The 72089-nt window shown below is 42.0% G+C and overlaps 4 protein-coding genes across 5 annotated transcripts in view; 3 read left to right on the forward strand and 1 right to left on the reverse strand.

The window, feature by feature from the left end:
• The first annotated feature begins 761 nt into the window (after positions 1-761).
• LOC138951792 (basic salivary proline-rich protein 1-like) lies at positions 762-10798 on the forward strand. The gene is made up of 6 exons (XM_070323344.1): positions 762-900; positions 1895-1971; positions 3387-3470; positions 3969-4076; positions 4569-4667; positions 4875-10798. Exons 1-6 carry the CDS (start codon positions 762-764, stop codon positions 6024-6026), a joined length of 1659 nt encoding a protein of 552 aa, XP_070179445.1. The 3' UTR covers positions 6027-10798.
• Positions 10799-10986: 188 nt separating this feature from the next.
• On the reverse strand, positions 10987-25090 carry LOC138951795 (transmembrane protein 179-like). Its single transcript, XM_070323346.1, has 4 exons — positions 24795-25090; positions 24170-24307; positions 23658-23742; positions 10987-13795 (listed from the first exon to the last, which is right to left on the reverse strand). Exons 1-4 carry the CDS (start codon positions 25088-25090, stop codon positions 13622-13624), a joined length of 693 nt encoding a protein of 230 aa, XP_070179447.1. The 3' UTR covers positions 10987-13621.
• Positions 25091-25135: 45 nt separating this feature from the next.
• LOC138951793 (RNA transcription, translation and transport factor protein-like) lies at positions 25136-28360 on the forward strand. Its single transcript, XM_070323345.1, has one exon. It carries the CDS (start codon positions 25136-25138, stop codon positions 26072-26074), a length of 939 nt encoding a protein of 312 aa, XP_070179446.1. The 3' UTR covers positions 26075-28360.
• Positions 28361-58638: 30278 nt separating this feature from the next.
• Positions 58639-72089, forward strand: part of LOC138951713 (N-acetyllactosaminide beta-1,6-N-acetylglucosaminyl-transferase-like) — a 45226-nt gene continuing 31775 nt past the window's right edge. The window contains exon 1 of one of the 2 annotated variants that reach the window (XM_070323276.1): positions 58639-59907. In XM_070323276.1, coding sequence (XP_070179377.1) covers positions 59823-59907 — 85 coding nt within the window. In that variant the 5' untranslated portion in view covers positions 58639-59822. The remainder of the gene's footprint in view (positions 59908-72089) is intronic. The other variant, XM_070323275.1, reaches the window with a different exon arrangement.

Here is a 72089-nt window from a genome sequence, read left to right on the forward strand (position 1 = left end):
GAAGCCATAACTTGCTCAGTCCTGTTTGAGTGGAGTTCGCCTCCAAAGGTGATTAACACGGTTACATTCGTCGACAAGGATGTTACTCGATATGGTCAGAAATGGCATTATGGCCACTGAATCATTTTCGTGCTGTTCCCATTCCACGAATCTGGGAGGGACCTAAGCTTGGCGGGTCCATTGTTCGGACCCGGCGAAGCCGGCGTACGGCTCTAAGTACTTCTTCCCGGCGAAGCCGGCTACCCGGCGAAGCGGGTATTCATTCTAGTATGTTATATTTGGATTAAAAACAAGCTCTGAAAATTAAAAATATAAAAAGTATGATCAAAATTAAATTTCCAAAATCGATTTAAAAACAATTTCATCTTATTTTTTGTCGGTTCCTGATTCCAAAAACATATAGATATGATATGTTTGGATTAAAAACACGCTCAGAAAGTTAAAACAAAGAGAGGTACAGAAAAGCGTGCTGTGCAGCACAGCGAAACCACTACCGCGCTGAACATGCTCGTCAGTTTCACTCCGTTATGCACAAGCGGCGGACTGCGGTCATTGTGAAAAGATGCAGTGCGTTCAGTTTCATTCTGTGAGTTCCACAGCTTGACTAAATGTAGTAATTTCGCCTTACGCGACTTGTTGTGTATTATTCTTGAACAAATATAATCTGTCAAAAGAGCAATCTATGCTTTAAGAACAAGTATTAGAGCTGTATGCCAGACAGAGATTCAATTTCATCAGTGTGTTTTGTCCTCGTTTGCCAGATGAATGGTGACAGAGATGATGGGGATGGCAGCAGTAATGGTACTATGCCAGGCCACGAGGAGATGGGTCAGTCTCATGCGGATAGTGATGGACAGACCACTCCAACCCCTACCCCCACTCCCTTGCAACAGGGAAATGGTAAGAGTTGCAGAAGAATTTTTTTTAAATGAAAATAATAAACTTAAAAAATTGTAAAAAATTTGATTTAAAAATTCAAGTGATAAATGGCTGAAGTGAGATAAAAAAAAATGTTTTAAAGAAAAGCCACCGGTAGAATTACAAAGGGTGCAAAGTGAAATATTACTGCTATGTTTTGTACTAACTATAAATATGTCAAGCAAAAGTGTTTCTAGATAGGTTTTGAAACAAGTCTAGTTATTATTAGTTTACTTTGCTGTTGCCTGCTTCTTCTTCAGCGTTCCAGAATTTTCTGGTTACATGTGAGCTCTTTGCCCATTTGGGTTCCCCAAACTATACTCTGAGAGCATAGTCAGCTTCACTCCGCTTTTGTTGAGTAGGCATGCTGGGTATTTTCGTGTTTTCATAACCCACCGAACTCCGACATGGATTACAGGATCTTTTCCGTGCACACTTGGTCTTGTGCTTGCGTGTACACACGAAGGGGGTTAAGTCACTAGCAGGTCTGCACAGTTGACCTGGGAGATCGGAAAAATCTCCACTCTTAAGCCACCAGTCGGCAGCGACCGGGATTCGAACTCACGACCTCCCGATTAGGAGGCCGACGTCTTACCACCACGCCACTGCGCCCGTCGCTGTTGCCTGCAAATCAAATGTATAATTGTCTCCCCTAGGCTGACATGGTCAAACAGAAGAGTGGGAAAACTAATCTGCTGTGTGTGTGTGTGTGCGTGTCGGGAAGGTTCGTTGCGATGCTACAGTAACAAGTTTGATCAAGCTTATGTTTCTTTCACACATTTTATTGTGCTTTGCTAAAATAGAGAGAAAAGGAATCTGGCCCATTCGCAAAAGATTTAAACAGTTGCTTTTTCTTTTTAAGTATGATTCCTTCTTTGCAGCACACTTCAATAAATATATTTGAGGCAAGAAATGAAGATCCCTATGATGTAGGCTTAGACTACTAAGTTCTGAATTAAATACTGTTTGGTTTCAGAAGCATCTGCTGCATATGTGCGGCAGCTTGAACTCAAGATTCAGCGACTAGAGGAAGAGAAAAAACAACTTGCACAGGTGAGAACAAATTATTTTCTAAATTTATCAAATAACCAAAGTTTGAAATTCTAAATTTATGTTATAGCTGATAGGGAAAAGTAATTTTTGTAAATGTTATTAACAGTATTAGCTTTGTAGGTGATTTGTTGACATAATGAGAACACTTTTTTGTCAAATGTGTGGTAAATTGCATGTTTCTGACAAATTATTGGTGAAGATAGTTGTTTTAGTTGAGCATCTGCAAATTGTAATATGATTTTTTTTTATGGACACATTATTTTTGGGGTAAAAGGAATGGCATAACAGTTGTTGAATGCTTGCTAAGAAAGGAATATTGTCGCACGTAAGCTAAGGGAGATCTTGTCTATACTGGAAAACTTGACGCATGACAGACTTAAATGTACAGTCGAACTCGCTTAAGACGAATCACTGGGGATCGGAAAAAAAGTTCGTCTTAACCAAAATTCGTATTAAGAAAATTGATTGATTTTTTATTTTTTTTTAAGTCTTGTACATTTTATGGTGTTTCAATTTGTTTCTTTCGCAACTTTCATGCTGCTTCACGTTTAGACAATAAAGTGACATATTCAGTTACATGTTCATGTGTGTCTCATGTTGAGTGATGATTGTTGAGTTTGAGTGAGAGTGAGCACACAGATGTTTCATCCAGTTGTTACGTTTTTGGTCACACACACGCACACACTGACACTGTCCACATTAGCGGTGTTCCTATCATTTGTCCGGAATCACTTACCTTGGCGACGGGTAGCAAACCTTGGCCAATTTAGTTTTTTTTTGTTTTGTTGCAACATGATGTTCAAATCCAAATCGAAAGCACTGACTGACTGATAAACTATCGCGAACCGGCGAACGCAAACGTTGAGAGTGTGGTTTCCCTTGTCCAAGGGAAACCACTCTGGCATCTATATTTTTTGGCAATGGCTCCCGTTCAAAACATTGATGTTTCGTTTTTGGTATTCGCGAAGGAAATAAACGTCAGTCAGTCATTCATGTTCAGTGTCTGAGCTATCAATCACTTTGATTCTAAATTTGAAATTGTTTTGTGAGTACAGTGTAATCAGTTTAACTTTATTCAGTGATCGGTTGAGCAATGGTTCAAGCAGTCGACGCAAGGGAAGACTTTGACACATGTATTCAAACTTCTCAAATTCCCATGATATGTCGATCTCGGGACGAGTTTAAAGATTTCGTCATAAGCGTGAGTAAATTACAGACATTATGCATGCTTGGGAATCCAAAAAGTGCTTGTTATAAGCATAAATTCGTCATAAAGAATTCGTTTTAAGCATTTTTTTTAAGCATGAAGAATGAGGTATTCAGTTGGGAACTTAAAACTAATACGTTATAAGTCAAAATTCGCAACTAGCGTGTTCGTTTTAAGTGGGTTCGACTGTATCTTTCTGCCGTAACAGAGGGTGGAGCGAAACGGAGCGGATGGCTACCACCCAGCAGATCAGGATGGAACCGGGCGTCGTTTGGACACCAATCTTGATCAGGTGTGTGTACTTTCCTGTCTGCTGATTTTGTAAATCATTGTTTTCTTGAACATAATTATTTTTTTGAGCTAGAGGAAAGATAATTTGTTTCTGATTCATATTACCGTTAACAAAGGTGAGTCGTATAAGTATTTGCTTTTTTTGTTCTTTGTGGTTTTTAAAATCTATTTTTCATTTGCTTACCAATATCTCGGTTATGCATGTAACTTGAAAGTAAGCATTTTGGTCTCTGACATGCGGCTCTTTTTTGTCATACTCCAGTGTAATGCCTTTAGTCTGTCCAAAAATGGCAGTCTTGTCATTTGAAAAAGTCAGTGTATATATATATATATGCTTGTTCATAGTTTGCACTTCTTCCTCTCTGTGTAAGTCTGTTGTACATGTATATATATCTTTCGTTCTTTGTGTCTTTTTATGAGCAAAAGTATATGTACATTTTTTGGAAGTGAAAATGTTGTACTGCATGAAAATAAGTGTACTTGCATCCTTTGTTTAAAGCCTGGGCATGCTAGCGATAGTCGGCAAGGAAGTGGTCCTTCTGGTCATGGCAGGACAACACCTTCGTTTTCCATGAACAAACCAGAGGCCGTGGTGCATGCGATGAAGGTTTGTTTTCCTGTGTAAATTGATGAGAATGTAATTGTGTGTACAGTGAGCATGTTCTTGCTTGTTGCACTATATCTATGAATGGCAAAAATGTTAGCTTGAAAGGAGTATGCTCCTCTCTGCAACATTTTTGTGTGCATCTCTTTTTATTTTGATACTCCAGTAGCAAGAAGTGTACTTGTGCCTAGCATGTACTTGTGTGTAAGTAAGATTTTTAAACCATATTTTCTCTCTTCCCTTCTTCTGCCTGCAAAGCAGCTGGAGCCCAAATATTGGTCTTCTGATCGCCTTGCTATGACAATCAAGGATATTTGCACGACTTTGTAACATCAATTGCATAAGTGACGCATGGTTGCAGCATGTTACTATCAGGAGAAACTGTTTTTGTTGTGTTGCTTTAGTTTAATTGAGTAAATGCTGGGCATTTTTTTCAAGTGAAGCACTTTGATTATATATGGAGTATTGTAGAGCTTTGCATGTTAAACTTTGCAGGTGTTGCAAGTCCATGAGCAGTTGGAACGTCCACGGGACCCTGTTGGAACAGAGGACCTGGGAGATCCTGAAAAAGCAATTGTCAGGGAGATGTGTAATGTGAGTAGTATGTGTGTACATGCATTAGATATTCCTGTGTGTGTTTGAGCGAGTCCCTTGCATTCATGTGTGCGTGTATGGTAGCAGACTGTTGATGTGCTTGTGAATGTGATGAATTGACTGATATAATTGACTGTATGTTGTTGTCCAAAATGCCAACATCTAACCCCATCACAGTTCTTGACCATTGCGTGTTTTCATTGCCAGGTGGTGTGGCGCAAACTGGGCGACGTGGGTGAATACCCACCCCACACCGCAACAGGCGATACATATGCTGCCGCTGTGCCTGCCCCGGCAACAGTACAACCCTTCAGACCCCAGTCAGCAGCAGGGAATCCTGTCGTCCTCGCCGGACCAACAAGACTCCAGCCGCCTTCTCACAGCCTTCCTACTTCACCCACGGAGCCGGGTCACCACTCTGCACGCGGAAATTTCCGTCCAGCCACTGCACATGCTGGCTCCCCTGGTGATGAATCAGGGCCCAGCAGCTTGGGGTCGTTGAGTGGGGGGTACGCTAACGAGCGTCGAAGTCAGCTGCCTGTGGGGCAACGTCCGGGTGCTGCCCCGCCCTCTGTTCACGTTCCAGGAGGGAGGGAGGGGTATGGCCACGGGGGAGGGGGTGGAGGGTACGGTCATGGAGGAGGGGGAAGGGACCACGGGCCTGTGCAAGTAGGGGGAGGTAGAGACAATTTCCCAGTCCCAGGGGGGAGAGACTTTTCAGGAGGAGGAGGGGGTGGAGGCAGAGAGAATTTTCCGGGACAGAAAGGGAGCAGGGCTCATCAAGGGCCCGTGTTCGCTCAGCCAGCTATTCCAGCTTCCAGTCAGGCAACGGAACGTCCCAGACATACACAGCCACCACCGTACTCCTCTGCCAAAGGCAACGTAGTGCCAAGCTCTCGCTCAGCTCCCAATCCAAATCCTCCGCTGTATCACCCTTCACAGCAGCTGCCACAACCCCATCATCAAGCCCCACCACCCTCATCCAGACCCTCACAGCAACCTCCCCCACCTCGTTACCAGCAAAGAACCCACCCCTTCCACGGCAACCAAGGTCAGCCTGCGCCCTCTCAAGGTCAGCCGTTCCCTCGGTCAGCGTCGTCCTCGGCAACATACTACGTCAGTCACCCAACATCTCAGGCCAAGAGTCCTTCAGCGCCTGTTCTGCCATCTCACCCTCACCCTGCGCCTACGTCGTCAGTGCCTGGGGTGTCTTACCTGTACTCTCAGCGGGGACCGGGAGGGGGTATGGCACAGCCTCCACTGTTTCGATCGTATCCTGGGGGTGGGGATGACCAGGGGCCAAGGTCGGGGCCAGATCAAGGTCGCGGCGAGTGGAAACAGACTTACTTGGACGAGTGATCGGTGGTGCATTTTTGCTGTGTGTTGTATGATACATTGCTTGCATATTGGTACTTTGTGTGTGTTAGTGCTTTAAGTTTAGATCGTCTGTCTGCTGAAAGACTTACTTTGATGAGAAATCAGTGTATGAATCTACGATACATTGTTGGCTTATTTGTACTTTGAGTCTGTTACTATAAGTGCTTTAATTTAGATTCGCTGTTGAAAGACTTGGCTTAATTCATCAGGTAAAACCTGGCGTGGTCAAGCCCTGGGTTGATCTAATACCTTCATCAGCGCAAATCTTCATTCTCTTGCTTGTAAGATCTGCAATGTTCTGTATATTTCTCACTGCTTTTTGAAGTACGTTTCATAATTTTGATTTAGTTTTTGCATGATTGTGTTGTGTCAGCTGTAACATTAGGTTCTTGGGCATTGTTCTTTGCAAGACGTTTGTTCTCAGATTTGTTTGCTACATTCGGTTTTCATTGAAATCCTTGAAATGGGAAGATTTGCCATGCAGTTTGTTACTTTGTTTGAGTCTGTTGAACAAACTGTATGTATTTGAAAGTTGTTGAACAAAGTTTTTATCACCGAGTTGTGAAGAAACATTTACCTAGTCTTGCAGAAGTATGGATAATTGTAACTTGCCTATTCCACAAAACATCCCTGCATTTTCAGAACATGTCTTGTTATTGGCCTCTGTTCAGAATTATCTGTTTGTATCAAGTATGCTTCGTTGCTATTTATAAAGGCAGTTGTCTCCCATTGTTCTGCTTGCAAAGGTTTGTGTGCTAGACTTTTTTGCAACCAATACTTTGTTCTCATATATACATATTTTACAATTTTCGACTTTTTGCATGTACTGATGTTTGCTTTTACTTTCGTGGAGGCAATTTTCTCCAGAGCAAAGAGTAAAACATATTTCTGCAAGTGTGGGTGGTTTTTTTTCTTCTTGTGGGGGGGTGTTGAGCAAGTTAAAATATGTAAATGCTGTCAATTTGCCTTTGTTAGACAGATGGAGATAAACCAAACCAAAGGGAAGACTTTTGTCTTTTCAGAGAAATATGTTTTTCTCTTCTTTCCGTTTTTGAAGGGAACTCGAATCATTCACTGTTGTTCAGGAGTTAGATCTCAGTCAGAACTTCAATGAGTGTAAACGCTAAATGAATTCTCTGTCTGTATACTCTGTCCCTTAAAGGCACAGTAAGCCTCCCGTAAACCATCACAGAGCTCCCCGAGCGTCTAAATACAGTACAAGCATACTTCCATTTGAACGCTCACCGAACGGGAACATCCTGGCTGCTTTCTGTCGAGCGTGAGACATTTTCAAAGAATTTATTTTCGTAGACTTGTTCGTTAACAACAACGGCGCCTCGTTTTTGCGCTTGACCTAACTTTTAAAATCTAAATAATAAATTGACAGCTTGTTACACAAACATTCTTTAATCATAAAAGAATTCGTTTTTCATCAAGACAAGATCAGAACAATTCGAAGTTGTGAAAGTTTAAAAAAAAGAAAAGCCCGGAAGCAGGGTCATGCAAGGGTCGTAGCAGACGAAGGTTTATCAGTGCAAATCGCCGTTCCTCTCAACAGTCAAAAGCCATCGCTAGAGTTCTTGTGAACCACAGCCGTTGTTTCGTGCATAAAAAAACGTGCTATTGTAGATAAGCTCACATCGAGTCGCATTCATGACTAACTGACGACTGCATTGTGAAAAAGGAAAACTGGATCACACGGGTTCACGATGGCTCAGGGGTAAGATAAACCACGCAAAAATAAATTCTTTGAAAATTGTTCGCTCTTTACGGAGGGCACCTAGGATGTTCTCAATTGGTGAGTGTTTAAATCAAAGGGTGTTTGTACTGTGTGTAAAAGCCTGACCGTATCTGTGATGGTTTACGGGAGGCTTACTCTGCCTTTAATGCAGCTGGAAGTGCTTCATCTAGAAGAGCTTGTAGGTGTTTCTTGTTTCTTTTGTGTTATTGTATTTTACTTCTGTGATTTCCTTGATGATTGTTGTTTTCATGTCTGCTACAGGGGGCCCGGTAGCTCAGTTGGTAGAGCACTGGACTTGTGATCGAAAGGTCGCAGGTTCGAATTCGGGCCGGGGCGGGCACGGGTCAACTGTATGTGCAGACCCAGAGACGGAAGCCATGTCCCACCCCCGTGTCATCACAATGGCACGTAAAAGACCTTGGTCATTCTGCCATAAGTGCAGGTGGCTGAATACGCCTAAACACGCAGACACTTGGGTAGCGCGACTCCGTTGCTGCTAGCTTTCCACTGGGAGGAAGCGACCCGAATTTCCCAGCGATGGGACAATAAAGTAATGAAAATGAAAAAATGAAAAATGAAACAGGTAGGCATGGATGAAGTAAACATACTGTTATTGTTATACTTGCCAACACCATGCAAATGTTCAAATCACAGGGTTCGTACAGGTCATGGAAAACCTGGAAAGTCATGGAATTTGATTTTTAATTTTCCAGGCCTGGAAAGTCATGGAATTTCAATTCAAGTCATGGAAAGTCATGGAATTTAACAAAAATAAGAGAAAAAAAATTAACCTTTAGCACGCCAACGGCTATTTTCGTCGCCCAGCCATTTGAAACTTTCTTTCGAGTTGTTTCTTGACAACAAAAAGTATGCGGAATTGGAACGAATTACCAAGGAAGATCTTCGCAATGAACTGTGTATCGCGGTGAAAAAAATGACAGTTCGTCAAGTCACAGTGACGGTTACGAAACGGAATTTACGAAAGTGCAGATGGATACAAACAGTGGCTGGTCCAGTCATAGGCGGAAGGTATCGTTCACTGGACCACTACTTTCATAGAAAGTTTTAAAGTCTTTCTATGAAAGTAGTGGTCCAGTGAACGATACCTTCCGCCTGTGGTCCAGTTTAGTGAAATGACATGCAGGACCAGCAAACATTACCGATAATCTGACTGCGTAGCAAATGCTTGACTTGCTTGTCAAAGAGACACTGCGTAGAAACTGACTCAAACTCAGTGCAAAGCAAGCCAGTGTTAAAACTGGCAGTGACAAGACATAAAAAGTTTGCATGTTCGGAAATGGCGACCTGTGGATCTAGTCATGGAAAATGTTATTGAGGCTCATGGAAAGTCATGGAAAAGTCATGGAATTTTGTTTCTAAAAACCGGTGGGGACCCTGAAATCAGATTGTAATTCAATCAAGATAGCTTAAGAATGTAACAGATTGTGTGATTGGTCAGAATAACGGTTATCAATCCTCGATGAACACCGGAAATTCTACTCATTGGTCACCTGCTGGCGAAGCGCATTGATTCACGCTCAAATTGTCTCGGTTAGCCTCGAGGGTCATTTACAAGTAAGAGATGTATATATTAGGCCCACAAAAAAACAGAGACCGAAAGTTATGCGAAGTGATGACGTGGATTGCTTGACGTAAGTTGATGCATGAATTCTTTCGGGCTACATCAGTCAATTCTAAGCATCGCTTTTGGGTTGGAAAGAAAATTGTTTTGAGTTTGCTGTCTAGAGACCAGTCCAAAAAGAAAAGGGAAATGTATGTGAAAAAAAAAAACCCCAGGAGCAAGAGTGGTAAGATAGGAATACAAAAACAAAATTCTTGGGACTTGACCCTTGAATGTAAGTGAACTGAAAGTAGTATGTGGGCAGAACAGCACCAATTCAGTCTGTTTGCAACCACATCAAAGCAGGAAAGAGATCCCCGTCGCGATATAACCTTCGTGGTTGAAAACGACGTTGAACACCAAATAAAGAAAGAAAGGAAAGAGATCGTCGTCAGATTGAATTACAATAACATTGACAGATTTCCTTTTGAAACTTCTCGGTTGTCATCATGGTTTTACGTCAGGCTTCAATGATGCTTTGATCGATCCACGATGACAACCTCGAAGTTTCAAATGGAGGTCTGTCAATGTACAATTCTGTTTTAATTCCTGAATGCAGGTTTGCCTTGTATCTTTCAGTGAATAGACTGGAGATAGGTTTGGTTTACTGAATTTCAGTTGACATTGATATTTCAGAGTTAGATAAAAGGGGGAGGGTGTGTGTGTGTGTATGTTTGTGTTTGCTTTCAAAATCTGTTTCAGTTACACCAAAATGGTTAGTCTTTTAGTGTTGAAGTCCAGGAGCTCAGAAGATCAAACAAATTGTGAAAAATACTGCCTACTACTTCTAAGTGATGGGCATTTTTTGTGCCTCTATTGTTCATCTGTTTTTATGTTTACTTATTTATATATTCTTGATTTTTAAGTTGGTTTGTTTCTCATCTAGAAGTAAAATTAGTACTTTACATGCATTTGATTAAATACAACCTAAATGAAGTAAAATAATGTCGGAGGTCTTGTAAATCTCTGTTCGTTGTCAAAACTATCAATATAATTTACATTTACATTTAGTCAAGTTTAGTTCATTTTTGAGTTGTATTTATTTAGTTGGTACAAGGAAACCACTGAATGAATATACAGGAAACTGGGCAGCTATAGATTATCTTTTTCCTGGAGGAACACAGTATATATATATACATCATTATATTTATGGACAATATTTATGAAAGTAACGTCAACTCTCTAACTGCTGACTGTATGAGCTCAAGAGCACAGCCTTATGGGATAAGTGTTATGGTCCCCCTTATACTATGCATTCATGAATTGTGTTGATTCTTCAGGTTACACATTGAAAATCATACTTTGAAAAGAATCAAATCATGATTTAGAAAAATAAATTGTTGATGAATCTGGTTGTTTCAGGAATGTGTATTAAAATATTGTATCAATCTTGACTGTGCGTTTCATTTATATTGGCTGACTTTTGTTTGTGAATGTGTGTATGTTTGATTGTCTGTTCTCTTCGTATATTTGAGTTGTATCATCTGACATTTACCTGTGTGAGTGTCTATACTTGATTGTGTGTCAAAAAACAGTACACAAGCAACAAAAGCTACAATGACTACATGAAACAAAAAACATTTCAAAAGTTGTCCTGTTTTCTTTTCTACCCAAAGTACAAGATTCCATGTTCTTTTCTATATATACACACAATAATTCTACTGGCAATAAATGAACTAAAAATTGTCTAGCAAATCAGTAAGCAGAACCAAAGAAGAAGTCAATATAACAACCAGCCAACATTGAACATTTTTTTAAAGGAACTGGCCTACACATACACGACCGATAAACATATCCACTGTACAGAATTGAATTATGGAAAATTTAGGCTGAAGTGGGCTTCATATTTTACCCTTGTAGAACAGCACTTATTATAATTTATTGTTTGTTGTATTGAATATGTTTTTATCCGTCATATCCACTCCATTATTATCTGACTTCTTGAATTGAATATGTTTTTATCCGTCATATCTTTCTTTCTTTATTTGGTGTTTGTCGTTTTCAACCACGAAGGTTATATCGCGACAGGGAAAGGGGGGCAGATGGGATAGAGCCACTTGTTAATTGTTTCTTGTTCACAAAAGCACTAATCAAAAAATTGCTCCAGGGGCTTGCAACGTAGTATAATATATGACCTTACCGGGAGAATGCAAGTTTCCAGTACAAAGGACTTAACATTTCTTACATACTGCTTGACTAAAATCTTTACAAACATTGACTATATTCTATACAAGAAACACTTAACAAGGGTAAAAGGAGAAACAGAATCCTTTAGTCACCTCTTACGACATGCTGGGGAGCATCGGGTAAATTCTTCCCCCTAACCCGCGGGGGGTATCCACTCTATTATTATCTGACTTCTATGCATTGCATGATAAACTGTAAAATTGCCTGAATAAAACATCTTTCAAGAAAAGAAAAAAAAATATCAACCATGAACATTGCTACTTTATGCAAAAATCACTGTATTTGACAGAATAAGTATCATTATTTTGAAAATAAGTATGACAAATTTGTTCCGAAGCAAACATGTGAATAAATACATTTGAGGAAATAATCATTGCACATCATGAAAATGCATCCGTAAAAGAGAACTGGAAAGAGCAGGTGAATGTTTACATTTTGCGAAAGGTAAGCAAATTTTTAAGCATAACTCTGAAGACATTACACACACACAAATGTACATTGTATAAGTTAATAATTTCTTCCTAAAAATATGGATATGCCTTTTCTTAATCAAAATAACCAAGACATCAGTATCGGCCTTAAAAAAAGATAGACAACAGACTCAATTTTACATGTACTTACATCACAAAATTTACTAGAAGAACAAAGAACAGCTAAAAAGTATCTTGGTACATAAGATCTTTCTGTTGCCATACTGACGCTGTTAATACTTCTTATGTAAAGAAATGCAGCCAAACACAAAACAGTGTAGATGAAGACACGCCCATTACTCGGAACAGCAATAAACACATTTTATACATGCTCAAAACCAGTGACTCTCTCTCTCTCAAATACATAAACGCACAACCACTCGCACGCCTCAAAAGATTCACACACACACACACACACACACACACACACACACACACACACACACACACACACACATTCAAAGATTAAAACGTGTACGCCGAATACTGCCCATACACAGCAAGTGGAAAGTTTAGTCAATCGCCAGATCTAGGGAAAAAAAATCACAAAAAATTAGTATGATGCCCTACTGGTCAGCAGCTAGAGAAAAAACACACTAAAGAGTACAGTGGAACCTGTCTATGAAAACTACCCAAGGGTCCTACCAAAAGTTGTCGTTGTAGAAAGGGGAACTGTACAGGGGAAAATCTTGTTGGGGATCCTTTGAGTACATGGTTGTTATGGGCAGGTGGTTGTAACCGAGAGGTGGTTGCCACGGCAGGCTCAACTGTATACTATTGCACAGAGCATAAGGTCAACAGATGAGGCAGGCATAACTGTATGCTACTTCAAGGGAACAGGGTGGTTGAGGACCTGATCACCTTTCACATCAATAAACTCTTTTCCAAGGTTTCCCGAAACCTTCCCCCCCTTGATCTTTCTGACCCTTACCTGAAGTTACTACATGTATTATTACTCTGCAGTTAGTGATGATGCTACACTCAGCTGAGATTGTATTAAGACCTGATTAGTTGACTTAACCAAGAAACAGAAACTGTGACACAAGAATACTCAATGCTGTCCACTCAAGATAACACCACACTGATTTTTCTTACATGCATTTGTCATGGCTTTGAAAGAGCAATAAAGTGCAGTGAAAAGCAATCAAACAAATAATTCAGAACATCTGAATAAAATATGCAAAACAAAGGGAAAAAAGCCAAGTGAGGACTTCAATCCTCTTACTAATTTTGTTTTAATTAGTTTATGCACTACACACACACACACACACACACACACACTGAATGGTAGCACCACAGGTGACAATCAAAAAGATGTGAACCCCAAATGAAAACGCATGCAAATGACTGATCAGATACTTTCGTCTCATCAGAAAATGAAAGCGGTCCTGAGAGGAGAATCCATGCACTTGAAGAATTGACCACCGTCATTTAGGAGTACTGAGAATATCGCATCAGCAGATAATTATTATGCATTACCAAGAATATTTCATCAAGTCCCACGCAAAGAAGTTTAAAAAAAACAAACTATGGCATCAAAAATAAAACAATTTCAGAGCTACGTTGAGGCTGCAGCGGAGTATTCTGAGCGACTCTGCACTTTCTGAATGAGTCGCTGGCGCTCTCGTCCCATGGAGGTTAGGAAAGCTTCCTGACTGTTATAACGACACAGCTTGATAATGGCCAGGTTGAATAGTGACAGCTGACATATCCATACTGCCCAGGCTCCAAACTGCAAGGATCAAGTCAAAAGAGTTCATTATTCCATATTAATAAGGTAAGGCGAGACAATTTCATGTTTATATGTGGGGTATTTATATATATACATGTACCCTCATGGAACTTTGAATTCCTTTTTCCCTGGGAAAAGCGAGCTGCCATACAGCACCCTTTTTTTCACCCTGAATGCCTGTGTTCATATTTAATCAGTTCTGAGGGCTGATATTATATTATATATTATGTTTATATTTATATATATATGGCCTTAAGTCTGAAATGGTGTCCACAGCTGAAATAGCTGTGCAACCTTGGCTCTAACCTGATTTGTACATCAAAGAAAAATAAAATCCTTGTAAAGATTAATGAGACTTCTAAAGAAAAGTATGAAGTACACACCTAGAGAAACATTGTGTGCTCAGTTGTTGTTTTTAATGAAAATGTCGCCATTATCTGAAGTCAGCAGCACTACATTTTGGCCATTTTTTGTGACATGACCTTACAGCATATTGAAACATGGTCTACTCTGTCATATTTATGGGACAGAATGTCATGAATGACTTTTCACTGAGCCAGTAAAACTCAAATGTACCTTTGACAAAGCAAAGTTTTTGAATTTTGTCAGTGAGCCTGCAGAAAATGGGGAGACAAAATTTCACAGAAAGTTCATAACTATTTCCGTAAGACTTCATTTTTGTTCACTGATCAGCTCTAAATAATAATTAAAGATTGAAACCTGATATATTTTTGTAAAAAAGTATTTTACAGTATGTTTTGCAGAGGTATAAAACATAAAAAGGGTTGTTTGACTTGTTTTTGCATGTTCAAAAGTAGTTTGAAGTTTACGTGCAGATTTTCTTGTGAAAAAAGAGTTATGAACTTTCCAACCTTTTGCCTTATAAAAAGAGTAAATTGACTGGTTGGGGAACACCTAGCTTTGTAATGCATTTGGATCCACTAGCAGCAGTCACACTGAAAGTTTGCATCAAGTTCATTCATTGGTGTTTGAGTAATTGAGAAATAAAAAATTCTTGTGAGAAAGTTATGAACTTTCCTACTATCTCCACTGAGAGTGTTTTTTGTCCTTAAATGCTAGCCATGAAAGTTAAGGTTGTAGTGGAACAGCAATTTTGCATATAAAAGTACATTAGATTTAGATACTAAGCAATTTTTGTCACTAAAGTCAAGCAGTATGCTTTAGTTAGCCATTTTCTCTGTGTCTTGCGCACTATTTTTATGTGAGAGTTACTAACTCATGTCAAAACCCAAAATATATGTAAAATGACTATTTTCAGTTTCCAAATTACACTGTACCATGATTTTCATCACAAAAAGAATCTACTGGCTGCTGACTGTTTCTTTCTGAAGTACTTAGCCGTTTTGTCATGAAGTTCATAACTTCACATAACTCAAGCTCATTTTTCAAGGGCGTGTTTAAAATAATGCCTTGTTAATAGCAAAAGAGTACATTTGACTTTATCTGGACATTTTGTAAGAAGTTTTCTGAATATCAACCCTCAAAATTACATTTTGATAATTCCAGCATGAATCTGGGTTGACTGCACGGTGTACATAACTTCACATCAACTGACCCTCAGCCCCACGGTGTGAAGTTATGAACACATGCCATGAGTATGATTTATACACAATAATTAATTTACTACACTAAATCACTACCTCAAATGATGTGCTGCTCTTCTCCAGAGTAGGCTGTTACAGTTTGATGTCATTTTTATTTTAATTTACCAGCAGATTTTAGTACGTAGCTTTTCAGTTAAATAAATGATGTGAAGTTATGAACACACAGTCAGCTGACATAAACACTAACTAAATAATGATTTCGGTAACAGTTTTCATGACTGAGTTTGGTTAAGTAAATCATTAAGTTGTTTAGAATTATTTGCAAGAGACTTTAGTTAGTTATTTTAGTATAAATGTGTGATTGATGTGAAGTTATGAACTTTCACAAGTTTCAAACAATTTGTTTTATTTTGGCAATTAAAATCTGATTTTGTAATATAAGTGGAAAATTTCCTAAATAAATTATCATTTAATTAATATACTTACCCGAATCACATTAGCATTGAGTCACCTGAGATGCTTATCACTGAAAAACGCTTACCCGGCTAAAGAATTTAAAGGGAAGCAACCCCATCACCAAAACGAAAGTGAAAGTAGCTTTGGTAATGGGCCAGTACACCGGGAGTTACCTCCCATACGGGTGTATGCCACGTCACTTCCTCTAGGAACACGTGCCTATTATCATACGGCTTTAAAAAATCTTAAAACCATAAGCGGGGCAGGTGGGAGGGAATACAGTATGTGATTCGGGTAAGTATATTAATTAAATGATAATTTATTTAGGAAATTTTCCATTTAATATCATATTCTTACTCCGAATCACATTAGCAGATAACATCAACAAGGCGGTGGGCTAGAAATGAATCAAAACTCACCATCAAGTTCTGGACAGGAACTGGCCTGCTGCTATGAGCGCTGGAAGGCCTCTGGAGCCATCCTGTCGAAGAGCTGTGACGTCCCGAAGATAAAAGTTTATGAAAACATCTTCGGAACGCCAATACGCAGTTGTCAGCACCTCCTCTAGACGTCTGGAGCGCAGAACTGCCAGAGAGGATGCCCACGCCCTCGTCTCATGGGCTCGGGCCGAGTCAAGTGGCAAGGAGGGCATAACCCCCCCCCCCTCTTTGTGCGCCTCCACTCATAAGCCTGCTTGATGAGCGAGGACACCCACCGGGCCAACGTTACCTTCGACAAATCTTTCTCGCGCCTAGTAAGGAGAGAGATAAACAACAACTTCTGAGAACTAGACCGAATCGGCTGAGTCCGGGCTAAGTACAGACGAAGTGCCCTCACAGGGCAATTGACCGAATCGGGGTCACCCGGGGCCAACGCGCTGGTCAGAGCCCTAACTCTAACCAGCGGAGAGGCCTGCCCCGGAGACTGATTCTTGGCCAGGAAATCAGGCCGGAAACGCAAAGATGCGGAACCGTCCGGCTCAAAGGAGATATCTCCAGGCTGACCCGACAGGGCGTGGACCTCGCTACCCCGTCGGGCCGTAGCCAACAAAAGGAGAAACAGCGCTTTGCGAGTGACATTGAACAGACTGGCCTCGCTTAAAGGCTCAAAATCCGCAGAACGAAGGAATTCCAGGATTAAAAACAAGTCCCACTTGGGAGCGGGCAAACGAGCTTTAGCTTCCTTAAGAGCAGCCCCTTTAATGACTGCAGCTATAACGCCCCCGACTCGAACAGAACGACCAATCTGCTGAAGAGTCGCCGAGATAGCGGAGCGCCGGACCCTCAACGAGGAGACTGAGGCGCCCTGTGAAGACATGAAAGAGAGGTGGTTAGCGACCTGAATAGAGCGCGGAGCCACCGAACTCACCCCTCTAGCTGAACACCAGGCAGTCCATGCCTTCCAGTGGGGAGCATAAACTGAAGAGGTGGACGCTCTATGCGAGCGAGCCACCAAGTCCAGAGTCAAAGACGACGCCCCAGAGCGCTTCAGCGAGTCCCGAACAACTTCCACACGTGAAGCTTCAGAAGACTGGGCTCCTCGTGTGGAATGCCTGTTCGGGGCTGCACTAGTTCCCCTCGCACGAGTGCGAGAGGAATGGGGGGCCCTTGGGCAAGCCGAAGAAGATCTGGAAACCAGACCTGCGACGGCCACAGAGGAGCGACCAGAAGAAGAAGGGCCGGCTCCTCCATCTCCGCTTTCCGGATTACTCGGCTGAGTAACGGAAAGGGAGGAGTCTGAAGATCTGTATGTGCCCCCCAACCCTCCCTGGACGCATCTGTAAAGAGGTCCAGGTCGGGGAGGGGCACGACGATCGGAACACCTCTGCAGACCCACTCCGTGTGCAACCACGGAAGGGTCGCAGACTGGAACCATCCCTGCAAAGGGATGAGGGCGTCCCAGTCCACCAGAGGAGAGTCCACAAACGGCTTCAGCGCGAACTGAAGCGGACATTTGTGGACCCGGCCCAGTGAAACCAGAAGAGCCATAGACTCCATCTGCCCCAAGATGGAGGCGAGCGAGCGGATGGAAGCCATCAGGAGAGGTAAAGTGGAGCGAATCTGAGCTTGGAGCTTGTCCACCCTTCTCTGAGAAGGCTGGACAGTCCAAGCGACCGTGTCGAAAGACATCCCCAGATAAGTGAATGTCTGTGACGGGGTCAGCTCCGACTTTACCCGGTTGAACGAGAACCCCAACCAGTTGGATTCTCGAAGAACCGTCAGGGTATCCTGCGAACAGCCGCTCTGGGACTGGTTCATGATGAGCCAGTCGTCCAGATAAGCCCGCAGACGGATACCCTGGGACCTCACCAGTGCACAGACCTGTCTCACCACCATGGTGAAAATCCACGGTGCGAGAGACAGCCCGAAAGGGAGTGCGCGAAACTGGTAGATCTGATCTCCCCACCGGAAACGAAGCCATTTCCGGTCGGTCGGATGCATAAGAATGTGAAAGTATGCGTCCGTGAGATCGATCGAGGTCACCCAGTCTCCTGGGCGGAGAGAGTCTCGGACAGAGGCTGGCGTCTCCATCTTGAATTTTATCTCCCTCAAGAAAGTATTGAGGAGAGATAAATCCAACACGGGACGCCATCCTCCTGATGCTTTGGGAACAGCGACCAGACGCCCGTAAAATCCCAGGGAGCTGTGGACCCGAACTCTCTCCACCGCGCCCTTCTGCTCCAGGGAGGCAATTTCCGACTGCAAGACGGAACGTGCTTCCTGCGAGAAGGGGGGCTTGAACCGCGGAGGCACTCGGGTAAGAGGCGCCTTTTCCTCCCGCCAGAGTAGACGGAAGCCCGAACTCACCACTCCCACAATCCATTGGCTGTCTACTACCGACATCCAACGAGAAAGTGCCCGGGAGGGGCCTCCCGCCATCACCAAGGTGGAGGGCGGGAGGGAGGTGAGATCGGGAGCGCTTCATTGGGGGTGTGGCTTACTTCCAGAGCCGCCACGCCCCCTCCCCGATGCCGTCCTCTTCTTCCCACCACGAGCGGCCGGCGAAGCCTGCCGCTTCTGAGCTGGCTTGGGGTTAGACGATGTCTGAGCCTGCTTCTGTTTAGAAGGCTGAGACTGTTTCACCCCCTTCAGAGTGTAGTCAAGGAACTGACTGTCCTTGTTTGACTGAATCTCCTTCTGTCTGGCATCCAGTGCCAGCGGACAGAAGAGAGACTCCTCTGAGACCGGGGAGACTCTCAAGGTCTCCCTAGTAGCCAGCTCCGTGAATTGGGACTGCGAGAGGAAGAGATCCCTCCTGCAGAGTACCGCTTGGGTGTACTGCAGGGAGGAAAGACGCAATTGTTCCTCATTGACCTTGGCCAATGCGGTCAAAAGCGCAGAGACATCGTCCGCATTCTGTTCTTCACTGAGAGTGAAAGGAACTAGCGAATCGGTCAATGCCCGAGACAGAGCCCGAACGAGAGTCTCCGCAATGGAGGACAGTTCGATCTGCCGACGTCCAACCTCCTCAGCAGAGAGGAGGGAAGCCTCAGAAACCGGCAAAACCGAATCACGCTTGATCGGTTTAGTCAGAAGAGGCAGCAATTCCCGGGAAACCGGAAGGGTAGCCCTAGGGAGTGCAAAAGACGCCAGCCAATTCTGGCTCTGATTGGGCATGCCAAGCTTCCTATTGGCCGTAGGCACGAAGGAAGAGGCTTGGGCAGCTGAAGCCACCCACTGCTGAGCTGATTCCGGAACTGGACCAAAAGGAAGCAGTAACGGAACAGGCACTGGCCGAATACCACTCCCCGCATGTGCTGGACGAACCAGTGAATGCAAAAGTTGGTAAGCCACTGACGGAGACTCGGCGAACCGGAAGGAAGAAACATCCTCCTGTGCCGGCCGGAAGTCCGCCATGGCAGAAGGAACGAATGATGCGGAAGAGTCCGCAGCCACCACCCCTTCAGGAAAATAACGAGACGTTACTTCCGCCGCGACGTCAAGAACAGACTTGAGCTTCGACGGAAACACGCCCCGCGACTCCTCGCTGACCACTGATGGAGCATCAGAATAGTCACACGTGGAACCATGACCGAAGTCACCAGTTCCGGAAGCAGAAGCATGCCCTGGCAAACCGGAAACCGGAAAAGCCTGAGCACTAACGTCATCCTGCCGCCCAAAACCCTGTGAAGGTAAAGGGTAAGCAGGACGACCATCCGCAAAAACCGGAGCTGGATGAGCTGACGTCACTCCCCCGACTGAGTGGAGTGATGCCTGCTCAAGCCTAGGCGCTTGAAAGCCGGAAGGCGCACGCTGTAATCCACTATCTGGTATCCGGAAGGAACCACCAGAAGAGGAAGAAGCGTTTCCGGCCGAAACCGGAAGTGTAGTCAACGGAACCGCAAAATGCGGAAGTGAAGACTGCACTGGTTGACTTCGCGATCCGGAAGGACCGGAAGTCAGTGAATACTCCATCCTGCCGCGACCGCCGTAGCGTGCCGGAGCGGACGGATCATCACTTCCGGCAAGTGCCGGAAATGCGGCAGTCGAAACCGACTGCCGCCGCTGTTCGAACAAGTCCGGGGCCTCGTAGGTTATCGCCGGAAATGAAAGATCAGCAAGGTATCGGTCGTGACCCGATGCGAAAGAGCTGTCCCCCGAAGGAGAACGTCCAGGCGCCTCACGAGGGCTATCGGACCAGCTCTGCTTACCAACCGACGCTGAAGAGGGAGGACGCTGCTCCAAGCCGGAAGTGGAGGACAAAGACACGGAAGCCAATGCCCGGACGTCACTGCCAGATGCCGGAAACGCCGAACTGCTGGCGACGGAACGCTGAAATTCTGCCTGCACCAAGCTGCGGATTTCTGGAACCAGTGACTTTAACAGAGAGGAAACCAACGCACCTTGTCCAGGTGCTAACAAAGAAGACGAAGTCTCCGATGTAGAGACAGGTGCAGAAGTAACAGTAGCGCTAGGCGCCGCAAAAGAAGCAGAAGTAGTAACAGCGCTAGGCGCCAAAATTGGTACAGCCAACAAAGTGTTACGCTCTTGGTCTGTAACAAGTAACGTTGCTTTGGAAGAGGAAGACTTAGCCTTAATTTTCCCCTTGGGGTCCGACTTGCCACGGCGCTTGTCTGAATCAGACATGTTGACAACAACACGTGGCAACGCGAAAAAATTTACTGAAACATAAGTCTAAACGACTGGAAAATTCAGTAAACACACGCACTAATGCGTTAACAAAATACTATAGCTAAACTTGCCCCACAAGCAGAGGCACGGAGAGCTACAAACAAAGTCACACGAGCTAGAAAACTAACTCACACAACAAAATGGCGACACGCAAGACACTGACACAAACGTCAACAACACGTGGCAAAGTAAAAAGATTTACTGAAACGTAAGTCAAAACGACTGAAAACACAGTAAACACACACGCTTACGCGTTAACAAAATACTAAAGCTACACTTGCCCAAACAGAAAGAGGGCACGCAGAGCTACTAGCAAAGTCACACGAGTTAGCTAACTAACTCACACAACAAAATGGCGAAACACGCAAGTCACTGACACACAAGTCCGTAAAAAACGGACAACGTACAGTAACGAAACAGCGCAAACAACCAACAACAAACGGGAACGAGCTCACCAAACTGTAGGCAAGGCGAGCAGACAAGCTGGGTAACGTGGCCGGCGGGTGTCACTCAAACACACAAGGTCAGCCACAGAGCGTCAAAAAGTGAACCGTCCTCTCCGAGGTGAAAAAGACGTATGATAATAGGCACGTGTTCCTAGAGGAAGTGACGTGGCATACACCCGTATGGGAGGTAACTCCCGGTGTACTGGCCCATTACCAAAGCTACTTTCACTTTCGTTTTGGTGATGGGGTTGCTTCCCTTTAAATTCTTTAGCCGGGTAAGCGTTTTTCAGTGATAAGCATCTCAGGTGACTCAATGCTAATGTGATTCGGAGTAAGAATATGATATTAAATGCAGCTTTAGCCTATACTATAACTCTGTGTTCTCAGTTTGTCATTGTTTTGCAAATATATTATACAGTAACTGTACTAGAGACCAACATAACAAAAATTCTTGTGAAGTTATGCGCACGCTCACATTTTATGATTTTTGTTATCGTTTGTTTTCACAAATGTTTTACTTTTATTACTTAGTTGTATGTTGATTACAAAGAGTAGCTGGAGAGAAAATAAGATGACATATGCACTTTCTTACTTTGGTTTGAATTAGCCATAGTTTGTGATGTCACGGTGTGAAGTTATGAACTCCTAGGACATTCTAAAAGTACTTTCAGTTTCTGCCAACTCTTTGAGTCAGACAAACATTTTGGTGTATTGAAATCCTTTTGATGGTACTTCTCAAGCACATTTTGCACAAAAACAGCAAAATTGTAGATTTAATGATAACTTATGCCAATATTTGCTGTGAAAAAATTGTGACAATATTAATTTCTATAAATAATACAGATAACCAAAAAATCTTCTCCACACTTCATCTTCAAAAATTACCTTCATGTTCCAGCTCACCTTTTTCAGATTAAAAAACAAAACAAATTGTTTCCTGCCTGTATAAATTAAATTTATTATACCAATAAAAGTAAATTATGTGAAGTTATGAACTTCCCATTAATGGAGTTCACATCTGCATCATGCGTGGCCAAAACAAGTTTAACTTGCTTGAAATGCAAAGTAATTTGCTGTAGCAATTTGCTCAGATGTCTAAAACAGACCCAATTACATGTAGCAACAATGATTTAACAAGTCTAAATTTTGTGACGGTGTGAAGTTATGAACTCCTGCAAACTTTTAAACCTGAATCTGTGAAGTGATCAAACATGAGTTTTCTTAAATCATAGCTGTTCCTTGCGTATTTATGCTCTAAAATACATCTCTATTTTCAAAACAAAGAAAATGTTCATTTTTAAAATTGATTTTGTATGTCACAAAAATGGACACCTATTCTGACTTTGGGCCATATACATGTATATATACGAAAACAATATAATCATCATAATTGCTGAAAACTGAGAAAAAAACCATGATACAAACACACTCAAATCCTCTTTAGTTAAAGCCACAGTAAGCCCCGTAAACCATCACAGATACTGTCAGGCTTTTACACACAGTACAAACACCCTTTCATTTACACACTCACCGCTTTTGAACATCCTATAGGTGCCCTCCGTAAAGAGCGAGCAATTTTCAAAGAATTTATTTTTGCGTGGTTTATCTTACCCCTGAGCCATTGCGAACCCGTGTGATCCCGTTTACTTTTTTCACAATGTAGTCGTCAGCTTGTGATTTCAATGTGACTCGCTGTAAGCTCATCTGCAATAGCACGTTATTGTGTACCTCTGAATCTAAACGAAACAAATGGCTGCGATTCACACGAACTAGAGCGATGACAGTTGACTGTTCAGAGAAACGGGCGCTAGGCAGAACCGTCGTCTGCTACGAGAAAGACGGTTTGCGTGACACATTTCCGGGCTTTTTTTTTTCAAACTTTCAAATTGTACTGATCTTGTCTTGATGAAAAAAGAATTCTTTTATGATTTAAGAATGTTTGTGTAACAAGCTGTCATTTATTATCTAGATTTTAAAAGTTAGTTCTAGCGCCAATTGATTTGCTGATCAGAGGGTCCACAAAAATAAATTTGTTGAAAATTGCTCGCTCTTTACGTAGGGCACCTAGTATGTTCTCAAGCGGGGAGTGTTTAAACGAAAGGGTGTTTGTACTGTGTGTAAAAGCCGGACAGTATCTGTGATGGTTTACGGGAGGCTTGTGCCTTATTTTGTTAGGTGCCTTTTCTCTTTGTGTAACTATCAGAAAGTAGAGTTTTGGTGTTATTTCTTTCGCTTCATGTTATTCTCTGGGAGCTTGACATACCTGTGCCATCTGGTACTCAGTATAGAAATGTCGTGTGTCGATTCCAAGATGCTCACCAAAGGGAATGTAATCGCCATCCTCACAGCTGAAAGATGATATAAAAAATGTATTATCATCAAAAATGTAAAAATGACATGTATGATCACAGCTATGTGTGTGTGTGTGTGTGTGTTGTACAAGCATATAAGCCCCCTCCCTAATCCTCTGTCACCCTTACAATGCTTTTCTACCAACTCTTTGTCCAATTTACAAGGCTCTGGATGCTTTTTATGATGTAAGAAAATTCCTTTTAATAATATTTGGTATTTTCTATTGCTTGCCAAAATAACACCAACAAATCCCAGTCTCTCTCTCTCTATCCCCCTTCTCTCTCTCTCTCTCTCTCTCTCTCTCTCTCTCTCTCTCTCTCTCTCTCTCTCTCTCTCTCTCTCTCTCTCTCTCTCCCCTTCTCTCTGTCTGTCTGTCTGTGTCTCTCTCTCTCGCTAACAGTAACACACATAGGCAAACACCACCTGTCAAAGTTGGTTTTGGATTCAATGACAATTGTGCACCAGTCTCGGAAGCCAAGACTGACAGTGAGAGATGAAGCAAAGGTGAAGATGGTAAGCAGGAGATGCAGGCCCCCGCAAAGGAAGGCATCTAGCCAGGAGCTGCACAAAATATTGATAACTATCAAGAGTTAAGACTGCAGTGTAAATTATACATGTAACAGTTTTTATTTGCAACCTTCACACGGGCAGTGATCAAGACACATATATATATATGAAGACATACATACATGTACACAAACAGATCAACGAAAGAGCCTCCGCTAACCAGAAAAAAATTCACTTGATCACTTATAATAAGTGTGTGTTGAATTGACACCTTTAATACAAACATAGTTTCACACACACAGACACACACACACATACAAAACAAAAACAGTGGTGAAAGCACATGATGCAGAAGTGTAAACACATACTCTAGCGCTCTCTCTCTTTCTCTCTCTCTCTCTCTCTCTCTCTCTCTCTCTCTCTCTCTCTCTCTCACACACACACACACACACACACATACACACGCACAAACACACGCGCGGGCGCACACACATTCCTCTCAACCCCCTTCTCATGACCACCACCACACACAGAGTAATACCTGTCAACGGCCTTGAAGAGGAGGATGGAGTACCAGACCAAATACGCGATCGATGACAGCATGACAGCCACCCCAGAAAACACAGCAAAGTTGCAGGTACTGGAAGTTCCCCATGTGACATTGTTCAATTCCACTGCACCTCGCGTTGCGCTCCATTTCCCTGTGGCAAACAGGAGGCAGTGGCCGTCAAAATCGTTCTGATTGACGCTGATGGGCACGAACATGAAAAAGGAGAGGATAAACGCGATCAGATAAAGCGTCACTTGCGCCAAGAGAAGAATGTTTCCCAGTCCCATTTTAGTTCTTTTCTTATCATGTGACTCTGTGAGCTTTCTTGGAGGATGGGGGGCGAAACTAAGGGGAAGTTGTTCTGTTTTCTCTTGAGAGTTACCCTTCCTGACGTATCCTATGAGCTTTCGTGGATTCAGCGGCCACCTCGTACTTCCGCTGTGTTTGCAAACACGATATTCCAGAAACCAACTTTTCTCTTTCACGTACCTCTTGTGGTCTTGAAATCCGTGCAGGCCAAAATGTTTAGGAGGAAGCTTCTCGCTCTAGATTACGCCCAGCCAGACAACTTCAACGTGAACAATGCTGCTGAACTGGGACCCTTGGTGGTGTGGTTGGAGGACCAAAAAATTCGCCACATGAAAATCGAAGATAGAGCGGCTCTACGTGACACCGCTGGTCCGGAGTGGTCGTCTGCTTTTCAGCGTTACCTCACAGAGCTGAACTGTCCGTATGCTGACGGTAAAAAGGAGGTCGTTGTCGACTGGCTGCTGGGCTATGCCGTGAGACTGGAGTACGGAGATGACGCGGAGACGTTCAAGTCTGTGACACGGGCGACTGTTGACCAGGCCAAGAGACCCGGTGCGCCATCGAGCAACCCCTTGGATAACCTGGACTTCGAGTCGGCTGAGCTCAAGGCAGGCGTTACGTCTCTCTCAATGCTTCTACAGGTTCCACCACACCCGGATCACTTAGAACAGTTGAAGGCAATTTCCCTGCTCATCAGCAATACACTCTCCAAAGAAGCCCTTCAAAATGCTTCTACTTCTGGTGACCCCACCAAAGACAGTGAACATATTCCATTAAATAAGACTGAACTTGGGTTTGAAGCTGGTGATTACATCCTAAACGATGCGGCTAAAATTGTGCGCCTGTTGCATCTGAAAGAACTGCGTGACTTACAGTCTAAAATTAACGTTGCTATTGTTGCGGTTCAAGCGGTGACTGCTGATCCAAAGACTGACAGTAGACTAGGGAAAGTTGGACGCTAGATACTATTTGTACTATATTTGGTATAACAGGAATTTTTGTGTTTGTTTTTGAGTCAGCCTGAATGAGAACACATGAAGCTGGTTGTGCTGATCAATGCTGTGACTACACATTTGTGTATACTTATTGATAGAACACTCAGCATTCACATCAACTTGGCATGGCTGGAAATCTGTATTGGGAGTTTTAGAAAGCTGCACAGTTTCTTTATTATTGTTTTTTCATTTAGTTTCTTGGTTTCTGTTGATGTTGCTTTCATTTTTAGACTGGTTGAATAAACTTATGAAGAGCATCCATGACTCTTTTTAGTTGTTTCAGGTAAAGGGGGTGGCAATAAGCCAGTCACTGAGTTAGTTACTGCATTGATTATTTTAATTTATTACCATAAACTCTAATTACCAATTAACAGAAGAGAATGATTTGAAGGACTAGTCTGGGTGGGTGGTTTTTTGACTCACATGCAAAGCAAAAGTGAGTCTATGTACTCACCCGAGTCGTCCGTCCGTCCGGACGCCCGGAAAACTTTAACGTTGGATATTTCTTGGACACTATTCAGTCTATCAGTACCAAATTTGGCAAGATGGTGTATGATGACAAGGCCCCAAAAAACATACATAGCATCTTGACCTTGCTTCAAGGTCAAGGTCGCAGGGGCCATAAATGTTGCCTAAAAAACAGCTATTTTTCACATTTTTCCCATTTTCTCTGAAGTTTTTGAGATTCAATACCTCACCTATATATGATATATAGGGCAAAGTAAGCCCCATCTTTTGATACCAGTTTGGTTTACCTTGCTTCAAGGTCAAGGTCACAGGAGCTCTTCAAAGTTGGATTGTATACATATTTTGAAGTGACCTTGACCCTGAACTATGGAAGATAACTGTTTCAAACTTAAAAATTATGTGGGGCACATGTTATGCTTTCATCATGAGACACATTTGGTCACATATGATCAAGGTCAAGGTCACTTTGACCCTTATGAAATGTGACCAAAATAAGGTAGTGAACCACTAAAAGTGACCATATCTCATGGTAGAAAGAGCCAATAAGCACCATTGTACTTCCTATGTCTTGAATTAACAGCTTTGTGTTGCATGACCTTGGATGACCTTGACCTTGGGTCACATGTATTTTGGTAGGAAAAATGTGTAAAGCAGTTCTTAGTGTATGATGTCATTGCTAGGTTTAGTTATTTGACCTTGACCCTGAAGGTCAAGGTCATGTCAAGGTCAAGCATGTGAGTCGTATGGGCTTTGCCCTTCTTGTTTTTCTAGCAAGACACATTCATTGATTCAAACAACTCTTTTGTCTTCCTACACGAATATATACGTTACAGCACATAATTCTTGTTCCTGGCCTTGAGCTGTGCTTGGATGTGTCTCTTAAAAATTGCCTCCCTGTACACTGAATGTTTGTTACATACATGTACCAATGTTCCTCTTGACACTTGTTCTGTGCATGGATTAAGTATTTAAGTGGTTATTACTTTCTTACAAGTTACACACAAAATGCAGACATGCTAACAAAACACATATAATTATTTTTCTTTGTTGTAGTGCAGGGGAGAACAGTGGGTTTTTTTGTTATCACTGCTCATTTGTGTAAATCAAGAAATAAAATAGTCATAAGTATAATGTCATTAAATGATATTGATAATAAGGAAATCTTTTGTGATACTTTGCAACCTGTTTTCATGCTTCAACTTTGTAGACTTGTTATAGTATATTTTAACCAACTGAGCTTATGTCAGTGAGTGAGAGAATAGGAATATGTTTCAAAAATTAGGTGTAATTTAATTTTAAGCAGTGTTTTTCCCAGGCTCAGAGGACAATAGGTCAGTTGGGCGAGTATTTAGAATATATGTATACATATATATATAGGTGATTAGGTCCAGATGTACCAGCTGCAAAAACTTGTTCTGTCAGAAGATCTCGGACATGTCAAAACTATCGGACAGTCAACCGGCCAGAGTCAGTATAATGCGTCAGATTAAAAAGGAATGAATTAAAGACCGAGCATGAGAACAGTGCTATAATTTATAGATCTAAACAAAAAAGAGCTGCAACCCATCATGTCAGCATAGACTTTGCTTGGCTGATTGTGGCTCTGTTTTTCAAGTTACCTGTAATTTGGTTACTTTTACTGGCACCTGTAGACTCAATAAAATTTGAATGATGCTACTTTTACAAGTGTTATTGTTAGTTCAGTTGTTGACAGACTACTTTTTTGTTGTAAACTCTCTCTCTCTCTCTCTCTCTCTCTCTCTCTCTCTCTCTCTCTCTCTCTCTCTCTCTCTCTCTCTCTCTCTCTCTCTCTCTAAAAATGAAACTATACTTTGCAATGTAGCTAAGTTCTTGTATTTTTCATTTAAATGTTTAGAAAATGCTGTTTAAGCATTAGTATTTTGTGATTATACATTGTCTTTTCTTCTGTTCACTTGAAACGACGCGTGTGTGGATTGCTGCTGCACACACGCTTTACTTTTGTGTAACCAGCCCCCTTCCGAAAGGGGCTAAGGCCTTAAAGGAATAAAATCTTGTTCTTGTTCTTGTTCTTGTTCTTGTTCTCTCTCTCTCTCTCTCTCTCTCTCTCTCTCTCTCTCTCTCACACACACACACACACACACACACACACACACACACACACACACACACACACACACACTTAGTATCATTTATATGCTTTTGATTTGATTACGTGAAATGTTGCTTTTGTAAATTTTCTCTTTTTTTGGTCATTGCTAAAGGCTGACATATAGTCCTATTTAATTAGTTTAATTACTTCCAGGGCTTTTCCCATCGTTGCGGGGATGTAGAAATTAAGCTTCCTGCAAAGTTTTAGGTTTGAAGTCCTTACCAATTACGAGAAATAATTAATTCTTTATTGCTATGTTCAGCAACAGTTCTCCAGCTAGGATTTTTAGACCGTCAACACAGACAGTACAGCTTCGTCAATCCCCGCGTGAAGGAAATCGCTCACCTTCCACGTGCTAAACGTAGTGATATTGACACGCCAGATTAGCGCGGTAGCGTATTGTGCAAAGCAGGAAAGCGCGCTTTTCTGTATTCTTGTTAACTTCGCAATTTCCGGAAAACATCCACTTTCACTTTGAGACTGTTCTGTTTACATTCGACACTATCAACACCACTTTGCAATACTGAAATAATTTTTTCTGTGCTCGAAAGCTACAGCTAGCCAATCGTTATTATATCCCCTTAGGTACAGTTTTATAACATTATTGGCACATGTAAACAATATGAATTAATTAATGAACGCTACGTATATGGCAGCCTTTAAAACCAAACCACTGGTTAAACAATTAAACCATTCATCCATCCATCTCTCTAACACACACGCACATGTATGTACATTCATACACTCCTCTAAGTTGAGATGCATTCACTTTGAGTTGAAAGACTGGTTGGTTGGTTGTTGGACGGTGTTTCATGTCCCTTCAGCCAATGTGGCTTTACTGGACCGACTCAGTTTTTAATCGGGCGGTACTTTCAACAGGATTTCACTTTCAGCTATTTACATTGTCTTCATAATAACTTTTTGTCTGTCCGCCTAAAACATATTATCCACAACATCACAGAAAACGTGTGGAGGTGCACAATACTGGGCAAACAAATGAGGACATGAGTCCTCAAAATTAAAAATGTTTTAAATTAAATAAAACTTGACTCCTGTGCAAGTCTAAACATTTCTTCAAATGATACTGAAAGGGAAAAGTGTTGTTTTTTCTCAAGCAGCTGTTGGATGCGCAAGAGCAAAACTCGGGTGTCTGACATTTTGAGGTACATGATCTTTTTACCCTCAAATGTCACACAACAGAGTGTATTATTATAATATATATTCCAGGAGTTATCTTGCCAGTATAATGTGTGCCTCAGGATCTCCAATAAAGACCCCAAGATACTTTTGTTATGCTACATATTATTCAAGTATTTCAGCCCAGTGTGGACATCGCAACTTACGTCACAGCATGTATAAAAAATAGACCTACATTTGCACAGAATCAATGTTCAAAAAGTGGATGACGTTTTCTATCACGGTGATTGTAAGTTTCGCTGGACACCAAATAAGTATTGAGTCCACAAAAACTCACGCCATAATGATTTTAAACTTCACTAACAATCCAAAAATCAACTTTTAAGTTGACCGTTAGGCGTTACTGTTAATGGAACTATATAATCACAAATTATGTAAACCAGAAACCGGTAAAGATGCAGTGACTGTCGCTTTCCATAATAAAATGTTGTGTACATTTCTTGATACACCATGATTTTGCCGACAACACCTTATTCTCTCTCTCATCCTTTATGTGACAGGGTGACGCAGTAGTTTGACTGGCTTTGCCTCCAAGGGTGAGTGCTGTGCTTCGTGCACTCGGCTACATTTAGTATGAAACAATTTCAAATAAAATTGTTCTTTCTTGTTCTGGAGAGAAGGTTAAAGTCGAAACATTTAATGTACAGACTGGAAGCTTTGTGGAATGGTCGTGAACAAACTTAAGTTCTTGTACAACAACTATGAAGATACAAACTCAAATGACTGGCAAAATGACCCCCTTCGTTGTAAAGTTACACTTGCACAATGGCGCGTTAAATTCATTAATGATATGAACCCATTCCTAAATGGGAAATGCCCTGATCCTGCCTGTACTTGCTGTATTCAAGTCACTAATTGTCTAGTATTAGGTCATTCGAATGAAATTGCACAAAAGCCAGACCATTTGACCTACAAACTTGCCTTTTTTGTGGAAGTGTTTATGTATAAGCTGAAGTTTGTGAAAAACCAAGTTATTCGGCCAACAGATGTAGAAGTTGTTGCTTTTTGGGGTTTTTTCTTTCTCTTCTCTGGAGATTGGAAAAAAATCAGTGCTTAAAATTGTTCATTCCGGCAAGAACGAAAACTAGCGAAGAGTTAAGGAAAGACGACAATATAGACTGAATCTCATTAAAGTTTTTCATATTTCAATCCCCTCATACCCGTTTATGTTTATAACAAAAACTGCTTTTCTTTTCTTTTCTTTTTTCTTTTTTTTTTTGTACACACCAAGGTCCAGTGATCTCTCTTATTCTCAAAAAAGTGCAAACACGAAAGGGATAGAACGTTGTAAAAACTTAAACCTAGTTTCAAAATGATCATGAACGATACAAGTCTTTTTGTTAAACCAATAGCTTATGCTTGCAATTGATAACTGTTTTAGTTCTACTACTGTTGAAAAGGTTGTCAACAGACCAGTAAGAGTCTTTATCCGTTTGACAAGTTTTCATATAAAGGTTTGTACTTTTTCAGCTTTCTTGACAACTATATTAATAGCTGTAACGACATCGTTTGGCCGTATAGTGGACAGAAATGCGCACACGAACCTTCTATAACTCGTTATCAATGTGCCAAAAAGCCGGAAAGAAATAAAACCACAACTATCTTCATAAGGAAAATGTGAATTGCTGTGCTTCATAAAAGTCAAAACTCTGAAACAAAATGTGAGTAAGATTACTCTAACGAAGGCAATTTTCTTTCACTATCTGCTCTCCTGGAAAAGAAATAGGTAAGTCAACCCTTCCCCTCCCCCACTACCACATAAAAAAGGCAAATTAAAAAAACCTATTTATAAAAAAAGGCTTGGTGGCTTCAATGTAATAAGTAACATCTTAGCTAGTTCAGATTTTCTACCCTAGCTTTATTTCTCCTTCTTCCTTTAAAAAAAATTTTTTTTTAACTTCCCCTGCTTCAGTTATACTTTGCCCACCCTCTTGCCATGGTAAATGTGCCGACAATGTCACTTTACGACACCCGAGTGTTTGTTCTTCGTGTGCACTTACTTTTTACGACATGTCCGGGAAAGACGCCCGAGGCACTTTCTTTTGGGTCAGATATTCTTGATATCAGACCTGGCAAGGTTAGCCAAGACACAATTTTCTCTGTCAGGCAACTATTCTCTACACCATAGTTTAAAAACGCAAAGGTGGGAGACTAACGCGGGGTTATTGTTGGGGTTTTTTCATTACAAAGCAATACTGGTACATATGTAGGCTATCACATTAAACCTGAGCTCGAAATACAACCGAGGATCAGAAACAGAAATGACGATAAGCCGGTAACTGCATCAGAATAGCTATATGGAGTGACAGTTGCATTCAAGTTAGTCTGAACTTTAAGGACATTGAGACTGTATAGTTCACAGAGACCAACCATATACAGTGCACAAAATTGAGAAAAGAAGCCCTGTGGCACCTACGCGCCAAACGAGGTAAAACCGTCCTTTTGTCGATTTTCCTGTCACATTTTCTCAGGCTGAACTATATGCACTCAGTAGTATGTGTTGGTATCTGACCCCCCACAAATAATAAAGGCTCGTTCGTGAAAAGACCCTGACTTGAAACGTATTTGCATTAGAATAGCGGTTCACCGATATTAGCAGACTGGATTTTTTCCATGAAATAATTTCTTTTCGGACACAATTGTCATAATCTTTGAATGCAACTCATGATCACCCACAACATTCTCACTCTGCACAAGAAGCAGTCAGGCAGTTGATTTTTGGTACGTTTCCAAATGGAAGGAATACATTGTCTTATCCGCCATTGCACAAGTCCGGACAAATCTGAAATAGTGAGCCGAAATGTTTTCCAGAGAAGGACTGTGCTTCACATCGAACATGCCATTTTTTGTCACTCCTGTCATTTGCAGATTTCTTCATGTTTGAGTAGTTAAACATGTCTCACTTCAAATACACTGATTAGTACTTTGAAAGCATAAACATTAAACAGTCAAGATAAGCAGTTCGATTGGCTTCCCTTGTTTTCAAACAACAATCAAGGCCAGTCTCTATTTTCTAACAAGGAAAGCCCAGAACCTGGAAACTTGAACCCAAGCCAGTAAACTGGCTGGCCTTCATATTGAAGGAATAAGCCCAGTAAACAATTTTACGTTGTATTCACGTTATATTCACGTTGGGTTACGTTGGGTTTACGTTGCGTTTCAACGTTTTTTTTACGTAGATTTGTATGGACGAAATCACGTGGGAATAACGTTGGAAAACAACGTTGGATTTTACGTGACACCAACGTGAATGCAACGTGAATTATTGGTGGAGGTGGATTGTTCGTAAAAACATTACGTGAATTTTACGTTGTCACAACGTGAATTTTTGGTTGTGGTTGTGGTTTGGTTGAAATTGCGTTGCATTTTTACGTAATGTCCACGTGAATGGAACGTAAATTTTAGGTCAAAATTTAGATGAAAAATTACGTGAATTCTACGTTGACACAACGTAAAAATTGTGTTTTGGTGCATTTTTTTCTGATAAAATTAACGTGAATTACACGTCGATACAACGTGAATTTTTGGTTGTGGTTGTGGTTTGGTTTGATTTCGACGTGAATGCAACGTTGAGAGTGAATGTAGGTTTTGGTAAATGTATACACGCACACACACCAACTTTCACACTCAGTCACAGATCATAAGGACTATTACATGTAACACCATAAACTCAAGATACGATCAACAATTTTATTTCATAACAAAAACATGCATATTATGTTGCGGAGAAACTAAAAATGCACGCAGCTTTGCAGGGCAACAGCACAGCATATTCAATCGATTTCATTCTTTGTCCTGGTGGTCCTCTTCTCCCAGGCAGTCCTCTATGCGCCTCTTTGATGCTGGTCGCTAAACAAAGCAAAGACAGCACATTGATATAAGTGACACCAGAGCCTCCATAATGTCTGGAGTAGAAATACACATCTTTTAAACTTAGGTCACTTTTTAGTAACTTTGCACTGCCTACTATGTCTACTACTGAATGTATTTCTTTTTAATATATGAAATAAAGCATTATGTCCCTTCTTCGAGCCTTGTTGTGTCAGATTTAGGCCGCAAGCCAAGACAACAAAAGACTGTGTGCCAGTGTGTATTCCTTCCATAAGAAATGAAGTATTTCAAACGAAACTTGATCGTTTCAGAACAGTTTGGGGGTATTTTATTTGTATTTGCATCATTAAGACATTTGACCTGGAAGGGAAACTGTCTTTAATCTGTGTACAAGAATTAAATGTTTGTAATTGACCAAAACACAAATAACATCCGTTACTGCTATATATATATATCCCATGACCTTCCTTCTTTGTCTCTGTTACTTCAGTATGGGTATATATGTTGTATTTTTATAGCTCAATAAATACATCATGGACTCCAAAAAATATATGATAGTGCAGATTCCGATTTGGGCAAAGGACTACTTTCCTCCCGACCTTTGACCTCGCGCCGAACAATGTGACACATTTGTATGAAGTTCTAAAATCGTATTGCACGGCTCAGAAAACCATATCAGTTGCACGCAAAAATGAATCTCAGAACTGATCTGATGTATGAGATGCAATAAGCAAAAGTTTCTTTCATTATGAAAGCAATGCAGGTCGAAAAAAACGAACATTCAACTTACAAGATAACCAGATCCTAGCGAACCAAAACAAAAACACGAGTACCCTCCCCTTGCATCGTTAGCAGACGACTTTTGAGAATCTGTCGGTAGTGTGTTTTGGTGTGCGCCTTCAGCTATCAAACATCGGCTGTTTCACGTGTTTTGCGAGCAAGTCTACTCTTTTGCCTGGCTCTGCAGTAAGTCCACATATTTTTCCGTAATCCAGTCATATTCCTTCAAAATGCAATCAATCGGCGGTGACAGACGTGTCGGTCGCGTTTTCCTCACACCCCGGCCATACCAGTTTAAGTTCATCCATGCAAACACACTCGCAAAACAGTTTATCACGTAGATACATTTCAAATAGGGAGCAAATGGTTAAATCTAAACCTACATATTTGTTCCCTAAAATTTGCTTCTCTGTCAATAAGCCTAATTACACACGTTCGAGAAAAACAACGTGGAATCGATTCTGAATCGAGTAAGCCAAATGGGTCCCAAACCCGTTTCGCCCGTTCTGCCGACCTGAAACGCAAAACAAAAGAATTGTGCGCTTCAACTAAATTAATTTCTATTCGACTTCATTACTTTCTTGCAACTTATGAACCTTTACTTAAAGCTTTTAAATGGTCTGAAAGTAGTGTTACCGCGTACTTATCGATGCACTCATTCGTTTTATTTTTTCAGCGACGGTCACTTAGTTTAAGGTTGCAAAAGGGCTAAGTCTCGCTGGCTACAGTTTTACCCTGCACAGATCGCAACAGTGCCGCTAGTAGTCTACACTTTGTGTTTGATGGTAGAATGGGATATACAGATTACAACACTCGTGGTTTTTTATATGGCTTGTATTTCAGTCAAGACCCAGCGGGAATATCAATCGAGAGCCACTCGCCAGAGGCTCGTGTCTCCCGATGATATTCATCCGCTGGGTCTTGACTGAAATACAAGCCATATAAAAAACCACTCGTGTTGTAACCTATACATATATATATATATATATATATATATATATATATATATATATATATATACGAATCACACACACTCACACACAAACTCACACTAGCGCGTCGCCTTATTCCCACTACTATGAGTTATACACAACTACAATAAGCGATAAACGTTTCATATGCTGATCAGGATGCAATGAACTTTGACACGCTCCAAAGCCCATTATAGGGGCCGGTGTCCGTCTCTCTCCTTGAGGATAAAAGGGCTCACAGCCTTTTCAACATTGTTATCAAAATCAAAGTCTTTCGGTAACCTGGAAAGCTCCTCGGAGCTAGTACTGTCTCAATTATCCACCGATCGCCGTAGGTCGAAGTTGAAGACTATCAAGTGTATGCATGTTGTAGAGGTGGAAGGTGCACAGAAAATGGAAGCAATCATTACAATCAAGCTTTCCCGTTTGTTAAATACACTACTCCTTGTCATCGGAAACAAAAAAGCAAAATGAAGCAATACCAAATAAAAACAAAATGTTCAGAAACATACATGATACATGGGTAGTATCAAAACGGTTGGTTGGTTGTTTAACCTAAGCTGAACGTCCTCAGAGAAACTAGTGCCAATTAGGGACATGAAGTGGTTATATGCTGGGACAAAACGGTTGGGAAAAAGGAGAACTTTAATTAAAGTTGCCATCAAGCAAGAGAGGGATGGGTGGTTTCAACTTGCAAGGGTAATAAGAAAGCAGTGAGAGAGACAATTAAGGGCGACATGTGCGATCAAGTTGAATTTGAAAGTCCAGCACCTATAATTACAAGTTTTCCACGTTATATTTCCAGTGTTATCCGTACCAAGAAGGTTCCTTTTTACATTTAGTCAAGTTTTGACTAAATGTTTTAACATAGAGGGGGAATCGAAACGAGGGTCGTGGTGTATGTGTGTGTGTCTGTCTGTCTGTCTGTCTGTCTGTGCGTGTGTGTGTGTGTGTAGAGCGATTCAGGCTAAACTACTGGACCAATCTTTATGAAATTTGACGTGAGAGTTCCTGGGAATTATACCCCCGGATGTTTTTTTCTCTTTTTCGATAAATATCTTTGATGACGTCATATCCGGCTTTTTGTAAAAGTTGAGGCGGCACTGTCACATACATTGTAGCTAACTCATGACATTACAACATGTGCAAACTGCATACGTGGGAAGCGTGGAAAGGTCAAACGTACCAATATTCCACAAAAAGTAAGAATCTGGGAGAGTTGATAATGCTGAAGCAACTGTTAAAATCGCATTTAAGCAAATATAGTATCGTGGGTACAAAGAAAAATATATGCTGAACATTCTTCATCTACAACATGCTAAGAGCAGGCTGTTTAGCGCCTCTCTGAGCAACAAATATAGAGCCACCCATCTCAAGTTTTTCTCGCGAGCTAATGCGAACCTTATATTTTGTGTTACGCCAACAAAACACGATGTAGATCTATTTTTCCGGCGTGAAGATAAAGGACTCATCACGGTCACGCGATACGTGTAGACGTCTCACTCTACTGCACATACGGGTCGCGAAGAACTCATCGTGGGATCGTGGTGGTTGGGGGTTGAGCGTAAGTTGATACGTTTACGTCGGACAAAAGCTGCTGTCTTTCACATTTCTGTACCCGGTTAATTGAGTCACGACTGACTTGCTATAATCACGAGTACGCTGACGTTCGAAGCAAACACAGGCCGTGAAAACAGGCTTGCCTTTTTGAAAGGAGCAAGCATACCCGGACTCTTGTTCGTCTCATGTAACTGCACATCCAGATCGCGATGAACTCAGCCGAGGACCTTACTCGGCAGAAATCCAATTATGTATGGTTTTGAAAACTGAAACATTTACGCAGAACAGAAACTGGGTCTCTCTCTCTCTTTACGTTTCTATTTGTGTACCTCTATCTGTCTGTCTGTCTGCCTCTGTCCCAGTCCGGTATCGCCATAACGGTTAAAGGGACGTTAAACAAAAATAACTACCCAACCGTCTCTGTCTTTGTCTCTCTCGATCTCCCCCCCCCCCCCCCCCCCCCCTTTCTGTTTCACTGTCTGTCTCAATGTCTCGCTGACTGACTGTCTCTGTCTGTCTGTCTATCTATCTCTGTCTCTCGCAATCTCTCTGTTTATAAAAGAGATAATCCAAGGTGTGTGTATGTATGTGTGTGTGTGTGTGTGTGTGTCGGGGGGGGTTGATAAACAACAGGGGTAGGACAGGTAGGCTGGCGCTCAGAGTAAACAAGTCTGCACAACACTTGTGGGCGAAAAGGAAATCTATGATGACAGATACACTGAGGCTTAGAACAAAGAAGTCTACACAACACTGGCTGTCATAAAAGGCAGGCCATGATGACAGATACACTGAGGCCCAGAGAAAAGAATTCTACACAACACTGGCTGTCATTAAAGGCAGGCCATGGTGACAGGTACAATCATACCCGGACCCTTGTGTCGTTCGGCTCTGCTGCACATTGGGGACACGTTGTACCCGCCGTGTGCTATAACAGGAGCAGAATGCAGCTATGTACCGGTCTTATTCATTACACCATATTATGGTGTTTTTCCACGCTGCAAGCTTTAGGTAAAGTTGTCACTGCATAATTATATTACCCCTTTCCAGGGGCCAACGGCCTGTAAAGTAATAATCCACTGTCAACTCTCTCTCTCTCTTTCTCTCTCTCACACACTCCCTCTCTCTCTCTCTCTCTCTCTCACACACACACACTCTCTCTCTTACTCTCTCACACACACTCTCTCTCTCTCTCTGTCTCTCTCTCTCTCTCTCTCTCTCTCTCTCTCTCTCTCTCTCTCTCTCTCTCTCTCTCTGAACGTTTGATCTCTGTGAGTATTTGATAATTACAGCTAGCACCCCGAACTGTCATAAGTTTGATACCCTATGTACCCGTATAGCCTGATGCAATCGACCCCAGCAACCTTCCACTCTTTCCATGTGTGGATTATTTCGTTTTGCTGTCCCCCACCTCATTCATTATCTCTTAGGCTTAGAGCTTTAAATCTGTCATCAGCTTGTGCCACTAAAGTTGTTGGTGTATGCACAATCAGTTGGAACTTCTTATTCAACAATAAGTCTTGCATCATGGTTTGATGACCAGTTTATGCCGACCTGTCATATGTAGAACACCTTGTGTACTGATCGTCTGATGCAATCGACCCCGCACCCTCCCACCACCACCACCACCAGCTATCCTCTGAGTGTATGGTGTGGTCAGTGGAAAGACAAAACTGTGTACATTGATAATGACAACGACAAAATGGTATACGAAGATGGAGACGTAAGACACAGGTTAAGGGATGGTTCAAGATGGAAACGTAAGACGTTTCAAGACGGCGTCAAGACACAGGTAAAAGGATGTTTCCATCGTGGATCCATTGCTGTAAGTCGACATACACTTCCTTAGGTTCCTTATTTTATACCCTCGACAACGAAATAAATAATTTTAAAAACAAAGAAAATGAGAGCTAGAGGCAAAGATTGCGCAATCTGTACAAAGATAAAGACGTAAGACGTTTCAAAATGGCGTCAAGACAGAGATGGAGACGTAAGACGTTTTAAGATGGCGTCAAGACAAAGATTAGACTGTAAGATGTTATAAGACGAAGATGGTGACGTAAGACGTTTCAAGATGGTGTCAAGACGAAGATTTAAACAAAACTCAAGACGTTAGACGTTTCAAGACGAAGATTTAAACAAAGATGGAGACGTAAGACGTTTCAAGATGGCGTCAAGACGAAGATTTGAACGTAAGACGTTTCAAGACGTTTCAAGATGTTCTAAGACATGGTCTCAAGACGTAAGACGTTTCAAGATGGTGTTAAGACAAAGATGTGAACAAAGACGAAGATGTAAAACGTTCCAAGACGTTCCAAGACATGGTCTCAAAACGTAAGATGTTTCAAGACGTTTTAAGATTGCGTCCTCAAGATGCGTCCTCAAGATGGCGTCCTCAAAAAGGCATGAGATCCCCCTTACTATACTACTACTGGGAAGTTCGAGTGCCACCCACGATCCAACTCTACGTCAGTTGCTGTGTTCTGCCGTTCATTTTTACATTTAGTCAAGTTTTGACTAAATGTTTTAACATAGAGGGGGAATCGAGACGAGGGTCATGGTGTATGTGTGTGTGTGTGTGTGTGTGCGTGTGTAGAGCGATTCAGAGTAAACTACTGGACCGATCTTTATGAAATTTGACGTGAGAGTTCCTGGGTATGATATCCCCGGATATTTTTTTCATTTTTTCGATAAATGTCTTTGATGACGTCATATCCGGCTTTTTGTAAAAGTTGAGGCGGCATTGTCACACCCTCATTTTTCAATCAAATTGATTGAAATTTTGACCAAGCAATCTTCGACGAAGGCCGGACTTCGGTATTGCATTTCAGCTTGGTGGCTTACAAATTCATTAATGACTTTGGTCATTAAAAATCTGAAAATTGTAAAAAAATGTTTTTTATAAAACGATCCAAATTTACGTTCATCTTATTTTTCATCATTTTCTGATTCCAAAAACATATAAATATGTTATATTTGGATTAAAAACAAGCTCTGAAAATTAAAAAAAATTAAAATTATGATCAAAATAACATTTTAGAAATCAATTTAAAAACACTTTCATCTTATTCCTTGTCGGTTCCTGATTCCAAAAACATATAGATATGATATGTTTGGATTAAAAACACGCTCAGAAAGTTAAAACGAAGAGAGGTACAGTAAAGCGTGCTATGAAGCACAGCGCAACCGCTACCGCGCCAAACAGGCTCGTCACTTTCACTGCCTTTTGCACTAGCGGCGGACTACGTTCAATTTCATTCTGTGAGTTCCACAGCTTGACTAAATGTAGTAATTTCGCCTTATGCGACTTGTTAATAACTTAAACAAGTTCAAATGGACAAAAAACTAAACATCCGAGACACTAACATTTTTTACACACAATGTGCTGGTGCGCTTATCATTATGACATAACATTTCCGAAAATGTGTAACAGGTACAACTTGGCAAATTCAAACAAAAGTGAACTGTATTATATCAGTATGATAAGAATGAATTCTGAATATAAATTAACCACCTTTGTTTAAAAGAACAAACGGGTGTAGCTCAGTTGGTTTGACGGGAACACAGAGACATAGAGATTACTACATGGCTTGCTGTGTTGTACCAAATTTACACGAGTTGTTTTTTAAAATATTGAACTGCGAGCGAAAGCGAGCTGTTCATTATTTGAAAAAGCAACGAGTGTAAATCTGGTACGACACAGCAAGCCATGTAGTATTCTGTTTATCCTACACACTGTACTTACGTGTATTTTACTGAAAATTTCCTGCAGTCGAGGCAGCTATATTGAAGACGCTTGTTTTGGAACCTCGATCTCTTCTAAAGCCTCGTGCAATATATTACGTCAAAGTAAAGAAACGTCACTCTGAAAGTGTGGCGTGACGTGTTAGTTCTAAAAATTCATCGAGGGTAATTAGCGAGCGCAATTTTTTTTCTATAATGACGTTCGTCTCGATGACTCTGGCATCATAAGCAGTGGAAAACAGATCCCTGCCAGACTTGCTTGATATGACCTCATTTACATGATATACACACGTGTGATTTTAACGATTATTATCTCACGAGTGTCTTTCTCACGTATGTAGAATAACATAAACTATCCAGCTGACGACGGTGGCCAACTCAGCCGGACGTAATGATGTGTGACCTATGAAGTAGGATCCTTTACAAGTCCGAATGCAATTGTTGTGTCTGCTGCTCTCTCCTCATGGACTTGAAAGCCCTTTCCATCGGTCTTTCGTGACAAAGCTTGCTTTAACAATTGCCTCTTGAAAAAGCGCTGAGTGACAACTTCGGGTATCCTTCGCCGGCAATCTCTTGCTAAGTATGTACAGAGAGGAAGAGAGAGGGAGAGAGAGAGAGAGAGAGAGAGAGAGAGAGAGAGAGAGAGAGAGAGAGAGAGAGAGAGAGAGAGAGAGAGAGAGAGAGAGAGAGAAAGAGAGAGAGAGATACGGACAGACAGACAGAGAGCAAGAGAGAGAGAAAGAGAGAGAGAGAGGCACACACGCACACACACACACACACACACACACACAGAAGGACGGACGGACGGACGGACGGACCGACGGACATTTCTTTTATTTTCTCTTTGTATTTTGATATGTTTCTTTAGTGTCCTCTTGTGCTTCAAATAATGTTCTCGTCGAACCGAAACAGATAAATGTGAAGCCTTTTTTAATCAGTCTGACTTGCTCACTAATTTGTATCATTCGGGCGAAGTGGCTTGGTGGTAAGACGTCGGCCTCCTAATCGGGGGGTCGTCAGTTCGAATCCCGGTCGCTGCCGCCTGGTGGGTTAAGAGTGAAGATTTTTCCGATCTCCCATGTCAACTTATGTGCAGACCTGCAAGTGACTTAACCCCCTTCGTGTGTACACGTAAGCACAAGACCAAGTGTCGCACGGAACAGATCCTGTAATCCATGTCGGAGTTCGGTGGGTTATGGAAACACGAAAATACCCAGCATGCCTCTACCCAACGAAAGCGGAGTGAAGCTGACTATGGGGAACCCAAATGGGCAAACGAGCTCACACGTCACCAGAATTTCTGGAATGCTGAAGAAGAAGTATCATGCTATTTTGAAGTATAGGAACCTTTTTACATTTAGTCAAGTTTTGACTAAATGTTTTAACATAGAGGGGGAATCGAAACGAGGGTCGTGGTGTATGTGTGTGTGTGTGTCTGTCTGTGCGTGTGTGTGTAGAGCGATTCAGACCAAACTACTGGACCGATCTTTATGAAATGTTTCATGAGAGTTCCTGGGTATGATATCCCCGAACGTTTTTTTCATTTTTTTGATAAATGTCTTTGATGACATATCCGGCTTTTCGTAAAAGTTGAGGCGGCAATGTCACGCTCTCATTTTTCAACCAAATTGGTTGAAATTTTGGTCAAGTAGTCTTCGACAAAGCCCAAACTTCGGTATTGCATTTCAGCTTGGTGGCTTAAAAATTAATTAATGACTTTGGTCATTAAAAATCAGAAAATTGTAAAAAAAAAAAGAAAAACTTATAAAACGATCCGAATTTACGTTCATCTAATTCTCCATCATTTGCCGATTCCAAAAAAATAAAAAGATGTAATATTTGGAATAAAATCAAGCTCTGAAAATTAAATATATAAAAATTATTATCAAAATTAAATTTTCGAAATCAATTTAAAAACACTTTCATCTTATTCCTTGTCGGTTCCTGATTCCAAAAACATATAGATATGATATGTTTGGATTAAAAACACGCTCAGAAAGTTAAAACAAAGAGAGGTACAGAAAAGCCTGCAATCCTTCTTCGCGCAACTACTACCCCGCTCTTCTTGTCAATTTCACTGTCTTTGCCGTGATGATCCAAGCAAATAAGAGAACAACGTTGAAGTGACAATGACTAGGTTTAAAATGTCCCTTATCAGAAAGTTCAACCTCAGTCCTTTGATGTTTATTAAACACATTTTCATATAAAGTTGGCGCTTCATGTGGAAAAGTGGCTTTGAAATTGACCCTAATCCTTCTTTGGGCTCTGTAAATGTCGTTTGGGGCTATGGTTGTAAAACGGTATCTACTGGTCACCCCATGAAAACTCTTTCTGCACCAGAACACGCAGAAAGGATTGTATCTGCCTGATGTCTGATGCTTTTCAAAATCCCCAACCACTAACACCTTCAAAACGGACATTAACTAACACTGTTGTTTTTCCCTATATAATCCTTACTATTTTTCTCGTCGTGTTGTGTATTTAGCTTGCCACAACCTCATACATGGTCCTAAAAGTTAAAGTTGAAGAAAATACTAAAGATAAATGAACAAGCTGACGCAGTGTCATTCGCACCGTGAATCCCCCCATGGGAACATACTAAAGTCTGGTTCCGAATAGGCTCAATTTCCTTCTATTTCTTTGTATTTCTGCCTCGTAGGGGTAGGGGTGTTCAAACCAAAGGCACCTTTAAACCAAAATTCAAATCACACATCTTACAATACTAAGACACTCAGCAGTGAAAGGGTGTCTGCTGGTAAAACATTCCAAACAATCCTAAAAGTACTTCACTACTAAACGTGCTTTTAAAAAGAGCCGTTATTTTTCCCTCTCTATTCAGTATTGTGTTTTCTGCGAACATGTAGTCTATTTAGATGGTTGTCGTGTGCACTTGAGTTGCTAAAGCGTTTTCAGTTGGGCATATGTCGTAAAGCAAAGAATTAGCCCTTTGAAAACCATCAGAACTGTCACACAAAAATAACATTTACCTATCTCACCAACTAGGTCTTTTCCTTTTGTATTATGTATTGTCGTGTTTTTTGTAGCATACTTGTGAAAACAGCCACCACTGTTGTAAATGATACTTTAAAGAGCATTATTCCCCCCTCTGCTTCTTTACCTCTGTAAACTTGTAGGGGTAGTTATTTTTCGATAATGACCCAGCAACCAAACAAATAACGACCCAGCAACAGCCTGAATCCTCGATAGTGCAATGGGTTGAGAAGCTGTTCTGTTTCGGTACTACTTTTGGCGACTGAAAAGTTCCGAACGCTCTAATGTACGAAGTATACAACTCTGGAGCAAACAATACAAACATACCGCATTTAAATTAACAACTACAGGCCTGAACACATGAATCTCCATATAAAATCCATGAGTTCGGTTGTTTTCTGAATCTAGATCAGACGTTCATCACAAGCAATTTCCCAAGGCAAGTAACTCATACTTTGTCTAGCGACAAGAGTAGTTCCCCTTCTTTTCACTCAGTTTCTTCGACAACAGACTGCAATCCGACGGTCAGTTTTCAACAATATTTCATTTAATAAACAGATCACACGCAACCAAATGCACACATCTCATCAATTTAAACAACATAAAGCGGTTTTATACACTATTTTCCCTAGGAAACTTAACTTCATACAGTTTTTAACGTTGGAACACGGGTGCAAAAGTTCGTCTGCTAGTCCCATTTGACGAAAGAACATTATCCTAACCGATACCAAAACATATACAGAACACACAATATCTGCCTTTGCCGCCACAGCAGAATAACAGCATATCTATGTACTTGATTTTAGTCCAAAATAGGAAAACTGACAAGAAGTGTTAACAGAATGGAATGATTTGCACGGAACTATACAACCGCGCATTAATCGATCGCCTGCGCAGGTTGACTGGTTGAGTGAATAGGATTCGATCAAACTTTCGCAAAAAACCTCCTCTTTTCTTTGAATAACTGAAGAAAGGAGGAATAAAGAGGTTACACACCTCGTCTCAGTGATTATCAAAAATAATGGTCTCAGTTCGCGGTCATGAAAAAGCTCGCTAAAGCTCGCATTTTTCATGATCCGCTAACTTCGACCATTATTTTTGATAATCACTGAGACTCGGCATGTAACCTCTACTTATTCCCCCCTCTGCTGCTTTACCTCTGCAAACTTGTAGGGGTAGTTATTTTTCGATAATGACCCAGCAACCAAACAAATAACGACCCAGCAACAGCCTGAATCCTCGATAGTGCAATGGGTTGAAAATTGTTCTGTTTCGGTACTACTTTTTGCGACTGAAAAGTTCCGAACGCTCTAACGTACGAAGTATACATCTCTGGAGCAAACAATACAAACATACCGCATTTAAATTAACAATTACAGGCCTGAACACATGAATCTTCATATAAAATCCATGAGTTCGGTTGTTTTCTGAATCTAGATTTGCCGTGCTCAAACGTTCATCACAAGCAATTTCCCGCAAGGCTCATACTTTGTCTAGCGACAAGAGTAGTTCCCCTTCTTTTCACTCACTGAGTTTCTTCGACAACAGACTGCAATCCGACGGTCAGTTTTCAACAATATTTCATTTAATAAACAGATCACACGCAACCAAATGCACACATCTCATCAATTTAAACAACATAAAGCGGTTTCATACACTATTTTCCCCAGAAAACTGAACTTCATACAGTTTTTAACGTTGGAACACGGGTGCAAAAGTTCGTCTGCTAGTCCCATTTGACGAAAGAACAGTCATTATCCTAAGCGATACCAAAACATATACAGAACACACAATATCTGCCTTTGCCGCCACAGCAGAATAACAGCATATCTGTGTACTTGATTTTAGTCCAAAATAGGAAAACTGACAAGAAGTGTTAACAGAATGGAATGATTTGCACGGAACTATACAACCGCGCATTAATCGATCGCCTGCGCAGGTTGACTGGTTGAGTGAATAGGATTCGATCAAACTTTCGCAAAAAACCTCCTCTTTTCTTTGAATAACTGAAGAAAGGAGGAATAAAGAGGTTACACACCTCGTCTCAGTGATTATCAAAAATAATGGTCTCAGTTCGCGGTCATGAAAAAGCTCGCTAAAGCTCGCATTTTTCATGATCCGCTAACTTCGACCATTATTTTTGATAATCACTGAGACTCGGCATGTAACCTCTACTTATTTCATTTTTACAGTTGAAGGACAACCTGGACTGCCGTATATTACAGCTGTTTTACAATCAGCCAAAATTTTCTTAACAAACGTATGTTTAAGAACAACTCCCATAGTGAAATTGAAGGAAAACAAAGTGAAAACCCCCCTGCCATAGAGGAGCTAAAAAATCAACAATAAACGACTGCATGGATAGCTTGATGCACGAATGCATTGCGGACATGTTTGTCTCCAACCAAGAGAAAGTTCCAAAAAATCCCTTTTGTGCTTCTTATTATACAGTGACGTCAAAGACAGCCTTTTCTGCTGTTCATACATTCAGGGGTTATGGTTACACTAAACGACGTAGTTGTAGCCATACTGCCATCCAGATTTATTTTTTCCTTGCGAGCAGTCACAGGGTGTTTGTGCTGTCTGCCAACCGTTAGATGACCCCGCCCAAGTCTGTTAAGGGACCGTTTGACCGTTATAGAACGCGTCTTTTTGATTTTTTGGCACAGTTGGAAACGGTTGATTTTTATCCCTACCATTGTTTCCAAACATTATATAGGAATGTTTTGTGAACAACGGATAATAGCCGCTACTCGCATGTGTAGCAAAAGTGAGCGTACATACTCACCCTGGTCGTCCAGCCGTTGTCCGTTGCCCGTCTTTATCTGTCTGTACTGAACATTACCTTTGGATATTTCTCCAACGCTATGAAGTGAAGAAACACCAAATGTTGCAAAATGTTGTATGACCCCAAGAGCTCAAAAAAGATACTTGAGAACCTTGACCTTACCATAAGGTCAAGGTCACAGGGAGAATTAATGTGGTCTAAAAACTGCAAAATTTCACATTGTGCCAGTTTTCTGGAAAACAAATTAAAAACAGCGGGCTTAGTTTTGTATGGTATACAAGAAAAAGAAAGCCTTATCTTCTGATACCATTTTGGTTGACCTCGCTTCAATGTCAAGGTCAGAGGAGCCCTTCAAAGTTGAATTGTAGACATATTTTGATGTGACCTTGCCCCTTTAACTTTACTATGGACGATATCTCTTACAAACTTAAACACTGAGTGGGGCGTTTGTTAGAATTTCATAGTGAGCCACATCTGGTCACATATCGTTAGGGTCAAGGTCACATTGACCCCTATGAAAAATGTGACCAAGCCGGGTAAAGAAATCCATGTGTCTTGGTAAAAAATCTTAACAAAGCAAAGCCCATGCGACTCTCATGCTTGACCTTTGTCTTAAAGTGACCTTGACCTTCAGGTGACCTTGAAGGTGAAGGTCTAACAACTGAAGCTGGCAAGGACATTGTACACTATTAGAACTGGTTTACAGATTTTTCCTACCAAATTACACATGACCTTTGGCCAAGATCATCAAAGGTCACACATCACAAGGCTATCAATTCAAGACATAGGAAGCATAAACATACTTATTGGCACTTTCTACAAAGAGACATTGTCACTTTTAGTGATTCAATTGCCCGTTTCAGTCACATTTCATAAGGGGCAAAGTGACCTTGACCTTGATGATATGTGACTAAATGTGGCTCAATATCAATATATAACATGTGCCCCACACAATTATGAAGTTTGAAAGATTTTTTTCATAGTTCAGGGTCAAGGTCACTTCAAAACATGTATACAATCCAACTTTGAAGGTCCCCTGTGACCTTGACCTTGAAGCAAGGTCAACCAAACTGGTATCAGAAGATAAGGCTTTCTTTTTCTTGTATACCATACAAAACTAAGCCCGCTGTTTTTAATTTGTTTTCCAGAAAACTGGCAGTTTTTAGACCACATTCATTCTCCCTGTGACCTTGACCTTAAGGTAAGGTCAAGGTTCTCAAGTATCTTTTTTGAGCTCTTGGGGTCATACAACATTTTGCAACATTTGGTGTTTTTTCACTTCATAGCGTTCGAGAAAAATCCAAAGGTAATGATTTGTACAGACAGATGAAGACGGGCAACGGAGAACGGCTGTACGACCAGGGTGAGTATGTACGCTCACTTTTGCTACACATGCGAGTAGCGGCTATTATCCGTTGTTCACAAAACATTCCTATATAATGTTTGGAAACAATGGTAGGGATAAAAATCAACCGTTTCCAAATGTGCTAAAAAATCAAAAAGACGCGTTCTATAACGGTCAAACGGTCCCTTAACAGACTTGGGCGGGGTCGTCTGACGGTTGGCAGACAGCACAAGGAACTTAGTCGATAAATATCGACAGGGGGCGGACAAATGGTTTACATGTGAAATGTGTGTATATGGGTGTGGTTCTGAAACAAACAAACCATGTGAACCCCCCCATCCCACCGCTCGCGGGCTGAACGACTGACGTCACATGTCGCTTCGGTCTTTTCCTGAGAAGAACACCGCGTGTACATAATACACAATTCGATCGCGTAGCACTGCCAATGCACATTTTCGCAACGAAAACCGTGCTACTGTTTCTTGTGTGTTAAATCTGAAAGCAATATAAGTGAACGAACAATTGAAAACTGATATCACGTTACTAAACTCCCAAAAGTAATAAATTACTTCTGACTGCGGTACACAATACGGCAGTCACCTCTGCGAATGCTGTCGAAGAATCTAACCGAAAGTAAACATTCTGGGAATCTACGCGCATCGGCCTTGACGCAAGTTCAATACTTAGCCAATGAGCGCGCCGCGGCGAAGTTGGCCGCTGTAAGTCTCGCAGCGCTGGCTGGCTGAGCGAGTTGCGTGTCCATCCTTTTTTGGTCCAAGCCGCACCGTAAGCCAGATTAGTAGGTGCTTGATTTTGGTATTTTGATTTTACATAACATTAAACCTTTCTTGGGGTTCATGGTCATGGCAACAGCCATAATAATATTATATCATGTATAATATTACATTTCAGCATATTTGAATTACATGTCATCATACCAAACTGTCATACATTTTTATTCCTACATCATTCTGATCGATCACAACCAAACCTACTATCAGTGGACACATCCAAATGTAAGCGCCTGTTCTTGACAACTTTTAATCGATCTAAAAATAGCAACTTGCTGGGCCCTCTGCCGCCAACAGACACTGTTTGGCCTGTAGGTAAAATGTACAATGTATTTTCTGATTTGTGCACAAAAGCTTTATTTCTTTTTTCTTTTTTTTAACATAACAATGTTTAATGTCACTGTATGTTTAAAAGACCATGGTCATATTTGTAAAAAAAATGTTAAATTAGAAAATAAATAACATTTTGGTTCATGATTTTTCCTACACCTGTGCTAAAAATAAGAAATAAAAATGTCGGGTATATAAGTCTCTCAAATACAGCTAGGTATGAATGGCTCGGTTTGAGTTTGTTGCAGTTGACCCTGCACAATGCGACATATCATGTTTTTGTTGAACAATTTTGACGTCACCCCTCCCATAGGGTGACGTATTTCACAACTTCCTGTGTTACACAAACTCTGTGATGACCAATTTTGACGTCACCCCTCCCATAGGGTGACGGATTTCACAACTTTCTACAGATGAACAATGTTGCCTTCACCCCTCCCATAGGGTGACGGATGTCACAACTTCCTGTGTACACAAACTGATGACGTATTTCACAACAAAATGGCGCTGCCCATGGTCAACCTCTAAACTATCCGTATAGAATGGGGGCGTCCTCGCCCCCATAACAAACACCATGTGACTGCTCGCAAGGAAAAAATAAATCTGGATGGCAGTATGGCTACAACTACGTCGTTTAGTGTAACCATAACCCCTGAATGTATGAACAGCAGAAAAGGCTGTCTTTGACGTCACTGTATAATAAGAAGCACAAAAGGGATTTTTTGGAACTTTCTCTTGGTTGGAGACAAACATGTCCGCAATGCATTCGTGCATCAAGCTATCCATGCAGTCGTTTATTGTTGATTCTTTAGCTCCTCTATGGCAGGGGGGTTTTCACTTTGTTTTCCTTCAATTTCACTATGGGAGTTGTTCTTAAACATACGTTTGTTAAGAAAATTTTGGCTGATTGTAAAACAGCTGTAATATACGGCAGTCCAGGTTGTCCTTCAACTGTAAAAATGAAATAATGCTCTTTAAAGTATCATTTACAACAGTGGTGGCTGTTTTCACAAGTATGCTACAAAAAACACGACAATACATAATACATAAGGAAAAGCCCTATGTTTGGTCAGTTGGTGAGATAGGTAAATGTTATTTTTGTGTGACAGTTCTGATGGTTTTCAAAGGGCTAATTCTTTGCTTTTCGACATATGCCCAACTGAAAACGCTTTAGCAACTCATGTGCACATGACAACCATCTAAATAGACTACATGTTCGCAGAAAACACAATACTGATTATAGAGGGAAAAATAACGGCTCTTTTTAAAAGCACGTTTAGTAGTGAAGTACTTTTAGGATTGTTTGGAATTTTTTACCAGCAGACACCCTTTCACTGCTGAGTGTCTTAGTATTGTAAGATGTGTGATATGAGTTTTGGTTTAAAGGTGCCTTTGGTTTGAACACCCCCACCCCTACGAGGGAGAAATACAAAGAAATAGAAGGAAATTGAGCCTATTTGGAACCAGACTTTAGTATGTTCCCATGGGGGGATTCACGGTGCGAATGACACTGCGTCAGCTTGTTCATTTATCTTTAGTATTTTCTTCAACTTTAACTTTTAGGACCATGTATGAGGTTGTGGCAAGCTAAATACACAACACGACGACGTCTCGGAAAAATAGTAAGGATTATATAGGGAAAACCAACAGTGTCAGGTAAAGTCCGTTTTGAAGGCGTTAGTGGTTGGGGATTTTGAAAAGCATCAGACATCAGGCAGATACAATCCTTTCTGCGTGTTCTGGTGCAGAAAGAGTTTTCAGTTTATACATTGGGGTGACCAGTAGATACCATTTTACAACCATAGCCCCAAACGACATTTACAGAGCCCAAAGAAGGATTAGGGTCAATTTCAAAGCCATTTTTCCGTATGAAGCGCCAACTTTATATGAAAATGTGTTCAATAAACATCAAAGGACTGAGGTTGAACTTTCTGATAAGGGACATTTTAAACCTAGTCATTGTCACTTCAACGTTCCCTTCACTAAAGTGGCTAAGATGCCTGGATAATGAGCGGTGGACTGACGATGCTACGAGTATACGGTCTTGCTGCGTTGCATTGCGTTCAGTTTCATTCTGTGAGTTCGACAGCTACTTGACTAAATATTGTATTTTCGCCTTACGCGACTTGTTTTTTTTTTACAGTGATTAGCCTCTTTAGTGGTCCACATTAGGAGCATGGGCCCTTGATAAGGACCAGTTGTGAATGTTTCTGTATTCATTTTTGGATGAATTTCTATCAAACCTAGTTTGCTCCAATTAGGCCTAAAGGCTAGCTAAAGAGAGTAAAACTACCAAACACTATATTAAACTTCTTCGCAAGATTACAAGCTACTTATCAGCGTGAAGCTAAAGACATCCATATTAGGGGCCTATCCTCCACTTCAATCAATCAATCAATATGAGGCTTATATCGCGCGTATTCCGTGGGTACAGTTCTAAGCGCAGGGATTTTTTATTTTTTATTTTTATTTTTTTTTGTATGCAATTTATATCGCGCACATATTCAAGGCGCAGGGATTTATTTATGCCGTGTGAGATGGAATTTGTTTTTTACACAATACATCACGCATTCACATCGGCCAGCAGATCGCAGCCATTTCGGCGCATATCCTACTTTTCACGGCCTATTAATCCAAGTCACACGGGTATTTTGGTGGACATTTTTATTTATGCCTATGCAATTTTGCCAGGAAAGACCCTTTTGTCAATCGTGGGATCTTTAACGTGCACACTCCACTTGCAGTAAGTAAACATTTCTGAAACCTCCATCGACCCTGTTTCGAGACACCAATGTCACAGAGTCGTCTGTTATGTTATAGAAACACCTTACCTGCTTCTTGAGCGACTAGTGGCAAGGACGGGAAAGTAGGTCATCCATGGGAGGGAGGGGGGGGGGTCTTAAATTATTATCGCCATTCAAATTAGTAAAATAAACAGGATGTTATTTCTTAGAGCAATGTCCTATGCAGTATACCCCGAACTCGTCAAACAAGTTTAGGATGGGGGAGGGGGTTGCGATGGGGAGAAGGGATGGGGGTATCGGTTGAAAGAGGTATGGTAAGGAGGTGGGGGGGGGGGGACTTTCACAAGTATTATACTTTAATAAACTACACACAATCAGTCATCCGTCGAATAGAATGTAGGGCGGCACTTGCTCACAACATGAAACCTGCATGTTAAACTCCTTAAACCTGAGCAACAAACCCGCACAGCTGCTTTCATATGCGTGCAAGGAGTGAACTGAACAGTGTGCACTCTAACTTGCTTTCCTTCGGCTAGGAATAAGAAGACACCTCTTGCGTAGTTGTGTGTGTGTGTGTGGTGTGTGTGTGTGTGTGTGTGTGTATGATAACGATCTGCTATTTGCCGTATAACTGGAGACTGCCTACGTGTGTGCGGTAACTTAACGCAATACCACGCGAAAAACGTGCTGACCTAATCCACAGAAGCAGGCAGAGAGAGTACAGTCGTTGGGCCTTCCTCCTTTCAATGTTTTGTACTGCTCTTGTACAGCCAGTCCTCCGTTTCTTAGACGCTAGATTTGGCGAGTGTGGCGAGGAATTAGTGTTTCTTAGGCAATTCTCGCCGCGAGCTGAACTGAACTGCACTGAACTTTATTTTACAAGGACACACACACATTGACCCCAGAGTACCAGGGAAACAAGTCTAATCCGTAGACAGAGAAACAAGGACACACACACACATTGACCCCAGAGTACCAGGGAAACAAGTCTAATCCGTAGACAGAGAAACAAGGACACACACACATTGACCCCAGAGTGCCAGGGAAACAAGTCTAATCCGTAGACAGAGAAACAAGGACACACACACACATTGACCCCAGAGTACCAGGGAAACAAGTCTAATCCGTAGACAGAGAAACAAGGACACACACACACATTGACCCCAGAGTACCAGGGAAACAAGTCTAATCCGTAGACAGAGAAACAAACAGAGACACAAACTAACAAAGTTCTTTACTGGCTCTTTTGAGAATAACGGTGGTAATAATTATACACACAAAAAAGAGAAAGCAATCTAGTTCATGTATGTACATGTAGTACACACACGTTGCAGTTAACGACACCTTGTTTACTTATGTGATTATCTAACACGTTGGTAGATCATAAAGAGGGATGCAATTCGTCAACGACTATCTTAACCTCGAACAAAACAATGCATTTTTACGATTTTTGTAGCGTGTTTGCATGCAATCAAGAGTCACTTCATCCTTACCCCGTATCACACACTTTATGAGGAGGTAAAAATAAGACAGCAACTACAAACTATGCACTAATCGAACAGCCATTAAGTTTCCTCCGCAAATCTGCTTTTGTTTTTGACGTGCTATACATGTATCTGGTTAATATTTTACAGCAGTTTAAAAACGACATAAAATCGCTGGGAGCAGTTGGCACTAAATACAGAGATGCTCTGCAAATGTGTAAAATCTGTGTATGATCTGAAAATGAATATTACAATGGATCTGGAATTTGTGTGAAACAGGTCTCGTTGTCCACACCTATATCGCAGCAATATGAGGACAACTTGCAAATTAATTTTTAGTGGGGTGCAGCAATTTGCGGACGTCCGTCACTATATTGCAGCAATTTGCGGACCAAAGACCGCCTATTTGGGGACGTCCGCAAATAGTCGCATTTTTTGGCCGATGTCCGCAAATTGCTGCGATATAGCGACGGACGACCCCATTTGGTCCTATTTGGTCCGCATATTGCGGTAAATCCACAAACACAAACACACACACACACACACACACACACACATTATAATCCCCCTCCCGAATCCCCTCCCCCATTCTCCACCCGATAGCTCCTCTTTGTCTCACTCTCTCCTCCTTACAAATAACAATTTGATACGTTCATCTTTAATCCACCCCCCTCCCCGAATCAACTCCCCATTCTCCACCCGATAGCTACTCTTTGTCTCGCTCTCTCCCCCGGTGTGACGTTTTCATCTTTCGCCGTGTTGATATTTCGCTTCTCGGCCTCGTTGATCTAGTATAAACTCTACACTGAACAAAAAAACACCCTTCGATAGTACTGATGAGCGACCTTGTGTACCTTACATTCATGGGGCCAAATTTGTCCAACCAATTTGTTTTATTTAACTTAGAAATTTGATTCATCCTAAAATGTTTCCTTTTTACTCAAGGGACGTAACCACTCAGTACACGTTTTCGAAGAATTCGATTTTGGGGTTGAAATCTATTAAATTTTACCACCAATTTTCTTCACATGCAAGAAACTGACATGATTTTCGTCCTTAAATAATTTCACTTCTTAATTTTACCAGGAAACAACATTTCAGTCTTGAGTATATGTCGAGGGGGAAATATGTACACAGGCGAAAGATGAAATCGTGACCGGCAGGGTATCTCGGCTGCCTACTTGAGTGAGTAACAGAACAGGTCGACAAAAGACAGTCAAGTATGTAATGAGCCAATGTGTCAAGTTCTGAATTCTTCTCATACCACTGTCCGCTGGGCAGATTCACTTGAACTTGAAGCAGCTTGTCTGGATACATCGTCCTCCCTCAAGATCGTAAAATGCCCAATTAAGTACTTGAGATATCAATGGCCGCCCCCGCTTTCAGTCTCATGCAATGAGCTAGTCTGATTAAACAGCTTTCTAAAGGTTGCGTCCGTCTATGTGAAACGTGTTTTTCCTTTGTGTTCCACCGCTTGTGACCCATTGTTTCGCTATACTGACTCAAAAGTTGAGTCTAAAAGAATGTGTATCCCTTGAACTGAGTTAGGGCTGACATTGTGACTATTGGAAAGACCCGCCATCTTTGGCCGGTCCGTTTCCAATCATGGTCTCGACAATCAAGTAATCTGTGCATGTGTACATGGAGTACAATAAGTGATAACGTCTCATGTGGAACAAATGAAAACAACTTACCTTCAAGTTGATTACGATGAATATTTTAGTCCTGAAAGTGTTCATCAAAGTTGAAAACCAAATTTGGGATACACAAAGTCGACCGTGGCCATCACCGGAGAACACTGTCGGTTAGTAACGCGTCTTTTTTTGGGAGGGAAAGTTTGGCACTCGCAAATTCATTTAACTCAGCAAATTCCTTGAAACAATATGCATTTATGTTATACTCTTTTCGTCTTACACAATTAGTGAACCTCTATGTTTGACCGAACATTAATTGAATAGAATATTACGAAACTAAAAATGCAGGTGAAAAAACCGAAATGATTGACAAAGTTTCGACGTTGTCTCTCTCTGTCTCTCTCTGACTCTCTCTGTCTCCCGCTCTACCCCCTGTCTCCCTCTCTGTCTCTCTCTCTCTCCCTCCCTCTGTCTGTCTGTCTGTCTCTCTGTCTGTCTGTCTCTCTGTCTGTCTGTCTGTCTCTCTCTCTTTCTCTCTCTCTCTCTCTCTCTCTCTCTCTCTCTCTCTCCCGACCCCCAGCCCCAATTTTTGGAAGGTTAAATACTAGAGGACGTACATTTCTGTACAGTCACCATAAAATCTTCATCATGAATGCAAAAATGTTAACAAAATCGGCAAACCATAAAAGAACATGAAACAAGTCGCGTAAGGCGAAAATACAATATTTAGTCAAGTAGCTGCCATTTTTCAGCAAGACCGTATACTCGTAGCATCGTCAGTCCACCGCTCATGGCAAAGGCAGTGAAATTGACAAGAAGAGCGGGGTAGTAGTTGCGCTAAGAAGGATAGCACGCTTTTCTGTACCTCTCTTTGTTTTAACTTTCTGAGCGTGTTTTTAATCCAAACATATCATATCTATATGTTTTTGGAATCAGGAACCGACAAGGAATAAGATGAAAGTGTTTTTAAATTGATTTGGACAATTTAATTTTGATAATAATTTTTATATATTTAATTTTCAGAGCTTGTTTTTAATCCGAATATAACATATTTATATGTTTTTGGAATCAGCAAATGATGGAAAATAAGATAAACGTAAATTTGGATCGTTTTATAAATTTTTATTTTTTTTTACAATTTTCAGATTTTTAATGACCAAAGTCATTAATTAATTTTTAAGCCACCAAGCTGAAATGCAATACCGAAGTCCGGGCTTCGTCGAAGATTACTTGACCAAAATTTCAACCAATTTGGTTGAAAAATGAGGGCGTGACAGTGCCGCCTCAACTTTCACGAAAAGCCGGATATGACGTCATCAAAGACATTTATCAAAAAAATGAAAAAAACGTTCGGGGATATCATACCCAGGAACTCTCATGTCAAATTTCATAAAGATCGGTCCAGTAGTTTGGTCTGAATCGCTCTACACGCACGCACGCACACACGCACACACGCACACACATACACCACGACCCTCGTTTCGATTCCCCCTCGATGTTAAAATATTTAGTCAAAACTTGACTAAATATAACAAGTCGCGTAAGGCGAAAATACAATATTTAGTCAAGTAGCTGTCGAACTCACAGAACACGTGGAATTGACAAGAAGAGCGGGGTATTCGTTGCGCTGAGAAGGATAGCACGCTTTTCTGTACCTCTCTTTGTTTTAACTTTCTGAGCGTGTTTTTAATCCAAACATATCATATCTATATATTTTTGGAATCAGGAACCGACAAGGAATAAGATGAAAGTGTTTTTAAATTGATTTCGAAAAAAAAAATTTGATAATAATTTTTATATATTTAATTTTCAGAGCTTGTTTTTAATCCGAATATAACATATTTATATGTTTTTGGAATCAGCAAATGATGGAGAATAAGATAAACGTAAATTTGGATCGTTTTATAAATTTTTATTTTTTTTTACAATTTTCAGATTTTTAATGACCAAAGTCATTAATTAATTTTTAAGCCACCAAGCTGAAATGCAATACCGAACCCCGGGCTTCGTTGAAGAGTACTTGACCAAAATTTCAACCAATTTAGTTGAAAAATGAGGGCGTGACAGTGCCGCCTCAACTTTCACGAAAAGCCGGATATGACGTCATCAGAGACATTTATCAAAAAAATGAAAAAAACGTTCGGGGATTTCATACCCAGGAACTCTCATGTCAAATTTCATAAAGATCGGTCCAGTAGTTTAGTCTGAATCGCTCTACACACACACACACACACACGCACGCACGCACGCACGCACACACATACGCACATACACCACGACCCTCGTTTCGATTCCCCCTCGATGTTAAAATATTTAGTCAAAACTTGACTAAATATAAAAAGGAAAGAGGTGCATTTAAAGGCTGTTGGGTACTGGCTCTCAAAATCCGTTCAGCAGAATGAGTTCGCATGTAACTGAAACTATTCTTAAAAGTTACTTGGTGATTTTAAAAGCTTGATAACACAAGTCCCATGATTTTAGACATGCTACAATGCCTTTAATCGAAGAAAGTTTGCTTTCTTGGCCGAGTCAATGACAATGCAGCTGGCTCGAAAATTACCTCCCTTGGACGCGTGACGTCTATAGCGGAATCGGCCGGGTGGAACGGCGCTCTCTTATGCCGTGCAATGGGCGCAATCGGGTAGTCTAGTCGTGTCCTCAAGAATACTTTAAAGGTAGGTCAAGAGAAACTAAGGACGGGGTGCGAGGGTGACTTCTCCCAGGTTATAACATATCAAACAATAAATAACGGAGTACATAACATGTATTCTGCTCCCTTCCTGCTTTTTCAGGTGTAATTCCCACTTGAACCCTGTTTTAGTTCAACTTATTGGCAGATATATTGTCACGCGCCGAGGGACACAAACACACACACACACACACACATGCACGCACGCACGCACACACACACACACACACTAACATGTGTACACACACGCACACACACACTAACACGTGTAATCACACACACACACACATACCTAAAGTGTGGATGGTTACCTAAGAGGCGGCACTGGGTGTAGTGCCTTTCTAGTGCACTTGCACTACAACAGCACTGGGTGCAGTACTCGCTCCGGCATAGAAGAATTTTGCACTAAAAAATGCACAAAATTTGACCTATTTCGTCGCCTATAGAGGACGGAAAGAATGTCATTTTGAACATTGTTATGACATTCTTTCCGTCAAAAAAGTCAATTTAACGGTGTTAAATGAAGCGACCATCCACACAATTAGGTTGCCATCCAGAGTTTAGGTTGCCATCCACGTGTGGATGATTGCCTTATGGTGATTTAGGCAACCAAACCTGTGGAAACGTGGGTACACACACACACACACACACACACACACACACACACACACACACACACACACGCACGTATATACAATCACAGAGATTAGGTTCATGTATTCTGCCCCCCTCTCGCCAATTTACAAAATACAACAAGAGGTTTGATGAGCACAGTAGATCAACTTTAAACGTACACAATTATATTTTTAGCATTACTTTTCAATTCTCGTTGATGCATTAATGATGCCAGAAAATGTAACCGGACGCATTTGGAACGCCAAATTAAGCAATCAAATACATTGCGCGGTACATCGGCGCTTAATTTCATAACGTCTGACTGAGTCATTTGTTATTCGGTGATAGTTTCGCACATATCTATCTCCTGTATTTGAAAATCTGTTCAGCTTACGTAATTTTCAAAGGCTTTATATATAATATATACATTTCTTTGATAAACGATACGAAACCGTGCAGGTGAAAAAATGGTAATGACTGACGTAGGATTTACGTTGTGGATTTCACGTTGAGGGCACGTTGGCGATCAATCAAACCCCAACGTTGTGTGTTTACGTTGAAACTACGTTGTAGGAACGTTTGTTGTATCAAACTAACTTTTGTTTTTAAATCACGTGAATTTCACGTGAAAATCACGTGAGTATACCAACGTTGTTCGAACACCAGAAAATCACAATAATACAACGTCGATTTTACGTTGCTTTTTAAGGTGGAATCCACGTGAAATTTACGTTATGTACCAACGTGTAAAAAACAAAAAAACACAACTGTAACGCAACGTTGCTTTCACGTTGTGTTTTTTGGTTGGATCCACGTAAATTTCACGTAATCTTCGCAACATTTGTAAGACACCAAAATGCAACGTGAAATTGACGTAAAATTTACGTTGTATTACAACGTCGAAAGAACACCAAAATCTCACAATGACACAACGTTGGTTTTACGTTGCGTTTTTTGGTTGGCTCAACGTAAATTTCACGTAAAGTTCGCAACGTTGCTAATGACACGAAAAATTCACATTTTCGCAACGTCGTATTCACGTTGTGTGTTTGCTGGGAGGGATATAACAGAATAGTCATATTGCAGAACGACAGTTTAAGCGGGCCAACCTAACGCAGGTCGGCTCAATTTCAGGCCCGTTAGAAAAACGAAGTTTGGACCCTAATTAAATCCAAAAGGCGTCTCAAAAACGCAGATTTAATTTTTGTTTTGCATTTTCCAGTCATGAAACAGATGGCAGATTGAGTTCACTGTTTGTTTCTTTTACCGGGACCAATCAGCAATATCTGGATCGACGGTTTTCGTCCAGCCCAAGACTTCAAGTTTCGTTGAACAAAAATCCAGTGTCTTCAGTTTAAATCTCTTAGTCCGTCAGTTTGACTGACTGAAAGTGTTGATATCGCTTTACGCATATTTAAAAGCAGCGTTTAGTGTGCAGGTGTGTGCGCTACAAACAGCTGCCCACTGAGGTGACGAAAATATATGACTTCAATTCCAAAATGCAGTTCGTCCTGGAGGATTTATGTCGCATGCATAAAAACAAGGCCGAGCGTCAGGCTGCATCACAGACGGAAAATTGATCCTTTCGTTCTTTTTCGGTGTCAGTGTTCTGCGCGGTTGTCAAAATGGTGGTGCGTTCAAACCAACAAGGCGAGTCGGCGGATTCCACTTGGCTATATCGACGAATTTTGCCGCAACGGGTGCTTACAGGTAAGCTTGTTTTCTCTCCAACAAAAGCACATACTGTTTGTTTCTTTTGCTGCGAATGTTGTATTAAGGAAGCATTCCTAACACAACAACACAAGGATGGAAAACTTTACTTCTTTTAAAAAATAAAAATAAAGTTGTATCTCTACCAAACAAAATAAATCTTTCATTAAACGAAACGCTACCAACGTCATGACAAAAAACATTTAACAAATTCAGACACACGATTTCACAATGATCGAACACACTGACATTTCCTCAATGTTGTAATGTCTCTCTAGAAACAGGATTTTCTTTGTTCATCATGTGACTTTTGTGCTAAAAAGTGCATTGGCGGATAGCTAATGTAACTGGCTACAGGATGAACATCTTCATTTTGATGAGAAGTGACTATTGTTGACGGTAGGAGTATCAAAGTTTCATTTCATTTCTCCGACTTCATTGTTCCACGATGTGTAGCAGCGCCACGCTAAGCGCTTATCAGTCGTGGGTGATTTATGGGCGTCGGCCATGTGACTAATGTCTGCGTGCCACTGTGATTCTTATCTTGGCGTGAGACTGTCTTGTGTTACCATGGTTCCACTGACCCCTGCTTATAGCACGCCTCTGGACCCTTCCCCGGACGCTCGCTGCCCGGACTAGCGGCCAGCCCGCCGCATAATCCCTTCAAGTGGCTGGGAGGGCCAATGAGAGAAAATGAAAGTTTTACGCCCTCACGGCAAAGCCATTAGGGGCATGTTAGACGGGAAAACCCGGCTTTGTATGAAAATAAAAAATAAAAATGCGGGGGGGGGGGGGGGGGATGTAGACAGCTGGTTGCCGGCTGCTAGAGGAGACCTGAAATGGGCTAGGGACCGGGTTTGGTCGTCTTGGGTCAGTGCTGAAATGGTTACTTTTTTGGCTGTTGGCCGAACGGACACCCGGGCTTCATATTTTTGCATGCATGTATTCGTGTTTCCAAGGCCTGAGGCTTTCGCTGTGACCCTGGGATCTTTATCGTGCGCATGCGTGCACACGGGGGTGTTCGGACACCGAGGAGAGTCTGCACAAAGTTAACTCTGGGACACACATCCCGCGCCGAACTTGGGGGTTGAACCCACGCTGATAGTAACAACCGGTTTTAAAGCCAGCGCCTCTACCGACTGGGCAAACTCCCCCCCCCCCCCCAATTTGTTGGGGTCAAGAAGTTCCATGGAGGGCGGGGGGTATGGAGTAACACATAGTGTTTTGCTCAGAACATTCCCACCCATGCAGAGCCGCGCTATGGGTACGCATTACCGTGAAGCTGGCAGTCAGTGCTACCAAATGTCGTCTGTGTCTACCACTCCCCTTCCTTCTCCGGCTCCCCCCTCACGTGCTTTCAGCCTGTCACTCAAAACCACGTCAAGCGACTCATCACCAAGACGGCCATCAAGACCTGCGAGCTAGATCCCCTGCCAGGCTTCCTCTTCACCAAGTGTCTGGACAAGCTCCTGCCGTCTATCACAGATATCATCAACATATCCCTGGCCACAGGCGTCGTTCCCGACTGCTTCAAGTCTGCCGTTGTCCGCCCACTCATCAAGAAGCCCGGCCTTGACGTCAACGAGTTGAAGAACTACCGTCCTGTGTCCAACCTGCCCTTCCTCTCCAAGCTTCTGGAGCGTATCATCCTGGAGCAGTTGAGCGCCCACCTGTCTCGGAACTCGCTGATGCCAGTGTACCAGTCAGCGTACCGCCCTCACCACAGCACCGAGACGGCGCTCCTGCGAATCACCACGGACCTCCTGAACGCAACAGATAGCGGTCTCGTCTCTGCCCTTGTGCTGCTGGACCTTTCCGCGGCCTTCGACACGATCGACCACCAGCTACTCGTCGATCGCCTCAGTTCCACGTTCGGCATTCACGACACCGCCCTCTCTTGGTTCCGGAACTACCTCCAGAACCGCTCTCAGACTGTCACCACTGATTCGTTCTCTTCTCAGCCTGTCCCTGTCCGCTTCGGCGTCCCACAAGGATCTGTCCTCGGCCCTGTCCTTTTCACCCTGTACACCCAACCCCTCTCCCTGGTCATCGAACGCCACGGCCTGAACTACAACTCCTTTGCCGATGACACGCAGCTCCAGAACAGCGCCAAGCCGGAGGACGTTGACGATCTCCTTGGATCCATCTCCAGTTGTTTCACTGACATCAAGAACTGGATGACTGAGAACAAGCTGAAGCACGACAGAAGATTGCTTCCCTCACTGTGACCGACCTCCAGCTGGATGACGCGACTGTTCCATTCTCCCCTGCTGTCAAGAGCCTTGGCGTCTTTCTCGACTCCACTCTCTCCATGCAGACACACATCTCCTTCATCATCAAGACCTGCTTTTTCCACCTACGACGCATCGCCTCCATCCGTCGCTACCTCACCCACGACGCCTGTGTCAAGCTGGTTGTCTCCCTCATCTTCAGTCGTCTGGACTACTGCAACTCCCTTCTGGCTGGCCTCCCCGCCTCATCCATTCATGGCCTACAACGAGTCCAGAACGCCGCTGCCAGGCTGACGTTGAGGAAGACGAAGCGAGACCACATCACCCCCCTATACTTCGCTCCTTGCACTGGCTCCCTGTCAACACCCGAATCTCCTACAAACTGTCCACTCTGGTCTACAAGTGTCTCAACGACTCTGCTCCCGAGTACCTTCAATCCTCCCTGGACCTGTACACCCAGCCCTCCGACCGTCCCCTTCGTTCTGCTGCTGACCCTCTCCGCCTCCACATCCCTCGCTCAAAACTCGCATCTGCTGGTCAGCGTGCATTTCCCTCCGCGGGCCCCTCCGTCTGGAACTCCCTGCCGCTTGAGCTTCGCCAGAGCCCCTCTCTTGACGCGTTCAAGAGTAGGTTGAAGACTCAGTTCTTCCCGTAGCTGGCTGCGACTTTCATGCTCGACGTGATGTGCTGTGCCCCAAAAGACATTCTTGTGCTGTGCTCTGTGAGAGGTGTTTTCTTTGTGCTTAATATTATTTTGTTTGGACCTAGCTATTGATGTGTACATTGTTGTTAAACAGTTGTTTGTTTACCAGGGTTTGCTAGTGTGTGATAGGGTTCGTGTCCGTCTGAAGATGTTAGTTTCCTTGTTAGTCCTGTGTTGACAACTCTTCGACAAGCGCTTAGAACTGTACCCACGGAATACGCGCTATATAAGCTTCATATTGATTGATTGATGTAAGCAGATGCCAGCGCAAGCAATCTGATGCAGAGTCAGGAGGGCCAATGGAGCGGCGTGTGTGTACACGCTGAAACGACACGCTGTAATTCCCTGCCAATCGGACACAGTGCCTTCAGTGGTCATCGCGCAGTGTCTTGTAGCCAAGTGCTTAGTCATGCTCGACTGATGTACCCCAGCTGTGGCTGATTCATTTCCTGGGTTATGCAGTGTGTACGCAACCCAATGCGTGTCTGAGTCAATGTAACTTAATATCGCCATGTACTCGGCTCATATGTTTGGCCTGCGCGGGCTCACTCTACACCACCCTCTAAATATGAACGCATCGCTGTGTACTTGATCATGGAACTGCAGCCCAGCATTACTACGGCAGTGGTATGGGTCCCCACTGTCTGCATGAAAAAAGACCCAAGACAATTAACATTTAAGATGCCTCACACACTCATGCCTTTGGCTCGCCAAGTGTTATACATGCGCTACTGCCAAGGCATCGACAGCCATAACAACTTCGACGTACAGTGGATAGATGAGGCAGAAAAGCCAACTCGACCTATCCAGGTACAAGATAAGGAATCTCTAAGCGAAATCCCGACAACCCTCCCCTCCCTGAGCTATGGCGCTCTAAAGTGCAGGTGAATTGCGGCTCGAACAAATTGGTGACCATAACTATTTTCTATACAACCGGTACCATTCTTGTTCAAGGCGCCCAATGCACCAAATGGCGCGACTCTGAGTTTACGAGCTTGGTGGACTGCATCAACTCTATTATCAAGCACCCTGAACTTGCTACAACAATCAACACTCGCCTCACTATGCTCGCCTTGCCACCCATCGAGCGGTCCAGCGGTGAGGGGCTAGTGCAGAGTGAAGTAGAGAACACACCCACCTCCCGTAAACATCGTTCGTTAACAAGGGAGCAACCAAAAAGGGCATGCAGACAGTTGAGATCAAGGAGCTCCGATTCTGCCGCCCTCTCTACGGGGGTGCTAAGCTCCACCCCCCAACAGTCTCCATTGCCCTCCCCGACTGCAACCCCACCTGACCACACTGTTTCTTTCGTCTCATCATCGCCAGCTTCAAACAAATCCCCCCCAGCTATGGCTAGTGGGCGAAACCCTGACAACACGGCCACTACAAGGCCACGACTCTTCCACAAGTATGAGCGCCGTCACCAAAGTGCTCTACTCAACTCAACTCAACTCAAATTTTATTGGCTTCAATTTTCATAGAAGAATTTGTCTTGCGCTTGGGAGAAAGTAAGAGTATAACATATAAAAACAGCATTCATATCACATTTCATGTATCACACACAGTAATCATGACTAGTATAAGCCTACAATTATCACATTTGTACCTGTATCATACATGCAAATAAATAGTATCACATTTCCACGTATCACACACAATATATACATTACATAACATACAGCAAGCTTCCATCTCCCGCGCCCCCCCCCTCCCACACATACATATCCTCGCACGCGCGTCGACTCCACACAAATGACATCATCAGTCCATCAACTAAAATGCACAATGACCAGCAGTGGGCACATGATACTTAATACGTGCTCAACTAGACCTGCTAACCAAAATAATAACAGAAACAAAAACAAGGACTGGGCACAACATTTACACGTGTGTGACCTACTTACATCAGGTGCCTGTGATCTATAAATAACAATGATTGCGTTTAAAGTAAAACATGAATAATGCCGATGTTTACTGACAATGAATACATAATAACTAAGATAAGAGTGTATGTGCTTTCATAATATGATTATTTTATAAAACACAGTGGGGAAATTTGGAAAATAATTTTTATACGAAACTGCGCACATCGAGTCGAGCTCTGTAGCGTGTGTGTTCGGAGGCAGGAGACACACATGGCTGTGGATATTAATTGTTCGGTGGATTAAAAAGGATACCCCGACTTCGGCAGGGCAGAAGGAGGTACAAGACGGTGTGCTGTATTGCTGTGTGTGTGTGTGTGCTGTGCAGACATTCTGTGTTATGTGCATGTTCTATTCTAGTCTGTCCACACTGAACAATGAAACCACGCGTCATAATGACCTGGATTCGACCCCACCACTTGACCTCGTCAAGGTGACTTCGGGTGACTCGCAAGAGCAAAAGCAAAACCACATTTCCTCCTCTCTTTTCTTGGACCACCCTGAACTCCGCGATGAAGTGTTAGCACTCATAGAGACGGCGAAAACACAACTGAAGAGAGAACTTAAACTTGACCTTAGAATAAAATGTGAAACGTTAGATAACACCATTGCAACAATGAAACAGGAGATGAGTGAAATGAATAAACAAATACACTCGCTCAAATCTCAGGTTGGTGACTTTAAGAAACAGCAACAGATTAAACAAACCAATCAACTTACAAAACATACAACCTCATCAGAATCACAGACTAACACTCAAGCGGATCTGCAAGTGGAAACCATGCAGGCTTCAGTTGTCAAGGCAGGAGTACCCCTTTTTAACAGCTTCTCTGTGCTTCACGACGAATCCGAAACAAGTTCGACCTCTGTTAGCCCTTAGAGTTCTGCGCCACACGAGAAACAGTTTGACACAGACGCTAGAAGGGGAAACACACACAATCAGACTTCAAGCAACCTGACTCCACGACAGCAGCTGGCGGAGTATCGAGTGGATCCTTCGACTACTCGCGTGCTGCTCGGGGACTCGGTACTGAAACCAGTTAGACCCGAGCTGATGTTTCCTGGCAAAGCCTCCCAGAATCTGAGTGTGTCAGGCCTCTGTGTGGATGATGTAACACACTGGCTGGACAACGTGCCACAATGTAAACACGTGCAAATGGTCATCGTTCACATAGGGGTCAATGCATGCCGACACAACACCATCACAGAGGCAGTGTGGTCGGGACTCATGAAGCTCTTAAAGAATGTGTTCCCTTCGGCACGGATACAGGCGTCCTCCATCATCCCACCCAACGGCGAACACATGCTGCGGAAGTCCATTGCAGCATCCAACCACTCCCTGAGTAGGGTCTGTGCGAGAGAGGGGGTAGTATTCACTGACAACACCGACACCTTCCTCACCCCCAGCGGTGCCCCACGCAAAGCTCTCTACAGGGATGCCCTTCATCCCAGTCCTCGGGGTATTGTTTGCCTTGCCGGTAACCTGAAAACGGCATGCCCTCCCGCTGATCAATCACAGCGACGGGTGCCGCTGTTGCCAACCCCTGTGCCGTCACGCAACCGTGACTACCTCGACGACCAGTCAACGCGCAGAACCGGACAGCCCGGTAGACCACAAGAGCAAGGACCAGGGCTTCTGCTTCGTAATGGTCCTCAACATCGCCTACCTCATCGCCCTCTACACCAAGAACAACAGCAGCAGTCTGATGATTACCCCTTGGTCTACATGCGACAGTCCAAAGCCATGCACAGTCAACGCTGTGCCAGCGACCCTGAGCCCTACAGACAGCCAGTCAGTCGGGGGCCACACTATCATGTGCCTCCCTATGCGGCAGGTGCGCCGCAACATAATCAACGCCGTGACAGCGACCCGGAGCTATACAGCCAGGCAGTCAATCAAGGGCCGCACTTTCAAGTGCCTCCTTATGGGGTTATGCCTGGCAATATGCAGCGCCCCGGCCTCCTCCTCGACACATGCTGCCTCCACCCTACATGTTTCAGCCACACCGGCACTCAGTGCCACTCCACAATTCATACACTCATTCATACATACCCATACCCCCGCAGCTCCAACAGTGTTTTACTCCACACAGCTACCACAACACGAATGCCTCTACACTTGTGTAATTGGAAGTGCCATCAATGTTTCCCTCCACACGGCTACTCTCAGCACAGGTGCCTCTACTCTTGTGTAATCGGTGAAATATTAAATTTGTATACAAACTACGTTGTGAATTACACAAGAGCGAAGAATAACTATGCATCACTCTAGGTGTGTGTATGTGTGTGTGCGTGTGCGGCGTGCTAGCACCCAGGGGCAGGGGTGTCGGAGAGAAAGTTAGAGAGAAACTTTACGTCATTCGTCCTTGTTGTAACTGTGTTCATAACTTTACTATTTTACAAACATTGCCCTTGTGCAAGAATGTGAACATACTCGCGCGGCCTTCATCTTATTGAGGAATCTTTAAACTAACTTTGTTAACGGTTTGTTCTACAGCTGCAACAGCTTAATTCGTGACCTGACTTGGACGTGCTCGCTTCTATAAGTGCCTCAGGTCGGACACGCTATGGAGGTCTCCCTATTGACGTCATCACTTCGTGCGCACCGGGGCTTGGAGGGCAAGAAGCCACCGCGCCGCTTTGCGAAAACATGGAAGCGTGGTGCCGATCGCGAAGTTTCGCTGCGGCGATTCCGTATTTGCGTCGACGATTTGGCTAAATTTCATTCAAGATGGTGAATACTTGTTGCATAATCGGTTGCACAAGCCGAAGCAACAAGGAAAATGCTCTTGCATTTTTCAGAATTCCGAAAGTCGACGCTGGAGGAAGACACCGAGATTTACTCAACAGCAGTATTAATTTTGCTAATGATTGAAACACCGATTCACTCGCTTTTTGACTGAAATGTGCAGTTTGAAACAAGATTCAACACTGCTTATGTTAATGCCATAGCTTTTTGACTCAAGTGTGTGCCTTAATCAATGCTGGTTAGCATGTCTGTATAGTTTATTGACAAGTGTGTGATTTAAAACAGAAACAAAACTGTTTGTGTGGATGCCAAACCTGAAACACAGTATTGATTTGACTTGTGTACAGTATCTGTATGACTTGTGCTGGCTGGCATGAGTGTAGTTCCTTTGCTTCCTGACTCAAGTGTGTATAATTCAAAGCATTTTCAAGACTCAACACTTTTCCTTATTTGATTTTGAGATCTGATGCCAAGTGTGTGTGTGTACAGTTCTTTTCTTTTTTTTTCACTTTTTTTTCAGTTTTTATATGTAAACAGTTACCGTTCATTGATTGGAAACACTAATTCACTCATTGTCAGACATGTGATTTTTGACTGAAGTGTGCAATTTGAAACAGATTCAACACTGCATATGTTGATGCCATAGCTTTTTGACTGAAGTGTGCAATTTGAAACAGATTCAACACTGCTTATGTTGATGCCATAGCTTTTTGACTCCAAGTGTGTGCCTTAATCAGTGCTGGTTAGCATGTCTGTACAGTTTATGCTCTTTTTTTTTATTGAAGCATGTGATTTTAGTAAGAACTAATAAATACATTGTTGTTGCAGTAACGTTTTTGTTCTTAAGACTTTTTTTTTAAGCTTGCGTGTGTCTTATCTGAGAAATTTCTTAATTGTGAAGAATCTGGTGAGTGATTGTCAGAATGAATGTGTATCTGTGTAATGGCTCCTTTGTTTAGTCAACAAAGTTAATATGTTGAGCCCAGCTGTCCTAAACGGAAAAATATGTGTCTGGTTTGTCTCAAAACAGTAACGTTTCACAAAATTGAACAAAACTGTTGAAAACACACCTACTGGAGCTAACATAGGCAGAGATTAGGTACAAATCAAAAGTAATGTGTTAAATATCACACTCACACCAGCTTCACATTCACAGAGTGACAGATTGGTAAAAATTAAAATACATATAATGTGTTCAACGCTTTATTTAACTGAACTGTCATTGTCAACATATATATAAAAATTAAAAACAAAAAACACGTAACACTGAATTCAGGGAAATTTTTAGTTACTGTCTTCCGCAGCACTAAAGTAAAAAGAAATAGAAAAAATAAACCCCTCGATGTTAAAATATTTAGTCAAAACTTGACTAAATATAAAAAGAACAAAAAACACACACACACATTACACATTTACAGGTTCACAATAAATGTTCTAAGGTAATATCAAAGTAAGCACTAAAGCAGACACCAGACTTGATCCGGCCCAAAAAGGAAAAAAGAATCGCTTCTCCAAACATAAACATACAAAGTTAGAAATACCATTTCTCGAATAACAATGAAATGAAAACTCACACACACTGAAGCAGAAATAATAGGTAATCTAAAACTAAAGAGCTTCACACATAAACATACAAAGTTAGAAATAGAACTACAAGTTCTTGAATAATAACAAAATGAAAACTCATGCACACACACTGAAGCAGAAATTATATGTAGTCTGAAACTAAAGAGCTTCGGTCAATTTCTCCAAGTATCGCACTTTAGCAACGTCACTCAATGATGTAATGTACTTCTCTTTTGGCTGGTCGACCGTTTTTGTTCCTGATTTTGACATTATTCAATTAAAACACTCCCGAATCATCGAGCGGCGCACTGACGCTACTAGCCGTTCCGCTTCTTGCCCTCCAACCCATTTCTGCGTATCACGTGACACCGCTCCGAAGTACGCAAAAGGGAGACCTCCATAGGGACGGCATTGTGTGTGTCGTGCCCTGAAGCAATAGGCTTTTTTCATCCCCATGGAAAGCGGCTGGTGCTTCGACGATATTAAAGTCTGAACACGTGAGGCATAAAAGAGATTCTACTTCTCTGTGCAAGACTTGTGTTACGAATCCTTTACAGTATTAACCTTTACTGGGTGCTACATAATTGCATGAACTACTGGCTTTGGGCCGAGATTGGGAACTGTTCAGCCTTCAATCAATCAATCAATCAGGCTTATATCGCGCATATTCCGTGGGTACAGTTCTAGGCGCTCTGCAGTGATGCCGTGTGAGATGAAATTTTATACGGCCAGTAGATTGCAGCCATGTCGGCGCATATTTACCTTTCACGGCCTTATTCCAAGTCACACGGGTATGGTAGACAATTATTAACTGTGCCTAAGCAATTTTGCCAGGAAAGACCCTTTTGTCAATCGTGGGATCTTTAACGTGCACACCCAATGTAGTATACACGGGGGGTGGTTCGGACACCGAAGAGAGTCTGCACACAAAGTTGACTCTGTGAAATAAATTTCCGCCGAACCTGGGATCGAACTCGCGCTGACAGCGGCCAACTGAATTCACTGAATTAACTGAATTCCACCAGGACTGTTCAGCTTTAACTGCTTTAACCTTGTGTCCTTTTGTTTTCTGTAGCATTTTGTACATCTTGTACTTAAGCTTACATTATCTAGTATCCCGTTGTTTGTTGTGGGATTTTCTTTGCCTTTTGTCGGTCACCCTTCATTTTAAGCAACAATGTGTTCTCTATTGTTGATTGCATACCTTTGTGTGCTGCTATCTCATCCTGTATCATTACTGCTGTTGTTACAATATTGCACTTCGTTCTAATGTCAACAACATCAAACACTGTTCTCCGTATAGGGCATGTGAATATTTATCATTTAGTCAACAAAGTACATGATGTCTGTGTATTGCTAAACCAGCAACCAGAGCTGGTACAGCTCTTCGGTGTAAGTGAAACGCGTTTAGATTCGCGTATCTCAGACAGCCTTGTTAACATTCCGCATTATTCGGTTTTGCGACGGGACAATGCACGAGTAGGCCAAACAGGCATCGCTCTTTATGTTCATCAGTCCATTGCTGGGATTGTCAAACGTAGAACTGATCTTGAAGATGAAAATGTTGAATATATGTGGTTAGAACTGAAGCATGACAAATCCTCTCCCTTGCTTATTGGCTATGTGTATCGTAACCCTGCTGAAACGTCAAGGTGGATTGATGATTTTGTTTCTATGATGGACAGAGTGAAGGCTCGTGACGAGAATGTTGTATTGCTTGGCGATTTTAACATTAACCTACTCAGGCCTCAAACAACATGGTGCTCAACCACAGCTCTGTTTGGTCTTCATCAGCTGGTAAAAACCCCATACAAGAGAAACAAATACTTCATCAACCCTGATTGATCATATTTATACTGATAATAAGAATATCGTTGCAAATGCGCAAGTAGTGCATTCCAGTTTTAGTGACCATCATTCTGTGTTTTGCTCGATTTCGCTTATTTTGCCAAAATCACGTCATAAAGGCCACACAACAATCGAATACAGAAGTTTCGAGTATTTTGTTGAATCTGCCTTCTTCTTTGACCTTAACCAAGCCCCATTTTATAGCGTATTCAATTGTAGTGACGCAGAGAGCGCCTGCAAGATTTTTCACGATATGTTGTGCTCTATAATTGATAAACACGCACCACTACGTCAGCATAGAGTGAAACATCTCCAGCTCCCCCCTTGGTTAACCTCAGACATTATCGAGGCTATGGCGATGCGTGATCATTTCAAAGAGCGCAACATGAAAATAGAATATAAACTACAAAAAAATAAAGTGTTGGACACAGTGAGACAAGCAAAGGCAGAATATTTTAATAAACTAATTTCTGGAAAAAAGGATACAGCTACAATCTGGCGAGCAGTGAATGAAATTCTTGATAAATCTAGGAAGGGATCAACCAATTCTCATTCACAAATATCTCCAAATGACTTCAACAAACACTTCATTTCGCTAGCAGACAACCTAAAATCTTGTCTCAAGCAAAATGATTCCCTTGATACGGATGATTGTCTTGAAAAATTAAAAACATTCTGTGGACAAAAGTTGACTCAAACTGACACATTTTCTATTCCTCCAATCTCAGTGCACGAGGTAAGAAAATTGGTAGAACAAATGGCGAATAAGAAGTCAATGGGTCCAGACAAGATTCCAGTCAAGTTGCTAAAACTTGCTTTACCTTACATTGTCGATTCCCTAACTTATGTTTATAACCTAAGCATACAACAAAATGTGTTCCCTTCTATTTTAAAGTGTGCAAAGGTATTACCACTTCCAAAAAATAAGGATCTTACAGATCCAAACAACTTTAGACCTATTTCCCTCTTACCTGTTCTATCTAAACCCTTAGAAAAGCACATACAAAAACACCTACTGGCATATATGGAACAAATGAATCTGTTTCATTCTTTTCAGTCTGGATTCCGCTCGAAGCATTCCTGCCACACCGCCTTAAGCTCTTTATGCGAGACTTGGCTGTCAGCAATAAACAAAGCAGAAATAACGGGAGCGTTGTTTCTGG

This window comes from Littorina saxatilis, linkage group LG17 (assembly GCF_037325665.1).
Source record: "Littorina saxatilis isolate snail1 linkage group LG17, US_GU_Lsax_2.0, whole genome shotgun sequence".
Taxonomy (NCBI): Eukaryota; Metazoa; Mollusca; class Gastropoda; order Littorinimorpha; family Littorinidae; genus Littorina; species Littorina saxatilis.

Coding starts and splice junctions, on each gene's coding strand:
- LOC138951795 (XM_070323346.1), bottom strand. CDS start 25,090: ATGGGACTGGGAAACATTCTTCTCTTGGCGCAAGTGACGCTTTATCTG. Junction 23,743..24,169: donor TCCAAAACCAACTTTGACAG/GTGGTGTTTGCC, acceptor ATCATCTTTCAG/CTGTGAGGATGGCGATTACA. Junction 13,796..23,657: donor CTGAGTACCAGATGGCACAG/GTATGTCAAGCT, acceptor TGATCCTTGCAG/TTTGGAGCCTGGGCAGTATG.
- LOC138951792 (XM_070323344.1), top strand. CDS start 762: ATGAATGGTGACAGAGATGATGGGGATGGCAGCAGTAATGGTACTATG. Junction 4,077..4,568: donor CCGTGGTGCATGCGATGAAG/GTTTGTTTTCCT, acceptor TAAACTTTGCAG/GTGTTGCAAGTCCATGAGCA. Junction 4,668..4,874: donor TTGTCAGGGAGATGTGTAAT/GTGAGTAGTATG, acceptor TTTCATTGCCAG/GTGGTGTGGCGCAAACTGGG.
- LOC138951793 (XM_070323345.1), top strand. CDS start 25,136: ATGGGGGGCGAAACTAAGGGGAAGTTGTTCTGTTTTCTCTTGAGAGTT.